This window comes from Magnolia sinica, chromosome 18 (genome assembly GCF_029962835.1).
Source record: "Magnolia sinica isolate HGM2019 chromosome 18, MsV1, whole genome shotgun sequence".
NCBI lineage: Eukaryota > Viridiplantae > Streptophyta > Magnoliopsida > Magnoliales > Magnoliaceae > Magnolia > Magnolia sinica.
In genome coordinates, this window is record NC_080590.1 from 35,198,051 (window position 1) to 35,270,139 (window position 72,089).

Below are 72,089 nucleotides of genomic sequence, written 5' to 3' on the forward strand. Positions count from 1 at the left end.
ATGGCTGCAAAATTAGTGGGACCCGGACTCACTGCCGTAGGAAAGGTACATCTCATTGTCGATTGGCCAAGCCATAAACATCTGATGCAGTGGCATTCAGATGGACCACCAAGAACACAAACGAGCAAATCAATGTTCCGAAAATGTCTTCGGATCATATGGTTAGGATCGTCCCACTGAGATTTTGAACCATGGCCAGTACATGATCAGAGGCCCCACCTGGATGCTCCATGCACTTAAAAAAGCTTCCCAACATACTCAATTAGCAGCACATCAAATTGATAAATAAGAAACAAAAGCAGCAATCCACGTTCAAAGGAAAAAATACAAACAATTCGCGATGTAGGATGTTCCAATCTTGAAATATTTTTGATGCATGAACCCATTCATGGGAACCAACAAAATAAGGTTAACAATCAAGGAAGAAAGGCAATGAACCCATGTTTTCAATTTCGACCCTAAATTAAATATTTGCAAGTACTTCCTATCTTTTTCTTTAATTTCCTTTCCAATCTGATCTAAGCTGGGGCTGAACCCATGTCCTTGTTGGGAGTGCCCACATCTCCTAACCACTAGGACTCTAGGACTTAATACCCTACAAACTCAAATGTTACAAACTTGGTGGGGGTCATCACAACTAGGATGGAACATCAAGAGATAGTGTGGTCTAGATTTCTCAGCCACCCCATACATTTGATCAGACAGGGCACTGTTTGGATTTGGAAATACACTTTTGATTGTTCCTGATTGGCGGCTCAGCTGTCAACCTCACCCCTGTGATGGGCCATCGACTGAATTGCTTCTGTGAATCGAGTGACAATTATTTCCGCTCTCATCCTGTAGCATCAAGAGAAACCAACTTTTGTTATCTGGGTTCAAATTACAACTACTGAATGCCTTCTCATGACATCAACCTTGGGTTGGTTTGTGACTCACCTTCATTGGTTCTTGTTACTGACGTCGGATCAGGAAGATATGATATCCCGTACTTCTGCCCATGTGTTAGCCCTCGGCAAAGGCCCTGTTGGAAAATGGGACAAAATCAACAAGAGACATAATAACAAGCATCAGTGGTATCTTCTCAATTGAGAGGAAAGCTCCTCATGAGTCATGATGTCAATCAGCAAGCGTCCACATCCCATGGTCGCATGTGTGATCCAGGCCATTCATCAGGTGGGTTCCATGGTCAAATGTCTGAGCCCAAAAAACAGTATTGTTCATGCACAAGGTGGGCCACACATGTAAGAAGAAATAGGTGGTTGAAAAAGAACCAGCTGTTAACATCAAACGTCTGCGTGTGGAACCTACCAAGTGGATCAGCCCAGTTTTTTGGCGAGAGCAAATATCCGTGGGGCTCACCTAACGAACAATCTCAATCTCACATGCATGTGCCACTGGCATCTGTGGGTCACTTGCAGATGCACATCTGCAGGTAGCACCCCTCATTCCTATCATATTCCACACAATAATAGAAGTTCAGTATGGACCTTAATGAGCACAGATGCAGAAACGGATTCCCTTGATTTGGGGCATGATTGAGAACTAGGACCCCAACCTCTATAGACACTGCTATCGTTCGTTTCTTGGTGGTCGAATGGGACAACAGAAGTTTGGAATTTCCGCTTGTCATCACCTTTGCAGAATGCTCCGTAGTAAGAACAGTGTTCATGGACTAGAGATATTTCAGGAGATGCAGGCAACAAGTGACCTTCTGTACTGAAGATATACCTGCATCCGGATTTTTCAAAGCAAATGGTACCATTAAACAAACAATATGGAGCAGAACGAATCCTAAGAACATACAGCTTATTGTACACAAGTTCCACAAGGCCACACCATGGATGGATCATGGCCCAAAAATCTACATGCTTGATCTGAGAAGAAAGTGACTGCTTCCCATTTCTAGGCCGTCCTGGTTGGGGGGGTCATGATCATCTAATTGCCTGATTTTTAGAATGTCAGCCAAAGATGGTTCAGCCCACCAGATTAGTAGTCTGGATCTTGTAACATCTGCTGCATGTCCCCATGGGAACTAGAGAGCAATAAATTGTGGCCAGCTAGCTATCCTCTACAAGGTCAGATGCAGCATGCCACTTACTTGTATGGCCCATTTTCAACAAGGTTGTCCCCGCCGACGGCCAAATCGAAAAGAAGCCATAAGTATTTAACCTGAAATTCGTTGTTGACAGGCAATTACCAAAGTATAAAAGAGATGTTCATGTAGTGTGCAGAATGTCTACAACTGAATAAACAAGAAAAGATACTTTAGCAGTAAAAAGCAGGAGTTGATTCACTTCTTTTATGAATATCTTACAGTTTCAGAAAGGAAAAAGCTCTCCATGTGGTCGTCCTGTTTGTGAGACTCCACATCTGCTATATGACAATATCCGCAAGTGCACCTTGCACCATATTGCAAGCTAGCAACCATATCCCGTCCAGCATCCAGGTATCTGCAAAGCATGATTCCCTTGAAATTGAAGTTGGGGAAAGATACATGGGTCTGTTTTCTTACAAATTTGAAAATGACTGATCGTAGAACGTGGATTTAAGCAATGTATCTGCAAAAGCTCGAAGCAAGAAATCTATTGGAAGATGTTCGAGACCGCCTCCCAGCAGAAGCGGCTTCACAAGCTCATAATCAGTAAGGGTCTGTTTGGATCCACTAACGAAATTGAATTGCAATTATTAGTCTAACAAAACTGAAATACCCAAATCATAGTTTCTTTTGTCAGCATTCAGTCGAGTGACCGGGCTCCCAATTTCAATTACATTACTTTCATGTTTGACCAGGAAGAAGCATAACTAGAGTTGAGGGCCACTTCATCATGAATACTAGGAAGCACCATTGAATTATTTTATTTGCCATCCATCAAATTGAACTAGAAATTAAGTTTTCTTGCACGTCCAAATGCAGCCTGAATAATTACGCTGGCTTGTTAGTCTAAGAGAAAATTATCTGAGGCAGCACATCTTCTTGCTGGATCCATGGGTCAAAGATGGGAAGGTGCCTCCTTTATCCACCATTAACCCATTTCTGTTACCTGCTACTTTGACCATTTTTGTATGAGGTATAGGCTCCAATAAGAACTCTTTTGGTTGGTCAGGAAGGCTGGGCTTTCCCAAATGCAGCAGAAGCCAGTGGCACTATCTTTGCAAACCTTAAACCCTAAACCTTATCAATGGCTCCAAGGTTCTACTAATATTGGATAAGAGAATGTCGTACGATGCATTCTTCACAAACATTCCATGAAGCGCAGTGCCCATATCACGTGGTAAATAAAAAATTTGATGATAGTAATTGTTAATCTAGTAGGGCACTGCGTGATGACCCATGGCCCAAAACTTGAAGTGATTGGATGATCTTATCCATCTGTTTTCTGTGAGTTTTATCAGATGAAAAAGACCATTGCCAATTTTAACCAAAGTTGATGTCAGCCCTCTATTTGCAGACCACTGACGTGGCAGGTACCATGGTCTCGTTGCCTTGATTTGTGGCCTATGAGCCATCCACACATGGCCCATCAAATAAAGAGGTCCTAAACTCCTACTCACCAAATAGGCACATCCAACTGCCACGTGTATGGTGGAGATGTTATGTTTTGGCATCACTTCATGGAACCCCATTTAGTGTTGGCATCATCAATTGCTCAATTAGACAGCAAACAAGAAAAAACAAAACACCAAACAAAAAATGTGACATAGACTCATGGCCCACCTAGGCCCAAACCCACTATGGAGCCCAACATGTGCTGATTTTGGACTGTTTATTTATAAATATGGGGCCTAAATATTAAGATTTGCAATTTATATTTGTGGAAAATATGGGGGCTGATTTAAAGATGTGATAAAGAGAGATGATTGAAGATACAGGGGCTAATTTGAAGATGTGATTGAAGATTTGGAGGATTATTTCCTAGATTTGCTTTTACTATTATTAGGCTTTTACCATCTTAGGGAGATTAGATTGATTTGGAATCAATTATGATTAATTTGAAATCAATCACTTAGTTGGGGGGTCCTCATTAAAGATTCATTTAGGGGGTTAGTGTAGGAGGTAAGCACTCCAATATTTTTCAGAGTTTTTCTTAAGAAAAAGCTTGATATTAATCAAGTATTCCTCTCTCTCTAACCAAACGTTCTTGTGATTGTACTCTTGTCCATGTCTTTGTGATTCGGGTGTTGAGATCTCATTGACTTGATAACCAAGTTGCACCATTTTGGTATAAGAGAGGATGATCGTTGGGGAATTGCCGACCCTACATTTCCTAATGGCTTCAAAAGTGGTGACACAAGAAAATATTTGTGCTAGTAATCCAATTGATCCACGAATTCACAAAGCAGGTAGATCAACTCACACATACGGTAGGCAATCTCGTTAATCAAGTGGGGGAGCTCCAACGTAGAGTGAATTCAGAGATTGAAGTTGGAGCACGTGATACGCAAGGGAAGGTCCCCACCAAGCTCCTAAACAACAATAGGTGGCCTCGGCTTATGAAGATGCCAATAATCAAATCCTTCGATTGCTGGAACGTGATTGAGAACTCGGGATTGAAGTAGGAATTTCGGAAATGACGAAGAGATCCATGGAATCAAAGGAAAAGTTGACATTTGAAGTGATCAATGCATTAACGCTGGGCATACACTAGAATTCATTAGTGCATCAATTGATTGATCCAATGATAATGGCAATCATTCTAATAGACATGCAAATAGGTCTCAATACTCCATGGCATGAAAAACCAAGCAAATGATTCAAGATTCACAAGGAACTTTAAAGTTACAACAAAAAAATTGTCACCCACAAAAGTGCAAGTAAAAGAGATATCATCTATAACAGACTCTAACAAAGTTTGTGCCAAGCCGATACTTAGGGTTGCACCACTAGCTTCCACCAAAGAAGAAGAAGATTCGTTATAGAGGTAGTATAAGTCTAAAAGTTGAGATTGGTTTGCAACTCGAGGAATTCTTTGAAAGCTGGGGATAACTGATATAGGCCCACGGCCCACCCAAGGCCCATCATTTGCTAATTTTGGACTGTTTATTTATGGATTTGGAACTTAAATATTAAGATTTGTAATTTACTATTTTGGAAAATATAAAGGAAAATTTTAAGATGTGATAAAAGATATGGGGAGATATGATTGAAGATAAATGAGCTAATTTGAAGGGAAGTGGTTTTGCTAGTAACCCCAACACCAGCCATCTAGCTGTTGTCAAAGCGTTGTGGGCCCCACCATGATGTATGTGTTTTATCCACACCGTCCACCCATTTTGCCAGCTCATTTTAGGGCATGAGCCAAAAAATGATGCAGATCTAAATCTCAAGTAGACCACATCATAGGTAACAGTGGGGATTGAACACATACTATTGAAAACTTTCTGGGGCCACAGAAGTTTTGGATCAAGCTGATATTTATGACTTCCCTTCATCTAGGTCTGTGTGACCTTATCAACAGGTTGGATGGCAAATAAACGGTACAATGAGCCCCAAGAAGTTTTTAATGGTGGGCGTTCAATCCCCATTGTTTTCCTGTAGTGTGGCCCACCTGAGATTTGAATTTGTCTCATTTTTGGGCTCATGCCTTAAAATGAGCTGGAAAAATGGAGGGATGGCACAAATAAAATACACACATCATGGTGGGGTCCACAGAGCTTTGACACTAGCTAGCTGGTTGGTGTTGAGGTCACTAGCCAAACCGATTTGGAAAATTATTTCCTACATTTCCTATTACTAGTATTATGCTTTTACTATCTTAGGTAGATTAGATAGATTTGAAATCAATTATGATTGCATTGAAATCGATCTCTTAGTTGGCAGGATCCTCATTATAGATTCATTTAGGATCTATAAAAGGGAGGATAGGGTAGGAGGCAAGCATTCCAATATTTTTCTAGGTGTGAGATTTCTTGAGTATTGTAAGAGAAGTTTGATATCAATAAAGTTATTTCTCCTTCTCTACTTCATCATTCTTGTGGGTGTACTCTTGTCCAGTTCTTTATGATTTGGGGGTTGAGATCTCATTGACTTGATAACTAGGCTGCACAAAAAAATGGCAAAGAGAGCAAAAATTCACAACCTAATCCCATGCAAGAAAAAACATTTCTAAAAAGTGCATATTAACATAGAAGACACGAAGCGCCATGAAATAAAAATTACATTTGCAAAAAAAAAAAAAAAAAAAGACAATTAAAAAAATACAAATTACACTTGCAATTACTCAAACAAGGAACTCACCTTTGATCTCTGGTGGCTTTGAATAGCCAATATGTGCTCTCAATCAACTCCGGACGTAGTGGATAGCTTTTTTGACCATGCTGAAATACAGGTACAGTTAAAGTACTACTTTTTAAAATTTATAAAAAAAAAAAAACTTTATTAAAAAATTACTGGTGATATTTTGTAACAAACAAGATCCATTTAAAACCAGTAAAAGCAAGGATATCATATAGAAAACTTGAACACATTCAAGGGAAAAAACCTTGGACATCTTACTGCAATAGCTAAGTACCTGAACGCTGAATGTAGCAAGATTAAAACCCTCTGGGGTGAAACCGTACTTCTTCCAGACACTAAAGAAAGCAGCATGTGTCCGGATAGCAGGATCAATGTCCCCAGCTAAAACCTTCCAAACGAGAATATGATTAATTTCCCAGTATGTAAAGGCATAGTATATAATAAAAAATTTAAAAAGAAGAAGAATTATATGATCCTCAAGTCAAGCGTTTGCATGGTATCTTTGGGGCTGGAGTCTGTCCAAGTGTGCCCTTCATTCAGCAGTGTATACTATTGATCTGAAGGGCCTACCAATCAGTAGAAAGGCCAGAAAGATCTCCCCAATGGGGCATTCATAATCTTTAGATTGGTGCCTGAAAATAGACAGTTGAAAAAAAAAAAAATAGTAACAGTTCATTTTAAATGGAAAAAATGCCAAAGATAGGATGAGTTCAGATCAACTATCTGGATACCAGGTCCATGGGCCCCACTCATGCAAACTCAAGATCCAAGGACACAAAACATATCGTTGGGATGAAGATTGTAGAAATCCTTGGAAAAGGGAAAAAAAGAAAAAGTACCTGAAGGCCAGGCCAGAATGCCTGAAGACTGTTAAATAACGGCCACACCATGGAAGCAGAATTCATGTTTACCTCCACATACCTATAGTTGTGTCAAAATTGCAACTTGAAAATCTAAATGAGAAACATAAACATGAATAGTAAGATTTGTGGACCAGAAATAATAACAAATTACCAAGGATCATGGTATAGATAATGCATTGCAGCCTTGTAAGCTTCCTGGAATATGAACAAATACTCCTCATCTCCGAATAACAGATAGGCCTGTAGTCGGTAAGAAAGCCCTTAAGAAAAATGAACAATGAATTTCTTGGAGTTGCATAGAGAAAAGAGAATATGTACCAGATGATAAACCATACCTCTTATTATTTCTTTTATAACTCCAAAAGGGAAAAGGTAAAAAGATCCATCAAGGCAACAGATAAGACATGGTTTTATGTTTTGATCATATCGGCCAACATATCATGTTTCACACATTGAGGATATGGAACCTAGCTGGAATATAAATTTTACAATGTTTCAACAAAAATATCATCGAAACATGACAATATATCACGATAACAAAAACATCGCGAGAATCAGTTCTGATACTCGAACAAAACATTGATCCCCTAGACAGACTTTCTTTATGAATGAGGGAGACGGAACAAAGGGCAGGAAAGACGAGTTGATCGGAAAAGGGGGGCTCAGAGCATCCATAGGGATGGTGGGTTGGACGGGAGTGTTTGGAGATCCCGAGGGGAGTGGAGGAGGGACCAGAGATCCCGGGACAAGGGGAGAAATCCTTTGCGAATTCAAAGAAGAGTCTCGAAGAGGATCATCCTGAAGGACATCTTTAAACGATTTCTAGGCTCCGGAGGGAGGAAAGGGAGGTTCCAAAATTGCCGCAGAAGCTGGTGGAGGGGAGGGGGCAAAGTGAACTCTTTGCCCCAATTTAGAAGGGTTGGGCACTTGAAAAGATTTTCTTAATCTCCAAGTAAACTCTTTTCAGGCCAAAATGGGCTACGTTGACCCGAATCTCCCTTCCATAGAAGACTTTGCCCTACATCCCTTCCACAACAAGGGATAATTCATCGTTTGAATTCATACGGATGAAGGCAAATCCTCTAATGGAAGAAGATCCTCGCTCTTTTGGAATAAACCTCCTTGACAGTACCAAATTTCCCATAGACCCTTTTAAAGTGAATATCCATCCAATCTTCAGGGAAGTTGTTGACATAGAGCATAGGAAGTTCGCGAAGGGGGTTTGGTAATTTGTTGCATGGGCCTTGTTTCTTCTTAGGGTGGACCATTTTCCACCCATCTTCATCGCCTATGTCCAAGGTCCGCTTGAGGGGATCAGGAGCAGTGGAAGGGTATCAAAGGGTCTTGTCTTTAAGACCATTCCTTTGTGGAGGACTAGAGCGGTCCTTGCTAGTTCGGAGATTGATTGCGCCGCTCGCTTGACGAACAGTGTGCCAAGCCGTATCAAGATCGGCGACTTGACTTGCCGAAATATTTTGAAATGTCTCGTGCCAACCCATGATGCAAGGAGTGCTGGGAACGCGCACGGGATGCTGATCGTCCTCGGCTAGGAGAAAAGTGCCTCATTGTCGCCTTCGAGTGTTCTCCTTAGGCAGGATGAGGCCTTACATATTCTCCTCAGCTATTGGAAGATAATGAGTGAAACAATCAACCTATTGATATTAGAAGACCAAAACGATTCTTCCAATATATCATTTCCGCGTCCAATGGAATTCATAGGTATAGGAAGAAGCCCCATCAAAGATTAGGGCTATCAATGGGCCAGGTGGGTCTGTTGGATTTTCAGGCCTGGTCTACCTCAAACCAGGCTTGGGCTGGAAACTAGGTCCAAGGGCTGGGCCCCACCCTAAAATCTAAGTCCATTTATTAATCAGATTGGGTTTACACCGTGTGTATGAGCTTGGAAGCCTAGCTTAGCCCATTTGGGGTTTTAGGAGCATTTTTTGTCATGTATCATACATGATGGATCACACTTAACGAAGGACCTAGATCTTACAAAAAAGTGGGTGGCTGGGCCCAACCTCAGGCCATGCATAATCATCATAAGTTGGGCTTGGGCTGTTTTTTTTTTTTTTTTGGTTCGTCATGGGCCTAGGCCAAGCTCAGGCCTAGATTTCAATTTGGAGGCCGAGCTTGGACAAACCTTACCCAGCCCATTGACATCCCCAAAGATGATCAGAAATGGAGGTTTCATTGAATGCTATCGAGTAATGTCCCAATTAAAGGGCTTTTAACTTGGCCCAAGCTCGAGTGTTTGTTTTTAAATATTAATTTGATCCTTTCTTTGAAATGTATTCAAATATTTGTAGTCATGTTGAGTCCTTTTCATTAAGAAAATTCTACAACAATGTGGAGGGGCTATTAAAAAATAAACTTGGTCCACCTATTCATGTATCAATCGTTTAAATAATTCACTCACTAATGTTAACTGTGTAAAAAGGAATCGTAAAGTATTGGTTGAATCAAATAATGACTGATATGAGGAGATTATGGTAGCAGTTGAATCTTTGGGTAGGGATAAGTCATCGGAGCTTGATAGCTTTTGTATGGCATTTTTTCAAAAATTCTGGTCTGCCATTAAATCTGATATAATCGAGTTCTTCGCTTAATTCTATGGGAGAGGCTGCCTTTCTCGTGATTTGGGTGCTTCATTCATTGCTTTAATCCATAAGAAAGCAAGTGCAGAGGACCTTAAGGACTTTAGACCCATAAGGCTTATTGGGGAACCCTACAAAATCCTTGCCAAAGCTCTCGCTCATAGGTTTTTGAATGTTTTATCAAGCGTCATCTCTGAAAACCAAGGTGCCTTCATTCAAGGTAGATAGATTCTAGATAGTGCTTTCATTGCTCACAAGTGTATCGACTCTAGACACAGAGATGGCAATGGCAAGATAGTGTGCAAGCTAGATATGAAGAAGGCATACAATCATGTAGATTGGGCATTCCTTGATTATATGTTGGGAAGATTGGGCTACAGTAAGAAATGGAGGGGTTGGGTGCAAGCTTGTGTCGATTTGGCGGCTTTTTCAGTTTTGGTTAACGGATCCCTAAAAGGATTCTTCAAATCCTATAGGGGTGTGAGATAGGGAGATCCCCTATCTCCCCACCATTTTGTGATAGTAGTTGAGCCTCTTAGTAAGACGTTGAACAAAGCCGAAGAGGTGGCTTTAATCTTAGGATTTCAAGTCAAAGAAGCATCGGTCATTCACAGTATGCAGACGACACATTATTTTGTGATGTGGTTGGAGAGGAGGTCAACAATCTTCGAAAGATTATCTCTTGCTTTGAGTTGGTTTAAGGTCTGAAGATAAATTTAGAAAAAAAGCAAAATCCTTGGAATCAGGTTAAGTGGCGAGGCAGTGGATGAGCTGGCACAAGTGCTTGGTTGCAAAGTGGGATCATTCCCTTCCAAGTATCTTGGGCTACCTCTATGCATTGGGAAACACCCAAACATCTTTGAGATAGGGTGGTGGAGAGAATTGAAAGAACTCTAGTGGTATGGAGAAGTTGTCATTTGTCCTTGGGAGGTTGGATCACTCTCATCAAAACTGCCCTTTCTAACATGCCGTTGTATTTCATGTCTCTTTTTAAATGCTCAAAGTTGGTGTTGGCCAGGCTAGAAAGGCTAAGAAGGGACTTCCTTTGGAGGGGAGCAGAGAATAAGCATAAGTTTCATTTTCTCAAGTGGTCTGAGGTATGCAAGCCGGTTAAAGGTGAGGTGGGAATAAGGGTTTTGGAGTTGATGAATCTGGCTTTTTTGGGTAAATGGTTGTGGCATTTTGGCATTGAAGAAGGTGGGTTGTGGAGAGAGCACGTTGCGTGCAAGTATGACACTTATCCAGGGGGATGGTAGATAAAGAGGTCATCGATCTATCGCGCATCTTTGATATGAAAAGCGATGGGGTTAGTCGCAACCCCGTTCACTAAGGGTGTCTTTTATGCGTTAGGTGATGGAACCCAGGTTCATTTTTGGGAAGATCCGTGGTGTGGGGGAAGAAGACTTTGCGATGCTCTCTAGAGGGTGGCCAATTTAGCTACAGAAAAGGATATCATAGTGTAGGTGCTACTCCACCGGCATTTTTGGAGCGTGGATTCCTCCATGTAGAAGAGACCTACTAGATGAGGAAATATTGAAGTTAAGAGTCATTAATGGAAAGTCTTTAGCTTTTCTCTCCATCTCTTAGGGAAAGTGATTCTTTAATGTGGCGCGCACACACTTTCGGCTGCTTCTCTGTACAATTTTCTATAGCATGCTTTATGATTCATCTTTGTCAATTGGTTCACCCTTTCCCTCCCACTTCTGGTCTTATGGGGCATCTCTGAGAGCGGCAGCCATTGTTTGGTTGTTGGGTAGGAAAATGGTGCTAACGGTTGATAACCTTTAGAAGAGATCCATGATCATTCCTAATATTTGTATTATGTGCATGGCTAATGCGGAAACTATAGATCACCTCTTCATCCATTACACTTTCGCTCAAAAGGTTTGCAATTTCTTCCTAAAGATTTTTAGTATGGAATGGGTCATGCCTAACTCAGTGGATACCTTGCTTTAGGCTTGGCACAAAGGGGCCCCCGGTAAAGAAGTCAAGGCTTTATGGCAATTAGTGTTGGTCACTGTTTTGTGGGGCATTTGGGGGAAAACGAACAGGCGTTGCTTTCACAATAGAAGCATCTGAGGAGGTGATTAGGAAAATTTCCTTTTATGTGAAAGATTGGGCCTCCAACATTCTGGAGGCAAGATAAGCCTCCCTATTTTCTTTTTTATCTTAGCTGCGGCTGCCTTGTATTTTTTTGCTGCCTTGTTCTCTTGATAGTTTTCTAGCAAAAAATCTTGTTATCTCTCAAAAAAATTGATCTGAGTAGCATGTTGTATAGGCAACTTGCATCAATGGCAACCAAAACCAAGTCAACTCAAACATACCAGTTTGACTTGGCCAAGTTTTATAAACCTTGGCACGGATGCTCCTCTGGGCATGCTACCAAAATGCAGGATTGTTGCAACACATGAGGTGAAGTGGTAATTCCTCAGAATCATGCAGACCAATAGTTACAAAGGGTCCAACATCAACTTGCAATCTGAATTTCAAATGGCAAGTCCAGGTAACACTCTTCCTCCAAAGTGCAACTTCAAATAGAATAGGGAAGTTAGAATCGTTTTCTTGACATAGCTCTCAGTTAAAACCTAAGCTTGTCTTACTAACATGCTAATGCTCAGCTTTCTCTAAAGTTTCCATAAATTCCTGAACGTAACCCCGAGTTTAGGAATGCATTAATTATTTACCAACCACAGTGCATATCTAAGAAGTTTTGCTATTAATCAGGCTGTTTCCTTTCTCAAGTGACATGTGAACTTACCTTCAGAAGATACTCATAGAAGGAGTCAATACTTGTTCCTATTCCAGCATCCTGCAATGTAATCAAAATGTAAGATGACAAAACACAGTCACTTCAAATGAAAAGGATGTCTTTGGAAATCATACATTCTCTCATATACAAAATAGAAATTCATATGCCTGTGAATTATGAACTTTACCAAGTTAATAATCTTCAAAATGAATCTCATCATCAATAATAAAGCATGAAGTGTAAAGCAATTTCATTTTAGTGCAAGAATCACATGAATCAGATCAGTTAAAGACTATCACTACCTATTTAGTATTTTTCTTGAAAATTCTTTCCAGTAAGCCTTGAAGGAAGGGGAGCAAGCAAAAGCTCAAAGGTGATAGTTTCATTTTTTTCTTTTTAAATCTCTTTCTGAAGATAAAGTACTTGGAGATGCAGGTTACAGAATCTCCCCAGAGAGTTTTGCAGGATCTTCATGGAGTTCCATGAAGTGCAATCTACAGCATCCCTGTTGCACACCTGGCACTTGTATACAATAATCAGGACCATTAAGATGGTGGGCTGCCATGTGGACGGACCACACTGGAAACATTAAGGTGAGCAGACTGACACTGGCATCTGATTAGTGGCCTGAAAAGGGAGCAGCTAACTCAGGAAATAGGCAACAGTCTATGTTCAACTTCGAAACAACAAGCCAAGAGTTAAGAGTTGTCTGGTAACTGATTTTAAGCCAATACAAAATTCATGTGGTGGCCCAGCAGATCAGAGGTCCATATCACCATACATATTTGCCACATGTTTGATGGAGAATGCACTTTATAGAACTGTGAAGTATGAATCATAGCATTTCACCAAAAGCAAACATTTACCGGCATTCAAATTCTATTGAAGTAATGATCACAGCTAACCAAATCACTTCACATTTTCTTGTGAAAGAAAGAAATCCAACTTGTTGGAATGCAATTCTCAATAAATGCTGTAGCTAACACCACATCAAAGCTATAGGAGTTTGAGCACATGGACAACAATCAGTAACACAAAATATACATTAATGTTTAACAAATGAGGACCTAAAATGAGCATATTTCACATTTCTTACATAAAAATTAAAATTAAAACTGACAGTACAAAAGTGTCAAACTCATGCAACACATGGTAATCTTAGTGTTGAAAAAAAAAAAACTCATATTGTTGAAAAGAACAGAATGAGTGCTACCTTCTGTGTCCATTCACCTGTGAAAACATTTATATGAGCACCAACAAGGTTAATTTTTGATCGCCGAGCCCATATTCCACGCACTGCATTCCTTGTCACCTGCTCAAAAACTGCATTATCACAAAATCAACCTTCTTTCTGCAAAGCAGAGTTAATTCAGACAGAAGAGTACATGGATGAATAAGTCAACAAGCTATTTAACTCCAACAGATATATGATAGCAGATGGTATCTTTGTGGAATTATGGTCTGCTGGAATTGAGTACTCTTGTGGCATGCACGAGAGCTGGCATACTTGTGCAAGATGCAGGCCAATCATCAAGCCAGCCACACCATGAAGATACGTTGGCCTGAAAATCAGGCTGGTCCACTCATCACGTGGGTGATGTATGTACTTTGAATTTGACCTGTTGGTCAGTTTATATGTAACAATCATTGGATTTAGAATATAACAAAAACATTTATTAAGACAAAAACATTAATGCGGGGTATGAGTTGCCAATGCAAAGAGCCTGGTGAGTGGTGACACACAGGTCACAACCTCTTCAGCCAACACAACAGCTACACAATTTGCCACTGTACTACATGGGTAAATGAAATGTTTACCCCGAGGCAAGGACCCCAATATGATTGAACACAAGTCCCAGTAGCCACGTCCATACTAAACCCCCAAGACCAACTTTCAACTTGATAAAAAACTCTGGTGGGCCATGGCAAACAGAAACAGTTTCCTCCCTTGATTTGCCTCTTTGCTATGGCCCACCAGCAAAGCGTTTCATAATGGTAACGGTGGCTGTAACGGCCACCACCATTACCTTTATGATACAGGGCATAACGGCTATTACGCCCCCGTAACGGCCATTACGGTCTTTTTATGATTATTATTGAAAAAAACCTCGAAAAACCTGTATTTGCCCCGTAATGTTGATTAAAAAGTATGAAAAACTTGTATCTGCCCTGTAATAGACCATCACGGGGCTGTTATGGCCTTTATAGGGGACGTAACGTGCCGTTAATGACAATTGTGAGTCTTTTTTTTTTTCCATAATGGTTGTTACAGCCGTTACAAACCCATAACGCGTATCAATTGCCACTGTTACCTTTACGTAACGACCTTTATAGCACACCGTGCCCACCAGAGTTTTGAATCAGGCCGAAAGTTGGTCCCAGGGGGTTTCAAGGGGTGCTGCATCACATGGACCGTTCAGATTTTGTGGCCATGACACGTGTGCTGCTCACCAATTTTTATATATATATAATTATATATATATATATATATCCCAAAGATCTATGAACTAGCTCATGCTTGACTAGCCAAACATATGAACGGCTGTGCATCTTCTTGATCACTCCCACATTTTTATGAGTATTTCACATTTACAATGAAATTTATGAAGATTGACCAGTTGTTTGTTATTCTGCACAAACACACCTTGCCTAATTCACTAATTCGTGGGAAGATACTGAACTTTTGTATTTGAAAAATGTTTCATAAGATATCTCTAAAGTAGAGGGGGATGGATAGAGTAATCCTTGATTGTAATTTCCAGTATGAATACTGCGTCCAACATGAAACTTATGATTGGTAGTAAAACATCGATTTTCCTGTTGAGACCCAATTCTATCTTCAGAGATTTCTTGAGATACTTTCTTACGAAGTTTCGTTATGGCATCTATAATTGCCTCTGGTTTAGGTGGGCAGCCTGACAAATAGACATCCACGGGAATTAGCTTATCGACTCCCCGAACGGTACTATAAGAATCGGTATTGAACATCCCTCTTGTAATGGTACAAGCTCCCATAGCAATGACATATTTTGGTTCAGGCATTTGCTATATATATATATATATATATATATATATATATATATATATAGAGAGAGAGAGAGAGAGAGAGAGAGAGAGGCATGTGCACCTTCTTTGGTGAGCACCAATGCACACCTTTTCAGGTGAGCAGCACACGTGTGCTGGGCACAAAATCTGATCGCTCCACGTGATGCGGCACCCCATGAAACCCCCCCAAGCCCAAATTTCAGCCCGATTCAAAACTCTGGTGGGCCATAGCAAAGAGAGAAGCAAATCAAGGGACTAAACTGTTTTTTATTTGCCATGGCCCACCAAAGTTTTGAATCAGGCTAAAAATTTGGCTTGGGGGTTTCAAGGAGTGCTGCATCACGTGGACCGTTCAGATTTTGTGCCCAAGACACGTGTGCGAAGGTGTGCTGGTGAGCATTTATATATATATATATATATATATATATATATATATATATATATATATATAGAGAGAGAGAGAGAGAGAGAGAGTTGTGCACGAGTCGAGTCAGCTCGGTCAGCTCGCTTGACTCGACTCAGAAAAAGCTTGACTCGCCTTGTCTCAAAATTGGATTCGGACTTCAGACCAAGTCGAGTTGGTTTTTGGAGCTCAAAAAAATTTCGAACTGAGTTCAAGCTTGCTTGAGCTTGACTCCACTCAGATCGAACCTCAACTCGAATCGACTCGAATTGAATCGGCTTGGTGACTCGATCATTTTGATATTGACGCTGCCCACTGAGTGTTTGATGAAATGACTCAACAAAGTGTTGTTTCGGGTGCATACATTCTTTGCGAGATCGGCTGGTGGCGAGGAAGGAATGGATACAAAACAAATCACTACCAAAAAAAAAAAAATTTACATTATAAAACTACCCTCATATCTTGATTTTGATACTGCCCGCCAAGTGTTTAATGAAATACCTGTAAACTGCTGTTATTGTTTTGCATTCTGTGAGAAATTGAAGATGCACTCTATGTGTTTGAGAAAATGTCGCACAGGCTCGAACTCGGCTCGAACTGGCCCGAGCTGCTGACCGAACCGAGCTGAGCTGGCCAGTCAGGAGTTCGAGCTAGGGTTAGCTACTGACCAAGCCGAGCCTAGCCGTGCCAAGCTCGACTCGATTCAACTCGTGTACAGCTGTGCGTGAATGCGTGTGTTAGGGAGGTTTATCCCCCTAGTCTTTAGATGATCCAAGGTCAGAAGTTTATCAATAGCTGTGTCCAAACAAAAATAACAACTTTGGGGAGCACAACCATCTATTTTTATTGTAAAATGTAGCCTTGATCCCTAAACCATCCATTTTCTTCATACACGTAACCCAACTGATGAGCAGCCCAAGGCATATCCATGGTTGGATCCGCTTGATGAATTGCCAGGATCAGGCACATGTTCCACACTCGCATGTGTATCGTGAATACCATTCTCGATAATATTCATGCAAATATCCCTCACAAGGCTCTTGTAACATAAATAACACAGAACACATTACATTTGTGCCACTAAGAGCTTATCTATAAATCTAGATTATTAAATTGAAAGCCTTGTCTGATGTGAATCAATTGAAAAAATTGTTTGTCTTATATCGTATATCACCATGTCAGAAAATTAACAGAAATTTCAAGTCACAGCACACATATAGAGACTCATTTCACTTTGTGACCAAAAAAGAAGAAGAAATAAAGAAAAATAATAATAATAATAAGAAAAAGGAAAAAATGAACAACCAACAATCATTCAAGTTATTCACATAAATATCTCAAAGTGTAGTACGAGTCATATACAGCTTAGCTTGCCTGTACAAGTTTTAAGTTTTATGTGCCTCATTCTTCCATTGAAAGAGATTTAATCTTCATTACAACCACTGGTTGTATTATATGAGCAAAGAGACATTACCAACTTAGAATGCATGAGTTCAGTACGAACATTGAAAACCAATCTGCACCACAAAAGTAAAATGAAAACAACTAGAAACGATTAATTCATTAGCGCCTGTTTGGTCGCCAGTAAAAATGATTTCATCTTGGTTGCCACTAAAAAATTATTTCATCTAATGAGATGAACACATTTTTAGGTGGCAACCACACAGGGCTGATGGTATACAAAGAAAATATGAGCTAATGCCTAATGCTGACTTGTGCCAACTGCCAAGTACCATACCCTTTTCAAACATTCTGAATCTTGCGAACCTTCCACAGCATTATCGAGAGAATAATATCTAGCTAGCATATGAAATGAAGAAGATTTCTTCAATTGATGAAGAAAAAAAAAATCTTATAAAGCTATCAATGCTTTAAAAACTCCACAACAGATAAAAAGGCGAATCTATAATGAACTGCATAACAAAGAAAATAGCATAAGATGTAACAAAGACGCAAGTCAATAATGAGCATTTTTTAGTGTGGAAGGAAGTTAGATACTACAAATCAAAGCAAGTCATTCATGTTATTGGCAAAAGGCAAGAGATAGTAATTATTACCAGGATCATTTGTTAAGCGGCTTAGTACCCCAAACTCTAAAGTTAAAGTTCCACCACCAGCAGTTGACGTTATCTATACAAATAATGAATTGATAATTTGAGATACTTTGCTGAAGAGACCACAGACATGGACATGAAATAAAACAGGAAAAACAAGGATCATAAAGCAACAGTAAACCATAGAAGATTCAACCAAGATCTTAGAAAATACATGCCATCACATCTTTTCATACTGCGGACAAAACTAAACAGAGCATTGAGATTCACAGTTACAATAGTTTGTTCTTGTGTGTTGTAGGTAAGAAGACTTACCGAATTGAGGGCACATTTATTAGTCACAGTAAGAAATTGAGACTGTTAATAGTCCACACACAAACTCTGCACAAAGAACCCTGCCAAGGCTACTCTAATCCTACTCTCTTACATGTGCCAATTAGCTCATGCAAGTGACGTCCAACCTGATCATCAGGGTCCCCATCGTATACATGCCTTGGTTGGAAGTCAGTCCAGATCAGTCAGGGAGCCTCACATGCAAATCAAATTCAGATTGTCGGTCAATCTTTTTAACATCAAATGCAAGTTTTTAACTGTCCATTATATGCATGTGTGTGTGTGTGCGCGAATGACCACTTGATTAATGGGGTAGCCTGACTTATGTGATATGCACACACAGACAGGATCCAGCCTTATGGCAAAATATCTCCCATCTACACATTGGGGAGAGTAGGACTCAGTCACAGCTCTTCTACATATACCCACAGGTATGTACTCGTGGTTGCACCAACAAACCAAAAACAACTGTCCACAATTGAAGTCTTATCAACCACTGACTTGAGTTTGGTGAGGCAAAAAAGTGCAGAGGGGATTACTAACCAAAAACTCAATCTAGCAACCAAGTTCCAGTGTCTTATAATAAATGAATCAACAAACTATAAGATTTATCTTAGATATGCACTACTAATAGCTTCAGAAGTACTAGGAAAACAAAAAAAAAGAACAAAAAACCTTTGACACAAGAACTTATACTCAGGAGAAACAACAAAGGCAGTGAGAAACCTTGCCTTGCTTTCATTTTCATCAACTCCATGCAGTAGATTAACAGATCCAAAAGGAATTCCTGCAGCATATCATAATTAAAAGAATCATGACATGGTAATAATAATAAATGTGGCAGAGATAGCCAATACAACAAGATGATCTAGCTATGTTTTCTCTAGCAAGACTATACATTTATGCCCACACTTGTCCATGTAAAATATGAAAAAGAAACGAGAAATCTTTAACAAAGTAGCAAATAGAAAAATCTCAACAATACAATCATGTAGCTAATCTTCAAGGTCCACAGGCTTCTCCACAGCTAGGATACCAAGATACTTCAAAATAGGAATGCATCTGTTGAGTCTGGTACTGCAATTTTATGTGTGACATCCAAATCAGGCTGCATTTCTGGCAAGCCCAAGCCGTAATCACCCTCAGTAACTCTGCTAAGCTGATTTTATTTTTCTCTTTGGACTCTCTTGGATAACATTGGAGGTTACAAACTGTCTACTAGAGTTGGGACAAAATTGACATCAATTAAAAAGGAAAGAAAGAGCTTGCAGCTTCAGGTTGTTGATATCCTTCTGCAGTCTGCAGTAATTTTGAGAAGAGTAAAAGGGAATCTTGAAAGGTGGATTGCTTGAGATTCAGGTGACTGTAAAAGGAACTAGAGTTCTAAATTATTGAGAGCCGTAAATACACATCCTTCAGTCCTTTAGCAGAAGCATTTGTTTTAGTTATCATCTCATTAATCACATCTACTTTCTTGTTGATAAAAGAATGCGGAAAATCATCAAACGATTTTCTTTTCTTAATTTATTCTTCTGATTATTCTATTTTTTATTGCTTACAAATACTGTCTTATAAATCATAACCAATGATTGCAGTATCGATAATATCAGCCGATATTATCAGTATCGCACAGTATGGATATGATATTGGGCTTTAGTTAGGAAACCTAGAATTGGTCGATATGTCACAATGTATCGCAATGTATCACTATGTATTGCAATGAATCAACAATACCCTAAGCGTGTCAGTCCCGTTTACGAAAATATTGAAAAAATTGCCAAAACGCTAAAAATAATCTATTTTTTTAATGATCTCTTTGCTTTCATTACATTCCTAAGGAAATTTCAACCACTCCTTTTCAATTGTTTGGAGAGGAAAGGGGAGTTAGTGGCAGAAATATTGGAGAGCGTGCGTACCGGAACCCAAATTGGTGAGTTTTTGCGAATTTGAACAGTTCTTGTTTACATTCCTTGGAAACAGTGCAATGAAGTTCATAATTTCATGATTTTACATAAGTTTGCATGCTCAACAAAGGTTTTGACCTTTGATTTTCGAATTTGGGAAAATTGGGGAAATCTGAAATTTCCTCCATTTTACCCATTTAACTTGCAATTAAAGTTTGAAAAAATCACATTCGAGTGCTTGGAGGCTGATTTACAGATTGACAGAACTTTTTTTTAAAAATATTATTAATTAAAAATGTTGAAAATCAATTGAAAATAATTTTATTTGAAAACAATTAGATTTACTAGATGTTACGTACACCTACTATTTTGTATATGTGAGTGTATATTGATCTTAACATAAGCACTTGTTTATTTATTTCCAAATTTTATTTTTTATTTTTTTAATTATAAAATAAAAAAATTTAAATATATTTTTAAATAAATGCACCATATATCGTAGGGGCATAATTTAGTGTTAGTATTCACTACATTGAATGTGCTAATAAGTAATATGAATTATAGAAATATTAGTGATTTATTTATTTAATGTTTTATATGAATTGATTTTTAATACAGTTGCACCACTTTTATCTAACAACGCATAGTTTAGTACCCTATACAAAGAAAACTTATTGTGTGTACTTGATTTTTGTAATCTTTTGAGTTCTAAGCATATAATGATATCTTTTTTTAACATCCCCTAAAGTTTCACTGAAAAATTCGACTAATTTCCCAATGTTTCCCAAAAAACAATGATGCATACATCTGATATTTCCCATGCAATATCCGATATGTTTCCATATCGCAAGGGCATGATACATCCATCAATACTGATACTAAAAACATTGGCCATTACAGAGAATTATTGGCACCTCATATTACATCCTGAACACATCTCATCTTCTTCAAGGTTGTACCAAAAATTAATTTCATTAAATATGCAATGTGTGACATGCACAACCACCCATCATTAAGTGTGTCAACGTGCCACATGACCCAATGTGCCACATGTGCCACCTCATCTTCAAGCACCCCAAACGTGCAAATGTACCACGTCTTATTGTGCCACATGTACCACTTGTGCTGCCATCCATCTTTAAGACAAGGTATTCAATAACGATAATGGTGGCCGTAACGGGCACCACCATTACCTTTATGATACAAGCCAAACTGCCTTTATGGCCTCTCTTTTTTTTCGAAAAAAAAAGAAGAAGAAGAAGGGTATCAACCCTACAACAGCCATTACAGGCCTTTTTTTGTAATGGTCGTTATGGCCATGCCATAACCATTTTTTAAGCACTCCACATGCGCCACACATTTCAACATGCTACATGTGCTACATGTGCCGCCATCCAACTTCAAGCATCCCACAACTGCTAATGTTCCATATGTGCTAATGTGTCATGCATGAAAATGAGGCACGTGCCATAATCCATCTTCATTTACTAGCTTACAAAGAAATCAACCCATTAACTGCTAAGCAAGCTTTAGTTGGTGTACCTATCCAATATCCACTTGTGAGCCATCACATATCAGTTGGCATGGATTCCTTTTTTTCCAAAAGGACTTGGTCACTCATAGCTAGTTTCTCAAAAATACAGGCGATGCAACGTGGAAGAGGATGCAAATGGATCAAAGGAAAGAACCCCAACAATCCACTAGCAAAGTGCTAGTGATCACCAAAAACCCTCTGTCAAATCTTCTTCCAAATCAAGCACCAAAAACAAAAAGAAGAGGAAGAAGAAGAAAGAAAGAAACTGATTCTTCTATTCCAAATATCATCATAATGCTTTACACGTTCAAGCATAGCCTTATATAGGCTTAAAACAAAAGAAAGAAACTGTAATGAAATAGAAAATCACCAAAACACTCTTGAATCCTGTCACCACCAGATGGGCCTGATGTAAAGTGGCCATGATGCAGGACAATTAACCACTTGCTCTAAAAGCTCGAACTGTTAGAGCATAGCGAATTAATCCCTTTATCTCATAGCCCAGACCCTACATCTCATGGGTTAGGACCTCGGCCGAACTCCCCTCGTGGGCCCCAAATCACATGGGTCACCTACCTCGAGTGTGTCCCGCATCCCACAGGCTACCCCACTACTCGTGCCCGGTGTGAAATGCGCATTAATCACCCACGATGAGGAGTCTTGAACACGAGACCTCCCCCGTGGGCCCCAAATCACATGGGTCACCCACCCGGAGTGTGTCCCCGCATCTCACAGGCTACCCCACTCGAGCCCGGTGTGAAAATGCCCCTGCATTAGGCCATAACTCACTCAAACGGCATCAGAATTGCATGATCTTAGGGTCGTTTGAAAGCTAACTCAATCCACTATTAAACATGAAATCGTTTGAAAGCTAACTCAATCCACTATTAAAGTGAAATCGTTTGAAAGCTAACTCAATCCAATCTTAAACATGATAAATTTCATGTCATTTTGTCATTGTTTGATTCCCTAGAAGTAACCCACCGAGGAAGTGATGAACATAAAAATGGGAAAAACTTATTAAACACAATCTAATCATAAAACCTGATTAAAAGAAATAAATCCTATAAAGCTAATGACCATTCAATTGAACCCTTGCGCCCCACAGTGTAAGCTGACCGTTGATCTCATTAGATTTATCATTAGACCATGGATCTCGTCTAAATCATCAATCAAAACAATCTAAATGGTTGGATTCTTCATGCATTTGATAAACAGGCTTGTGTGGCCATTTGGTTGCATCAAAAGTTCGTCCGGCTTTGATGATAATGATGATGATAGAAGGTGATATGGCCTTAATCCAAAAAGTTAAATCAGCTCCCAAGTGCATTTTTTGGAATACGGTCAGTTATTATAATTGTTTAACCTAGAAATGGGAGACCCAATTTCGCTAAACACTAAGCTCAACAACTCCAGTGGCTCGGTTACCACATTCATTGCCCACCTCAAAACATAGTTGAATTATCCTTCACATAGCCATCCCCACAAGATGTCATTCATTCTACATTCATTGACATCCCACAGTTCCCACATCCATCACCTGCTAAGTTATTAACATATCCAAGAGACACAGAAATCATTCAACATCTAAATGAGAAATATAATTCCACAAAGTACCTGTAGGAGTGTCAAATGCAGGTAGCAATCTTCGAGCCAAATCTTCAGCCAGATGAAGTAACTGATCGTCGTATGAAGAGATTTTCATGCCCTGCAAAGAAGATATCCTTACGATTCATTGAAAGCTTCTAACACCATGAACAACATAATAAATAGCACAAATCTTGTTGAAAGAAAATATAAGAGATGCCCTTCAAACATTTTATATATATATATATATATAAAAGAGATCAAATGTGTGAACCACAGGATATTCAAAAACCCATACAACGAGCTTCCGAGTTATCACAAGTGCCGAAGGGGGTAAAATTATTTCCTTTGACTGGCCAGTGAATTGATAACTTGAAGCTGCTACTGATGCAATGCAACTCTTTTGATCAAAAAAGAAATAAAAATGATGTGATCATATTAAACAGATGTACATATCACCATAAGAGGTTATTATATTAACCACCGACAATTCAAAACTAAAGCAAGGGTAACAAGTAGAAGAACTATCAACCATGTTGACATCTGACATGATGAGATACATCACAAGAAAGTGAAAAGCAAGAAAGTTGAGAATCACAACCTTTGCGGATAGCTTCAAATGAAAGCTTCAATGTCAAAAAGAGGATCAGTAGCTGACAACAATAAGTTGGGATAAGGCTTAGAAGATGATGATGATGCAAAGAGGGTTGGTTCTTGGGAAACACCACCTTGGACATATCCACAGAGGTGGAACACAATTGAGTAGGCTCATGGCTGGAAAATGTTCAGAGATCTAGTTTGAACAGAAAGCAGGTCAGTTTGCAAGTGCATTCATTTCTTGCTCATGTTACTTCACTAGAATTTCATGCAATCTTCAGGTTTAGGGTTTGCTCAACAATGTAGTAAGAGTTACAAAGATCCTGACAGGGCTAGTTTTCAGCATCAATAAATTCCTAAGTCAACACTCATCGCACCTTGAAAGGAAGTTTTTTTTAAGGGTTGATAATATTTTATTTAAAAAAAAAAAAAAAAACAACAAAAAGATTACAAGAGGGAAAGGGGCATTTTTGGAGATGAACAAAGCATGTAGAACTTTATCATAACTAAAGCTGTACACGAGTCGAATCGAGTCGAGTTTGGATCAGCTCGGCTAATAGCTAACCCCAGCTCGAATTCGGCTCGGCTCGGTCCTTGAGCCTGACTGACCAGCTCGGCTCGGTTCGGTTAGCAGCTCAGGCTAGTTTGAGCCGAGTTCGAGCCTGTGCGACATTTTCTCAAACGCATAGAGTGTATCTTCAATTTCTCACCGAATGCAAAACAATAACAGCACATTACAGGTATTTCATCAAACGTCGGCGAGCAGCATAAAAATCAAGATATGAGGGCAGTCTTATAATGTGAAGGTTTTTTTTTTGTAGTGAGTTGTTTCGTATCCATTCCTTCCTCGCCACCAGCCGATCCCGCGGAGAGTGTATCCACCGGAAACAACACTTCGTCGAGTCATTTAATCAAACATTCAGCGAGCAACATCAATATCAAAATAACCGATTCACCGAGCCGATTCGATCCGAGTCAATTCGAGTAGAGGTTCGATCTGAGTCGATTCAAGTCAAGGTTCAATCCGAGTCAAGTCGAGTCGAGCTTGGGCAAGCTTGTACTCGGCTCGAAATTTTTTCGAGCTCCAAAAACTAGCTCGACTTGGTCCGAATCCAATTTCAAGCCGAAGCAAGTTGAGCTTTTCCGAGTCAAGTTGAGTGAGTTGACCAAGCTAACTCGACTTGTGTACAGCTCATAACATCTCCTTTCATATAGGCTGTAGCATACACTTACATGATTCTTGTGAATGAAGTCTAACTGAGCTATTAAGTTAAGAGTCCCATTGATATAAATTCAATTCTATTTGGCTAGTGAAAAAAAAATAAAAAATCTTCCCTTCCAAAGGAAGGAGCGGAAGAAAAGTAGATGTCCCAATTGTTGAAGTGGAAGGAGGTATGTAGACCTATTGTGGAAGGAGGAACTTAGAGAGCTAAAGGCCATTAATTTAGCTCTCTTAGGTAAATGGTTATGGAGGTTTGGAACTGAAGATAATCGTCTGTGGAAAGAGGTTGTGACTAAAAATACTGCACAGAAATTGGAGGGTGGTTTTCCAAGGAATCAACTGCATACAGGGCATCAACGATTTGGAAGGCGGTTATGAAGGTCGCGAGGAGCTTTATGGAAGGTGCAGTATTCATGTTGGACGATAGTTTTGGCTTCAGATTTTGGGAGGATTTTTGGTGTGACGATAGACCGCTAAACAAGGTTTTCCCAAGACTGGCTAGACTAGCTCCAAACCCAAGTATTCTTGTATGCAATGTATGTAGTATCAGTATCATTACATGTATCGTTGATTGGGGATACGAAAACATGTACATGTATTGATATTGCCAATACCTGGAAACACAGCATTAATGGAGGGAAACATGGAGAAAAAGGTGAATTTTTTAAATAAAACTTTGGGAGATGATAAAAGACACATGTTTAATAAGTTTCTATTTAAGAATTGCAAAAAAGAACTATACATAATAAGTTTCCATTTAATAAGGGCCCAAACCAGTCATTGTCATAAAAAAAACCAGTTCAATAGTAACAAAAATTTATCCATGCATACATATATACATCATCCATGCATGCATACATACTTACATACTTACATGCATTCATAGACACCTATGCATCCATTCATGCATGATACTTCCATACGTGCATAACACATCCATCCATCCATTCATTCATCAATGCATGCATCTGCACACATATCATAAATCCATCCACACATGATACATGCATATATAACTATGAAATAACATAATTACTTTTTTTTAAAAAAATAAACTGATTTTTTATTTTCTCATAATTTTAAAACTCCAAAAAATATTTTTTATTAAAAAATGCAATCTCATCAACATCCATCGATAAATAATAATAATAATAAAAAATAAGTTTTTCATGAAACAATATCATTATTTTTAAAAATAAAACAGATTTTTTATTTATTTATTTGCATTTTTGAAATTTCAAATAATTTAAATTTTTTCTAAAATTTGAAGAGTCATCAAAATCCACTCCCCCAGGCAGAGACTCAACCCCCCAGAGAGAGCGGATCAGGTAAGACCCCGGCCTCACCCTAGACGGTACGGCCCTTACCGTGGGACCCACCTCGATGTATGTATTATGTATCCATGCCGTCCATCCGTTTTTCTATATCATTTTAGGGCATTATCCCAAAAATGAAGCAGAACCAATTATCAGGTGGACCATACCATAAGAAACAATGGTGATTGATCGTCCTACCATTAAAAACTTCTTAGGGCACACATTAATGTTTATGTAGTGTTTATTTACCATCCAATCTATTGATAAGGTCACATAAGCCCGGATGCATTGTTCAAATTATCTCTGATATTATCGTTATCTCTAGGTTGGCAATACCGATAACATCGGTAGTATTGGAAATCCCAGGTATCGGCAATGTATTGCTAAGTATCTCCAACGTATCAACATCACCGATATTTTCAATTGTGTAAATTCCAAGTGTTGCTTGTATTGCCGATGAATCGATATCACCAATATTTTCGACTGTGTAAATTCTAGGTGACGCTTGAATGACAAGTGTATCGGCAATATTTTAATAATATCGCCAACGTAGAGATATCACAAAAAATTTATTTATTAAAAAAAAATCTATTTCAAATTTTTTTACAAGCACATGGTTGTATGCAATGTTCAATTTGTCATTGCTAATATTAATAATATCTCGATATTATTGTTATCGCAACATGCTGATATCAAGACCATAATCTTTCATTTCCTTTGCAATTGTTGATGATCTCTTGGGAAAATATCATGAGTTGTCGATATTCTGTAATATCGATGGACTTTGGGATGGATGGTTGGATGGTTAGATTGTTTCTTATAACGACACATGCTTTTTCTTTTCTTTTCTTTTTTTGTTTTTTTTTGAAGACATAGGGTGTCCCCACCTCTTTTTTGAAGTGAGACTAATCCCTGCGGATACATGCAATCACCCACAACCATGTGTATCGGGTAAAGCCAAGGAGGGAATCAAACCCTCACCTATAACGACACATGCTTTTAAGCCCCCATTAAATGGAAACTAATTGTGTATACATTCTTTTTGCAAATTATTTATTCCTAAATATGCAAATATATGTATTTTAACATCTCGTGAAGTTTCAATGAAAATTCTATCGTTTTTTCCTTGTTTCCCCGCATTTCCAGTTATCAGGGATATCGATATTGTTTCCATATCCTTGACTAGCGAAACTTGTAGCGATACCGATACTTTGAACACTGCATAGATGAAGGGAAAAAACAAATATCAACTTGATCCAAAACTTTTGTGGCCCATTAATGGTCAATGACCACAGTTTTTTATGGTGAGATCCACCTGATAATTGGACTTGCTTCATTTTTGGAATAATGCCCTAAAATGATATGGAAAAATAGATGGATGGCGTGGTGGATACATAATACATACATCAAGGTGGGCCCCACGGTAAGGGTCGCACCGTCTTGGGTGAGGTCGGGGGCTCTCTTTCACTAAGTTTTAGCCGTTCTCAAAAAGGTTAAAACAAAAGATGCAAGGGGAATTGAGGCCCCAACTAATAGTAAGTGCATGCATCACTACCACTCACAACCCAACGCAAAGGATGGCAAACAATGGTAGGCCCCACATAATGACCACTCAAGATTAGTGATTAGACCTTTTCTAACATAATGCATATGGACCATCTCTTTTCATACCCATCGAGCCCTTGACGAGATGTTTAGAATCATCCAATCAAAAGGATTTTGAGTGAGGTGGTCCCACATGATGGACAATTCAAATCAATGATTAGACCTCTATAGTATAATCAATATGGACCATCCATTTTCTTAGCCATTGATTACATATGGTTGGAATCATCAATCAAAGTGATTTTGATAACAATGGCTCTCAGAGGAAAAGTACCATGTTACCGCGGTGCAAATGAAAAGAACCGTGATACCTATTTACAAGAATAAAGGAGACATACAAGGTTGCACTAACTATCGTGAGATCAAACTAATGAGTCATATTATGGGACTTTTGGAGAGTGATTGAGAAAGATTAAGGCACAAGACGGGTGTATCATAAAATTGGTTTGGATATATGCAAGGAAGGTCAACCGTTGAGGCCATTTTCCTACTTAATGACGATGAAGAAAAATGGTGAGAGGAGGATCGATCTCCACATGGTTTTTATTGACTTGGAGAGCATAAAATAAGGTCCCCAGAGAGATAATTTGGTGGGTTGTGAAAGAAATGAGTCTCAACAAGATGTAGTGACATGATTAAGGATGTGTATGAGGGAGCAGTAACAAATGTGAGGACAAGTAGTGGAGAGACAAGTGAGTTTTCAATTATTGTGGGCTTGCACAAGGGGTCTGCATTGAGCCCATATGATTTTGCATTGGTCATGGACGAGTTAACGAGGCATTTACAAGAAGAGGTCCTTTAACATGGTTTTGAACGATGAGATGATGGAGAGGGTAAACACAAGGCTACAACCATGGAGCGATGCTTTAGAATCTAAAGTTTTTAAATCAATCGAACTAAAACAGTGTATGGAATATAATTTTAGGGCATGTTTGATTTTCCATGATACATGTAAACCCTGCCAAATAAGTAATTACTACTTTTTCACATAGTTTGAAAATAGGAGAGTAATTCCACCTCGAAAACCGGTCCAAAAGTGTTAACTTAAATCTATGGACCCCACCATAATGTATATGATATATCCGCGCGGTCCATCTGTTTTATTAGAACATTTTGGGGCATGAGCCGAAAAATGAGGCAGATCCAATGCTCAAATGGCCCACACGAAAGGAAACAATGGCCTTAATTCGTCCCCTATTGAGAGTTGTTTCCTTCATTGGGCCCACATTGAGGTTCGTTCATCATCTAACCCATTCATAGGGTCACATGGACATGGATAAGGGGAAAACACAAATATCAGCTTGATCCAAAACTTTTAGGGGCCCCAAGAAGTTTTTAATGGTAGGCGTTCAATTCCCGTTGTTTCATGTGGTGTGGTCCACTTGAACTTTGGATCTGCCTCATTTTTTGGCTCATGCACTAAAGTCAGCTGGCATAATGAATGAGCAGTGTGGATAAGTCACATACATCACGGTGGGCCCCACATTGATTTCATAAATTTCTCGATTTAAGTGTTAAAAAAGTAAGCCATCACATCTGCACCGGGAAAGATGTAGTAATTACCTAGGTAAATAATTATTACCCATTTATAAGATAACTACGGTTGAGCCGAAAAATCAAACAGGCCCTTAATAAAATGAGTGGAAACAAGGAGTAAATTAAGATTGTTAACCAAGGACACCAAAATGACCTTTTTCGTTATCCTCGGTCCATCATTCATGCGTGGAGAGATTGAGAAGCATACTGCTCATAGAATTAGAGTTGGGTGAAGGAAGTGGAGATGTGCCTCCGGAGTTTTACATGATCGCTCTATACCAATAACGGTACCGGTGTCCTGTAATAGTTGAAATTTCTTTATAAGGAATAATTTGCGAAGGCTTCATATTAGACTCATTATGAGACAGTATCGACCGTTACGAGCCATTTTGAGGTATTCTGTAACGGTAATGGTGGTCATAACGGCCACCACTGTTACTGTTATGATACGGCCCGTTACGACTTTAATTTTAAAATATATATATATATATATATATATATAAAACCACTAATCGGCCTTGTACGAACCGTTACGCGATTCGGGGCCGAAACGGCCGATTCGGATTTTTGTACCCGTATCGGCCGATACGGACCCGATACGGGCGTAACGGCCGATACGGGCGTAACGGTCAGCCGTAACGGTCAGCGCCGTAACGGTCGAAAAACGGCCATTTTTTTTTGCATTTTAAGCTCCGTTTTTGATGTTTTTTCGAAACTTCTTGCTTCCAAACTCCTTCTCACTCCTTCTACTACTAATTTCGACCAACCTTGGCTGGATATTTGGGAAAAAAACACATTATATTGGCAGATTTTGTTGAATCAAAGCTTGGTGGGCCATTTTTCATAAATTTGTCAAAAATAGGTATTTATACTTTTTTTAATATGTTTTGCTGTTTTAATTATCTCATATGATGTGTTAATCATAGTAGAACATGTTAATATGCAATTTACAGATTTGGGGTGCCATTTAATATTTTTTTAATATTTTTTTCTATTTACGCATGAATTTTGCCCCTTTTTTTTAAAATTCAAAAAATCAATTTTTAATGATTGTTTTGCTGTTTTAATCACTCCATATGATGTGTTAATCATAGTAGAACATGTTAATGTGCATTTTACAGATTTGGGGTCCCATTTTATATTTTTTAAATATTTTTTTCTATTTACGCATGAATTTTGCCCCTTTTTTTAAAAATTCAAAAAATCAATTTTTAATGATTGTTTTGCTGTTTTAATCACTCCATATGATGTGTTAATCATAGTAGAACATGTTAATGTACATTTTACAGATTTGGGGTCCCATTTTATATTTTTTAAATATTTTTTCTATTTACGCATGAATTTTGCCCCTTTTTTTTTAAAATTCGAAAAATCAATTTTTAATGATTGTTTTGCTGTTTTAATCACTCCATATGATGTGTTAATCATAGTAGAACATGTTAATGTGCATTTTACAGATTTGGGGTCCCATTTTATATTTTTTAAATATTTTTTTCTATTTACGCATGAATTTTGCCCCTTTTTTTTAAAATTCAAAAAATCAATTTTTAATGATTGTTTTGCTGTTTTAATCACTCCATATGATGTGTTAATCATAGTAGAACATGTTAATGTGCATTTTACAGATTTGGGGTGCCATTTTATATTTTTAAATATTTTTTTCTATTTACGCATGAATTTTGCCCCTTTTTTTAAAATTCAAAAATCAATTTTTAATGGTTGTATTACTGTTTTAATCATGCCATATGATGTGTTAATCATAGTAGAATATGTTAATGTGCATTTTACAGATTTGGGGTGCCATTTTATAATTTTTTAATATTTTTTTCTATTTACGCATTAATTATGGCCCTTCTTTTTTAAATTTAAAAAATAATTTTTTAATGATTGTTTTACTGTTTTAATCATGCCATGTGATGTGTTAATCATAGTAGAACATGTTAATGTGTATTTTACAGATTTGGGGTGTCATTTTATAATTTTTTTCTATTTTCGAATTAGTGACTTTATGTTTTTATTTGCTTATATTGGACAGGTTTTGCCTTGGAGCTTCTTAGGGTTTAGTTAGAATATAAAATCATCTTTATTAACATAGGTCATACACTCATACTCAAATCTAATTATCTAGTGTCTACCTAAGCCTAAAGAAATGTCTGGATCTGGCCAACAACAAGTAAGTGATGATATTGGATGGCAACATTGTGAGAGGGTTGGTGGTACTAGGCACCAAATGAAGTGCAAGTATTGTGATAGACTAGTGACTGGTGGAATTACCCGTCTAAAACAACATTTGGCACATCGAAAGGGTCAAGTTGCGCCATGTAGTAGAGTACCGAAAGAGATAATGCTTTTAATGCAAGCTAGTCTGAATGAGTCGAAGGGTAAACGTGCTGCTGTACAAAAGAAGAAAGATGATATTTTGGATGCAGCTGACAGGAAGTGTTTGGTCCTGAATATATGGGCATTCGTGATGAAGATATTATTGATTCTGACGAAGATTCAGATCGAGAACTTACTATAGCTAGGAGAGAGCTTGCGTCTAGCTCGTGAAGAGGAAGAACGTCGCCGCATGTTTGGCACGCATGGGTCAGTGCGTGATACAGGGGGGGCAGTGGGAGTGCAACTGAAAGTGCAACTGCTTCTGCAGTTGCGGGTGGGGGGGGGGGGGGGGTAGGTTTGGTGGGTTACGACGTATGTTTGGGAGCCGACGACAGACATCTTCACATGATGCCCCTATACGTTTGGATGAAGAAGTAAATGAGCCTAGGAGACCCTCTATTGATCCAATCCTATTTAGGAAAGAATCAACTAAACAAAAGAAGATAAAACAAATGTGGAGTAGAACTTCCGTTGAGAAATTAGGTAGAGCAGCAGCAAAGTTATTTATACATGCCAACATACCTCCTAACGCAGCCAATTCTCCATATTGGCAGGTGGTAATTGATGCAGCAGCAGAAGTAGGTGAAGGAATAAAAGCTCCCACGGCTAAGGAGATTAGGGGGAAATGGACAGATGCAGAGTATGCGGATGTGAAAGCATACGTGGCTACCTTTAAACCTGTATGGCAAGCCAGAAGATGCACAATCATGTGTGATGCTTGGACTGGCCCAACCAGACGCAGCATGATCAACTTCATGGTATACTGCCACTTAGGAACTATATACCACAAGTCAATTGATGCCTCAGAGGCAACAAAAAATTCTACTTATATTAATGGACTAATGGATAAAGTTGTGGACAAGATTGGAGAGGAGAATATAGTGCAGATTGTGACAGATAATGAAGCAACATATAAGCTTGCAGGACATATGTTGATGGATAAGAGAAAACATCTTTTTTGGTCACCATGTGCTGCCCATTGTATTGATCTTATATTGGAAGATATTGGGAAGAAGAAGAATGTTAAGGAAATGGTCGAAAGGGCAAGGGAAGTGACGACGTTTATTTACAACCATAATCAAGTAGTTGCAATAATGAGAAAGTTCACGAAAGGACGAGAGTTGTTGAGGCCTGCGGCGACTAGATTCGCAACAAACTTTATAGCATTAGAGAGTTTATTCCAGCATAGAGAAGAGTTGAGTGAGATGTTCGCTTCCCGAGAATGGCTCAATACAAAACATGGGAAGAAGACATCAGGAATACCGGTCGAAGTTGTGAACACCATACAGGACAACAAATATTGGAAGAAGGTCAAGGCGATCCTAAAGGTGATGGAGCCACTAATGAGGGTACTCCGTCTTGTTGAATCCGATGAGCACCTACCATGGGCTTCCTATATGATGCCATGGATAAGATAAAGCTTGCAATTCAACGTGATTGTAGAAGTTGGCAGACTTATTGGAAGATGATCGACAAGAGATGGACAAACCAACTCCATCACGATCTTCATGCAGCAGGTTACTACCTAAATCCTAGGTATAGATATGCCCAATCATTTGTTGCGGATGATGAAGTTCGTGTCGGGCTAAAAAATGTGATAAAGAGATTAGAGCCTGACTTAGATCTGCAAATAAAGGCATTAAATGAATTAGATACATTTGGAAATCGCCTTGGTAGCTTTGGAGATGCTCTTGCACAGCATCTAGATTGCAACCGGCCGAATGGTGGATTAATTTCGGAGAGAGTACGAAGGCTCTTCAAAAAATTGTAGTAAAAGTTTTGAGCCAGACAACATCTTCTTCTAGCTGCGAAAGGAATTGGAGTTGTTTTGCGCTCATTCATTCAAAGAATAGGAATAGATTGCAGACTAGAACATTAGATAGACTTGTCTTCATGCACTACAATATAAAACTAAGAATGCGACGACATCATAGGAGCATTACAGCTGCTGATGACGGAGACTACTGTCCAATAAACTTGGATAATATTTATAATGAGGATAACCCACTTCTACCTTGGTTGGAAACAAGGGAAAAACAAATTGAAGAGGATAGTGAAGAATTGGAAATTGATGACCCAGAAATACGCAGAGCGCAACAAAAGAGTCGTGCAGATGTGTTGGACCCAGTAAGAGGGGCAGCGTTTATGCCACGTACAGATACGGCTCAAGATCAACAAAAGAGTACGAGCAGTGGTAGCGTGACCGTGTCGGATGAAGACGATGACCCCCCTGCCCCTGGTGCTGGCACTTCTGGTGTTGCTCAGTGCCCTATACAGCCGTCTACAGATCACGATGTCGATGAACAGCGACGAGGTGGTACACGAGGTCGGACTTATGAGTGTACCGAGTCACGATACAGCCAGCAGGAGGTGGGTACATCTAGTGGTGCACCGGGTCTGAGAGGTTCGGAACATCAGCAGGCTCATGGTCTTGGTTATTATGATGGATATTCTTATGGTGAATTGAATTATGATGGTTATACTGAGCCTGTTCCATCACATTCATGTTGGAGTAGCCCTCCGATCAATATCCATATGATTATAGATATCCGATCCAAATCCAAGTTACTCATCACAAGACGCACTCTCAATCTCAAGATTCTCAACTGAGTATGGGCACCAGTATGGCTATTAGACGGGCACTGGTGGATATCCTTATTCCGGGTCAGAGTCGTTGCCTAGTCAGGATCAGTCATCCTCTAGTTTCATTGATCTAGTATTTCCTTCTGGCACTGGATATTATGGATATGTAGCACCTACACCTATTGGACAGCCTCAGCCTGATGGTGACGATGACGATGACGTGGAGGTCGAGCAACCACAAAAAAGCAGATTTTCATTTTGGTGGTGACTTGTGATTGTGACTTGTGAGTATATATTTGTGTTAAGGTAAGTATTTGTTGCAACAGACAGCTCACAACAGTATTATTGCAAGAAGCCATGCACACACTTGACATTGCCGAACTTGTATTTAAAATAGCTCCCCTGACAACCAATCAAGTAATCCTTAATCAAGTTGCAGGGGAGTATATCAGACACTACTAATTATTTTTTTTTAATATTCTTGACTTGAGGATGACAGGTCATAGACAGGAATTACACTATCACAGTCACGTGCATGGTGCACCACACTGCACAGGACCACAGGTATATTCGAGAAATTCCTCAAAAATAATTGCAAACACCTAATGTAAGATATTTTCATTTTACATTCATTCTAATATATCTATCATTGATAGTAGATAGTTAGAAAATTAAATATATGAATTTTGTAGTCAAATTCAGGTTATCTGGTTCATAAATTCATCAGACAGTCCGATACAACTTCTCACCAAAGAGTGGACCATTACACCACCATAAACATGTTCCAATTTATAAATGAATGCATATTTGGAATGCTTAGAATATTCTGGATTTAATCCATATTTTTTCATATTTTTTTGGCAAAAAAAAAATTTTGCGCCGTTACGGGCCGTTACGCCCCCGTATCACCGTTACGCCCCCGTATCCGTATCGGTTTTGGAGGACACCGTTACGCCAACCGATACCGATACGGGACACCTTGGCTGTAACGTGTAATGGATGCCAACATTACCATCATGTAATGGTCATTATGCCCCCACAACGGCCTTTATAGCGCACACAATGGGATTTTTTATATAGAACGGGCGTTACAGCCCTACAGTGCATAACGAATCACACTGCTACCATTATGTAGTTACCGTTACAGTCGTGTAATGATCGTTTTTTAATACAATGGTTGGGTAGTTCTGAATGTTCATAGGATGAGCGTAGTTGATACGAGGATGTTGAGATGGATGAGTTGGAAGACAAGGAAGAATAAAATTAGAAATGCTTTGAGGGAACATAAGAGTAGCAACAATGGGCAATAAGATTAGCTTGTCCATGTGCAACAAAGACAAAGGAGTAAAATGGTTAAAGTGAGTTGGTTCAAGTTGAAGGCTCGAATGGTGCAAGGGGAAGGGCCAAAGGGATGTGGGTGGAGGTAGTAAGAAAAGATCTGATGACCTATGGTCTAATAGAGGATATGGTAATGTAGGACAATTAACCACTTGTTCTAAAAGCTCGAACTATTAGAGTATGGCGAATAAATCCTTTATCTCATTGCCCAAGTCCCACGTCTCATGGGTTAGGCCCTCGGTCGAACCCCCCTCGTGGGCCCCAAATCACATGGGTACCGCCTCACACGAGCCACCCGAGTCACACGGGTGGGGCCCGTATCTCATGAGCCACCTGCCTCACACAGGCCACCCACCCCGAGTGTGCCCCTGCATCTCACAAGCCACCCCACTCGAGCCCTGTGTGAAAATGCCCCCGCATTATATGGTCCTTGATATAGTGGCATGTTGGAATAGGATTTGTGGAGCCGGCCCCAATTAGAAGACGATGATGTGGACGATGACCACCACCACCACCATATTATTTGAGCCTACTAAGGACTTGTCCAATTCTCAAGTTGGCAAATAGTCAGACCTTCAAGTAGTACAAGTTGTGATGTACAAATTGGAGCCAAGCAAGGTAGTAGGCTTCATAACTAAGGATTTCTTTCTTCTTCTTCTTCTTTTTTCCAAATAAAAGATGCAAAATATGAAAAAATGGATCACAGTGTCACATGACTTCCCTAAGCCTGTTTGGGAGGGTGGCTTTGGAACCCCCTGGATTTGAAATCCTCCTGTTGTGTTTGGCACCCTGGATTTAGAATCCCCTGTAATCCAAAAGTAGCTATGCATAGTATATTTACAAGGCTTTGAGTTTAATTACTAAACCAATTTTAATATCTCTAATTAGTGTACGTATGTAATTTTGACACAATGGTTGTAATAAGCTCGTTGAAATATATACTTTGCCCGAAAATGATGAAATTCCAAGTCTTGGATGAGCCCATGCTCTCTCTCTCTCTCTCTCTCTCTCTCTCTCTCTCTCTCTCTGAATAAAATCTATAGATCTAAACCACCAAATGCCAAGAAGTAAATAATGAGAAGATATAATTAATAGCTTCCCCATATTTCAAAAAATCTAAAGCCACTTAATTAAGAAACACAATATTTTTCAACACCATTGACATTTTTTGACAACTACATATGTATTACATGATAAAATCAACAAAGAAGAAGAAGAAGAAGAAGAAGAAATTAAAATGGGCTCAGTACCATGAGTACTGTACCATATTGATAATACCGTGGCATAATCGCTTGCAATAAGATGGCCTGAAAGTAAACCCCCAAGGATGCGAATCGTAGTCTCGAACACAGAAATCGTTTTATCCTGCACATGCAATATAAATGACAGTTGCCAAATGAAGAGATCAGATCAATGATTTTGTGTGTGTGTGTGTGTGTGCAAGGAAATGCTATTATAAGGTCGACCTCATGGGAACTTCCCATGAGGTCGAGCTGTGTGGGCCCCACCGTGATGTGTGTCGAACATCAACGCCATGCATTTGATGGGTCCCCTTTAGGTTATGGTACATCCCAAAAATCAGCCTTATATGAAACTCAGGTATGCCATAAGTGCGGCCCACCTGAGTTTTGGATGCAGCTAAAACTTGGTTTGACCCTTCATCCAAGTGGGACACACACAATGAATGGGCTGGATCTGTGAATCACATCTCGGTGGGCCCAAATAAATGATTATGAATGTTTTAACGAGAGGGTAACCCCTCTCGACCATTGTATGTGGTGTGGCCCACCCAAGTCATGGATTAACTTGATTTTTAAGCCCGTGTCCTACCATGGAATGGTGCATCTGACTAATGGGGTAGATGTTCGGCGCACATCATGGTGGGGCCCACACAACTCAACCTCATGGGAACTTCCCATGAGGTCGACCTCATGGTACTCGTTTCCCTGCGTGCGTGCGTGCGTGTGTAGCTCAAATTTAAAAAAAAAAAAAAATTTAAAGTCACAAAACTATCTCATAAAAAGGAAAATAGTATCCTGGGTATTGCCTGGATCTATTGAAGGTCTGTCTCTGGTGTGGTCATGGGGGGTTCATTCATGGGCCATGATTCCTTAGGACACGGCAAGAAAATATATTGAAAAAGGAAGGCAGACGCAAGGATGAAAAAAAAAGAAAGGGGCAAGGTGTTGCCAACAATGAGAGATGCTCTATCACTGCACATGCAAGGAAGTAGACACCTCATTTCTTCTTCATCATCATAGCCACCCCATTTGCCTCTCTAAAAACATGAGAACAAGATAATTACATACAAAAAGAAAATACTTATCATGTTGTCCACTACTCACAATATCGAACCGAAGGTTTTTTCCAATCCATTCAACTGCTGCAGCAAATCGCTCACGGTCACCAAGTAAGGCCAATGTATCCAAAGAGTCAACCTGTTCCATTGTAGAAGTAAAGAGCCACTGCATATATGTTTATTCAAAGGAGTTAAATATGGGAAAAAGGTATTATCTTACTAGGGTCAAGGCATAACCACCAAGACTGTCTTCTCCCGTGCAGGTTAAGGGTCTTAATTCGTCAAGAGGAAAAGCATGCTGAATATATCCATCAAAAGCGTGATAGAACATTTCACGCACCTATATCAAAGAACACATGGATCACTATCTACCAAATTTCTGAAATTGAATGCTGCGAAAGACCTTCACTTCATTGGAAGCTGCAATTATTATTTCTAATTTCATGGGTTTGTGACCTCAAATCTCCAACAGCAGCTAACAATGGTTGTAGAGTCAGTTCTCCCAGTTATTATAATCAATTGATTGTTGGGCATATTTCTTAATTATCCTTGCATTGTATGACTATTGGTTTTTTTTAAAAAGGAATTATATGTGCCTTCACCCAAGGTCACGAATATCATCCTCAAGGCCTAAGTACCAACAAGTGGCTCCACACTTATCCAAACTGTTGATCGGATAAGACCCACAAGGATGAACCATGGCCCATCAAATCTCCCATATAGAAGAAAACTAACCATTCAATTGATAGCCTGCAAATAGATAGTTCATAAAAAAGTACATCTACGTTCCATCCTAAAAGCTTGAAGAGCTTTCTCCGCTAGAGAGAGTGGAGAAGGGGAGAAGTGACTCGTCCCAGAAGCGAACCTGAAAAGAGAAAGGAAACTCAAGGGTCCAGATCAATGGTAGACATTTCGGGCATTGTCCATCAACCATGGAGGCCACCAAACCAATGGTCCAGATCACCAAACCATGGGCTACACTAGTAGAAACTCAAGGGCCAAGTTAGTACACACATTGAAAGTGCCAACGAGGATCATGTGCTCCTCTTTCCCTAAAGGGAATGCAACTTCCACAGTCAGACTCCATGCTAGTTCATCTTCCATACTTGGAACATGTAGATGTGAATTTTCACATAAAAATGTTACTTCCTTCTAATCCAAACTCACTAGTACTCATAACAGAATTGCTATGGGCACATTTGGATACTATAATGAATCAAATTGCAATTCGACCAATTCAATATCGAAGAAACGACCAAAATGGGGTTGCCACAACTTAATTCACGAAGACAACCCCATCCTCAATTGAAATTCTGTGCTTTTCTAATCAGACCTCTGGGAGCTAATCCCTCATTATGAAGGGAATGGGTGGAAACCCACATTGGTAATTTGTTCATTATTAAATTGAAATAGTGCAATTCAATTCTGAACTTCCATAAAGGGAATGCACACATCGAAAGTGCCGACAAGGATCATGTAATCCTCTTTCCCTAAAGGGAATGCAACTTCCACAGTCAGACTCCATGCTAGTTCATCTTCCATACGTGGAACATGTAGATGTGAATTTTCACATAAAAATGTTACTTCCTTCTAATCCAAACTCACTAGTACTCATAACAGAATTGCTATAGGCACGTTTGGATACTATAATGAATCAAATTGCAATTCAACCAATTCAAAATCGAGGAAACGACCAAAATGGGGGTGCCACAAATTAATTCACGAAGACAACCCCATCCTCAATTGAAATTCTGTGCTTTTCTAATCGGACCTCTGGGAGCTAATCCCTCATTATGAATGGAAAGGGTGGAAACCCATATCGGCAGTTTGTTTAGTATTAAATTGAAATAGTGCAATTCAATTCAATTGAACTTCCAAACACACCCTTTAAAGAAAACTCAAATCTATGGGAGAAAAGAGAAACCAAAACACCTAATTCTTCAGTTCCAGCAGAATTTTCAAATGGAAATGAATACAAAAGCTCTCTCAATCTCTCTGTTTTGGTAGAAAGAGGTGTAGAAAGATACCTCGTCTCGCAGCTGTTTTGCCTCCAGAGGGGTGACCCCATCTGCAAGAGCTTCTTTCTGAAGAAAAATGGCGGAGAATAATAAGAAGAAGATCGCCTTTTTCATCTCTCTCTCTCTCTCTCTCTCTCTGTTCGGAAGAAGATGTGCCAAGGCGATTCGCGCGAGGAGATGCTGAAGAGTATATTTGCGGCAGCCAGGCGGCATACGTGTGTCACATCTGGGTCGTTCATCTGGGACCCGAATCCCCCACCCGCTTGTTTTAGGCAGCGCGTACAAGCTCGGTGGACCCACCAGGTTGTCTGTTTGAAATCCACTCCGTCCATCAGCTGCGATACTGGATGCTAGGCCTTGTAGTCAAAAATCAGCCAGATCCACGACTAAGGTTGGCCACATCACGGGAAACACTGGGGATGGATGTCAACCGTGGGTTTGTGTTTGGTGGCCACGATAGTAAGCATCTTTCATCCAAGGCGTTCATCATGTGTGACCTGTCATGAGCTTTTTGACAGGGCTGAACGCAACGGTTCTCACATCATGGGCTGACTGGATTTCACATATACAACATGGTTAGGTCCCACAGATTTTCAATGCTTTAAGCGCATTGTAGACGTTTTTGGTCCGTTCATCTGGTGGGGCATGCTGTAAATAATCCCTGGCACGGAAATCAAGCGGGTGGATTTGTCAAGTGGGTGACACTTAAGGGGAGCGGTTTAGCGAGAACTAGGGGTGTACACCGACCGAGCTAGCTCGGTTAGCTTGCTCTACTCGACTCGAAAAGGCTCAATTTGACCCGGTTTGAAGCTGAGTTTGAGCCAAGTCAAGTTGATTTTTTGAGTTAAAAAATGTGTTCAAGCCGAGTTGAGTAGGCTCCAGCTCAGCTCGGCCCAGATTGAATCCAGCTCGGACTGAACTAGTTTGGTGACTCAGTTTCTTTGTCATTGATGTTGGCATGTTGCTCACCAATTGTTTGATAAAATGACTCAACAAAGGATGTCTGGAATAGGCTTTATAGAACTTTGACTCGGTTGGGTGATAGATTTGTTCTTGTTGGTGGGTCTATGAAATGGATTTTGGATGGGGATTGCCAAGGAAGACAGAGATGGTATCGGTTGAGAGAGTGGGAAGCTTTTATATTGGAGACAGCACGGACGAAGAAAGCGGGGTTGAAGTCGGTTTGGCATTGCCTGATGACGAAATGTGTACATTTGTTTCTCTATTCGAGAAGGGTGTGGAAGCTGGACGCGGATTGCGTCCTACCCTACCTAGGTGTTTGTGGATTTTGAAGGTGCAGTATAAGTGTTTGCGGAAATGTCTCAATAGTGAACTCGGCTTGATCTTGGCCCGGGCTGGCTCAAGCTGCTGACCAAACCAAGCTAAGTTGGCTAGTCAGGCTCAAGGACCGAGCCAAGCCAAGTTCAAGCTGAGGTCATCCAATGGTCGAGCCAAGTCGAGCTGACGGTTGGGTTGGATGTACACCCTTAGTGAGAACCCAAATCCACTTGAGGTGGGTGGGACCCTGACTGTGGGGCTCACAGATATATGTGACTTAAATCCACTCCGTCCAACCATTTTGAAATCTCATTTTAGGATATTACTAAAAAAATTTAGATGAATAAAATCTTGGGTGGACCACACCACAGGAAAGAGTCATGATCCCCACCATTAAAAACTTCCTGGATTCCGCCGGAATGTTTACTTGCCATCCAACCCGTTGATAAGGTCAAAAACACCTGGATGAAGAGACTACGGAAATATCATCTTGATCCAAAGCTTTTGTGACCCAAAAGAAGGTTTTAATGGTCAATCGCCATTGTTTCCTGTACTATGGTCCATCTGGGATTTGGAACTGCTTAATTTTTTGGATCATGCACTAAAATGAGCCTTCAATATAGATGGACGGCGTGGATGTAGTCACATACATCACAGTAGGCCCCACAGTCAGGGGCCCCGCCCACTTCGGTGGATCCGGGGGTCTCACGTAATCTGGCCGTCCCCGAGAAAGAAGGAACGAGATTAGGCGGTGATGTGTTGATGTGCTGGGTGCTGTGGGGCCCAACTTGATTTATTTATTTTATATCCATACCGTCCATCCATTTCCCTCTCCTCATTTTAAGCTATGAACCCAAAAATAAAACAGATCCTAAGCTCAAGTGGACAACACCACAGGAAACAGCAGGAATAACGAAACAGACCGTTGAAACCTTTCTAGAGCCCACCGTAATGTCTATTTGCCAAAAGTAAAACATAAACATCAGCCTAATGGAAATCTTGTGGCCCCCGGGAAGTTTTTAACGGTGGGTGTTCAATCACTACTGTTTCCTCTGGTGTTGTCCATTCGAGCTTCGGATCTGCTTCATTTTTTAGATCATGTTCTTAAATGATGGAACAAAACGGACGGTGTGGATAGAGAACACATGCATCACGTTGGGCCCCACAGTGCACAACACATCAACACACACCGCTGAGGTTAGTGTTGGACGCGGATTAGCTACTGACAAGTGGAAACGGATTGGCTACTCCCACTGCCAGTCTGCCACCAGCCAATGGCTGATGGTCGATTATCTGTGGGCCCTACCATGATGTATGTGTTTCATCCATGCCGTGCATATACTGTTATAGATCTTTTTATAGTATGAGACTAAAACTGAGACATATCTCAATCTTAAGTGGACCACATTACAGGAAACAGTGTTTAATGAACCTCGACCATTAAAAACTTTTTAGGGGCCATAAAAGTTTTGGATCAAGCTGATCTTCGTTTTTTCCCTTAATCTGGGTCCGTATGACCTAACCAACATATTGGATGTCAAATAAACAGTACAGTGGGCCTTAGGAGGAATTTAATGGTGGATATCCAATCACTATTATTTTTCTGTGGTGTGGTCCACCTGAGATTTATTTACCACTCATTTTTTGGATCAAGCACTAAAATTATCTTTAAAAATGGATGAACGGAATGGATGAAACACATACATCATGGTGGGGCCCACAGAGCACCGATCACCAGCCATAGGGCTAGTGGCAAGGGGAGTAGCCAATCCGTTCTCCTGACGAGTTGAGTAGTGAGGGTCGCTACTGAAGTGCCGTCACCAAGTTACGTGGCCCCACCACGACGTATGTGTTGTATCCCCACCGTCCATCCATTTTTAGAGATCATTTTAGGACATTAGCCAATGAATGAGGCTGATCGAAATCTGGAGTGGACCCCACCACGGAAAACAATGGGGAGAGTGACGCCCACTTTGATGTTTAATTGAGATCCAACCTGTTCATAAGTTAACACAGACATGTCACTACAAGAAATTTCACTTTTACCTACAAAACATTTCGTAGGTAAATGATATTATTTCGTAGGCAAAGAGTTTTACCTACGAAATATTTCGTCAGTAAATTCGTTGGTAAAAAGCCGTGGCTAAAGACTTTTACCGACGAAAAAATGTCATCCTCGGCAATGGTAAGACTAGTACCAACTAAATAAAAAACTGTGTTGAGAATTTAAACTACAAAGTGTTAAGACTTTTACCTACGAAAATTTTCATGGGGAAAATAATTGACAAATCTTTTTACCTACGAGTATTTTCGTAGCTAAAAATATTTACAAAACTTTCACCTATGAACGTTTTCGTAGGTAAAAATATTTGTCAAAACTTTTACCTACGAAAATTTTCGTAGGTAAAAATATTTGCAAACCATTTACCTACAAAGATTTTCGTAGATAAAAAATATTTACAAAACTTTTACCTGCTAACATTTTCGTAGGTAAAAATATTTTCAAAATATGTACCTACGAATATTTTCGTAGCAAACAATATTTACAAAACCTTTAACTACTAACATGTTCGTAGGTAAAAATATTTTCAAAATCTCTACCTAAACTTTTACCTACGAAATATTCCGTAGGTAAAAGTCTCTTTCACAAAAAATTCCTCGTATATATTTCATCATACTCTTCCTAGTATACACCTGTTATATAACATATTTCATCGTATTCACATTCACATCCATCTAAACCCAAACTACGTAGATCCATCCAAACATAAACTAAAAGAAAAAGAAAAGCAGAGAGAAATTAAAAAAATGACGATACATTGGTAGGTTAAGAGATTATAAGAAGAATGTGTACAAGGAGATTCATATGCATGAACAGCTTGATAGAATAGAAGAGAATGTCGTCCGTTAATCATTTTGTTAAAAACAAGGAAGATTACATTGAAGCTACAAAAAATATCCTTGGTTGTTTTTTTTTTTTTTTTTTAAAAGGATAACTAAATCCTCAGGTAGAAGTTTACATAATTATTGTTAATTAAAATGAGATCAAATCATTTTTAAGTGTCTACCAAATAAGGCCTAAGAATGTCCAGGATTTTGTGATTCTCAGGTAAAAGTTTACCTCGTTGTGCTCTTCTTGCCCCATTTACAGTAGTATAAGCTTGAACCCAAGATGGCCACCCCTATAAATGCTGTCACGCTGGCGAGGATCGCAGTTTTTGTTGCTTTCCTATTGTCCCCTGTTTTAACAGTGAATTCTTTTGCATTTCAGTAGCAATTCTACAACTAGCCAGCTCTGCATATCAACGTACACTTCCAAGTTTTCTTAGGAAACCCTTTATCAGACATAAAATCTAACCATTCCTTATGAAATACTATGCCAACTCTAACATCACCCGAAAAACATAAAATCTAATCATTCACTTCTTTGAATTTTTTTTTATAAATAGGTACCTACACCATAGAATTCCTTTCAATTCTTTCCCAGTATCCAAACAAATTTTCTGGATTCAACAGAATCACATTTCCCATGCCCAAATGTGACAAATAGAATCTTTCTCCAAGGATTTGGCTTCCTACAAAATCAAATCTTTAGGCCCGTTGAAGAAAAAAGGTTTGCATTCATACAAAAATGCTACTGAATAGTATATACAATATCAAATTTCAAGATTTATATTTTCAGTAAGCAAGTGATATTGAGATGAAATCTTTACCTGGGAATGCATATAGCTCATTCCTTGAGTAAAAGAACCCTGATGAGCAATCTAGCAAATTCATTTACCATAGAAACAATCAAAAGACATTATGACATTATGATAAGCTCATGCAAATAACACTCAAATCTACTATAACCATGTGATGTGAACATGATAATAAATAAATAATAATAAATCATAAGGGTCTATTCAATTCCACCTAGTTGCTAGGGCCAGGCTACACTGCGACCACATCCTTCTTGCCAGATCCATCACTAGCCTTGGCAGGTCCTATCACCCTCTCAAAAGTTCCACTTAAAGAATTTTATATATATATATATATATATATATATATATATATATATATATATATATATATATATATCTCATAACCTAAAACATATACCCAAACCGGTGTATAACCAAAAATGAAGATGTAAATTTTGGTTACCTCCAGCTGCAATGGCAAATCCATCCCCAAAAATCAATACGAAAGAAAATAAAAGGGTGTTAGTTTAAACTCCTAAAACCTCAAAATGTAGGAAACTTTTACCAATTCAAAAAATGAAGACCAATATTACTGCTCTTCTCCATTAAAAAATAACAGCGGACTTCTTCCCATTGCACGCAGGACCATTGGCTATATATTACTTGCAATCGATCATCAATAGGACAATCAACAAAAAGAAAAAAAAATAGAGACTAAATGTAAAAGAGTCATTGTTCAAAGGGTTGTGATATTGCTATATAAAGGAAAAACTTTAGTCGTGGATGAAAGGTTCACATTCTTATATCAATGACATGGATAACATTAAAATTTAAAAATGTCACAAGGAATTACGAAAGTTTTGCAACAAATCAATATAAAGAGCATTGCATCTATGACCCAGATTAGATTCCCATATATAAATGGAGCTTACCTACTTAGCTCGTTTCCCAAATACAAAGGGCATTGCATCTATGACGTTGCTTTTACCACTTCCATTCGGACCCAGTACCGCTAAAAAACTCTACAGATAACAGAAAATTCAAATGAGACAATAAACACCTGAGTCAAGATGGAGTGCACCAAGCAAAATTGTGTGAAATTCACACTCAAGTAACCAGAAAGGGACTAGATCCAGTGCCATTGGAGGCATGGGAGGTACCATGCCCCATGTCATTACTGCACATGTGACATGCATGCACTAGATCCATAAGCCAATGATAATTTGATTGGCTTATGCACCTGAACAGTGAACTATTTGGCACAAGGACAAAAAAAAAAAAAAAAAGAGTAATTAAAGGAAAGAGAGATATAAGACTTACGGGCACATGCACGGACTATAGATTCTACATAATCTAACTTTCTCAAAAAAACCTTCCGGTAGTCTCAACATAACGCATATTTGGCTTGCTGCGAATGGAACGAATATTAGTCTGCAACAAATTCCAGATAAGCCTCTGATCTTGAAACAAATTATCGACTGATGAAGAAATCATTCTAGCATTGACCTCAGTGAAAGGACGGTGAGGATTTGGATTGTAGCATGCAAGAACAGCCACAGCTGCTTCCCTGTATGCCAACCTCAGCTTTAACTCCTCCAGAATTTCAGTACTATCTTCTTGACCGGTTTCAAACGTACCCTTTTGCTGCAAGTGGGTAGATTGAGAACATGTGTACACAGATGAATTAGTGAAACACTATAATTATCCATGTAAGTGGTTAAAAAACAAAACAAAACACCTACCCTCTTCAAGGCTTCCAACAGTTCTTCTCATCCAATGTAGTCTAAATCCTTTCTAGCAGTTAAAATTCCAGGTTCATTCCTACCAATCAGTTGCAAGATAGTTTTAAAAAAATCTCCTAATGGGAAAATAGAAACAATTCATTAGGAAGTAACTAAAATATATTTTGCAGCTTTGCGCCAGTGAAATCTACAGTAAAATCTGCAGTTTCTAGTAGAAGGATCTCCATTTCCTCCTCTGACAGGAAATAATACAAAGCAGATGGACCATAGGAGAAGGTAGCTTTTATGATAAGGTCCAATAACTAAGGGACCAAAAATGAGAACTAAAGAACCAGCATCATTTGAACTAGGTTCCTCTACTAGAACATGTTATGACCAATCTAGAGAAAAGCCCACATGTTATAAATAAGCAGACGTAAAATGACAAAGAAGTATGAAGGCTTATCAACATCTGTCACTGCCACAAGTTTTGAGCATGCCAAACTACATGGTTCAGTGGTTTAAATTGTTGATGTGATGCACTCAAAAAAAAGAAAAGAAGAAGCCAAGATTGCCAGATCCTAGTCATTGATATTTGGCCAGTTTTCTATTGAGTTCGAACTATCACTATTTTTTCTTTCTTAAATGTGTACTTCTTGGCTGGGTATTGAAGGGTTGGAATATTTCAATCTTGAGGAACTTTGGTGTGTGGGTCATCAACAGCGAAACCCATCATATTAGTGGTTTGGATAACTGAACCATGAGCCACACTAGCACAAACTCAAGGCATGAAGATCATATAAGAATTGAGGCTCAAAACAGGCTAGACTACTACTTCCTTTTTTTCCACCATCTCTATTACCATGGTGATTCATCCAGCCCACATGGGGGATGCAAGAGCACAAAATCTGAGCTCGTTGGCCATCATACCTACAGTAAGGATAAAAGAAAATCAATCTGACAGTTTATGCTTTGAAAAAAGATGGAACTATCCAATCAAATAACAAGAGAAAAAGCTGTCTTTCAAAAGACAATAACTAAATAATCAAATGATAAGAGAAAAATATCAGAACTAGCGAAAACCTTCTCATATATTTTCTAAAATTTGCAAAATTCAGAAAAGTTAATCAGGTCATGGCTTCTGTTTGTTTTTTTACTTATTGAGGTACCAAATTCATGGAAAAATAATCAACAAACGTAAACATAAAAACAGAAACAAATAAAATCATCTCAAAAACCTAGTTTTGCCTCTTGAAAATTGATACATATCACTCGCTCTCAAATTACATTCATTTGCTATATCCATCCATATGTATATGGATATATGGATGGATGTGCGTATGTGTGCCTAAATGAGAAGAAGCAAGAGCATGTCCACAAGCTATAAATCACCCTCGCCTTGTATGCAAACACATGATTCTTTTTTTCAATGGTGTAAGCAAATGCATGATTAGAACATTTAAAGCTACAAAATTTAAGAAACCGTAAATGAGAAGCGCAAGTCCCTGGATCTATACCATACACAATTCCTAACTTAGTGAATGATTTTTTTTTCCCTTCATAATGAATAGGAGAAATGATTCACACAGTCCCCTCCTTCCCACCAACCTGTCATGTTTGCTAACATCCCACCTATGAAAAGATGGACCCCACCAAATATCACCTGCTGTAAAAATCAGGTTGACCTATTTACTTAGATAGGCAACACCTGTTGGTGGACCCTGCTGATTTTTGGATGTTCTACACAAGTGACAGATTTTGTGATCACATATAATAAGAGTAATCATGGGCAAAAACGTTTTCTGGATAGTAAAATAGAAAATGTTTAAACTAAAGAAAACCCACAATCGCCACATAGGTTTGTGTACATACATACATACATACATACACATACATCTTAGGTATATACAGATATACATATATGCATGTGTGTATATGTATGGAATCAAGGGAGCAAGGTGAGTTTTAATTTTGTTTAAACATATGTATGTATATACATATATGCATGTGTGTATATGTATGGAATCAAGGGAGCAAGGTGAGTTTTAATTTTGTTTAAACATACATACATACATACATACATATCTGGAAAGCCCAACCCTTGTGGAAATGTCATGTTACCATCTCAAGATGGTGTATTGTAGGGTAACAAATGGGTTCAGCTGGGCCAATGCGGGCCATGATGAACTTAAGTTAAAGAGAGCACATGAGGTAAAGAACCTAGTCCCAAGCCAGCCCGGACTGCAGGCCAAAGATCGCAGCCATCCTTGTTGTCATCGCTTGGCTGGGTCAGGCCATTGACCCAGTGGGATCTACCAAATGGAAGGCTAGCAATCCTCACACGTTACAAGTGGTGCACACTTACAATTGAAGAGTTTGTTGAATCATTTCAAAGTGCCATTTACAATGATGCTGTTTGTTTCTGCATTTTGTTCTTTCTAGTTATATTTGACTGATTTGTAAATACTTATTGCTACCTTGTTTCTGCCATGAGACATGAAGCTTTTGCAGTTTAGAGGTGGATTTTTCTGGTTTTGTAGTGATGTTTTCTAGATTGGATTCTTATTACTACAAAGTGGTTTGCCTTGTTTTAAAAGATTGTTTTTGAGCTCCATTTTCCAAGAGATGAAAGACTGGTAAAAGGAGTTTTCCTTTTCCCCTTTTATTCTGTGTTGCTATGAAAGTACTGGATGCTGTACTGCTTTGATTTTTTATTTTTTTGGCTTTTCTCTTTTGAACAGATAGATGCTTTGGCCTTGTTTTCAATCAAAGAAAACAGGGTATTTTCCTTCTTGCATAGAACCTAGTTTTTCTAGATTCTGTGCTTGAAAATCCTCACATTACAATTCATATCTCATCTTATACAAGGTGGGTCTTTTTCCTTTATGTATATGTTTCATTTAATTGAGAAATCCAGATAGATGTTGAATTTTCTTTTATCATAAATCGTTCAACAAACTGCCTCTAATTAGGTTTGTTCTAATGGTAAAAAAGTTCTATTGGAGTTTAGCTGTATTATCTCATCTTATACAAGGTTTTTTTTTTTTCCATATATCTTTCATTTAATTGACAAATCCATATAGATTTTGAAATTTGCTAATCCTAAATCGTTTGATAAACCTCTTCTAATTAGATTTTTTTTGCTAATAATAAACAGTTTTTCTTTTGGGGGTTTAGCTAGTTGGGTCCTTTTCCTTTTAAGCATAGATGTGTTTCATTTAATTGAGAAATCCATATAGATGTTGAGTTTTCACTAATCTAAAGTGTTCACTAAACCACATCTAATTTGATTTTTTGCTAATAGTAAACAGTTTTATTGGGAATTTGCTGTTTCAAGCCTTCAATTACCATTTAAAACCTCTGATCTTTCAAACTGCAGATCTGCTCCAAAAAGTTTAGAGGAAGGTTATCATTTGAGCTATGGGCCTAAGTGCCTTTGTGGGTTTTGGGCTAGTTTGATGGGAATCAAGGAGCTGCCATTGCAATTTTCTTTTGATGTTTTTGTCTTTTTAGCCTCATTATCAAGAGAAAAAAAAAATCAAAGACAAAAACATCAATGTGGCTTAGCCTCATTAAGCCCTTCTCTTGATTAAAATTTCCCTGCAATTGTATGGAAGTACTAGAAGGGTAATCCTATCTGTAGTCATGTCCTAGACTTCCATCAATGTGGCTTGTATCCCCACTACCTGTGTCTGTAACTTTGCATTTTAGCTTCTTCTTCTTCTTCTTTTCTTTTCTTTTCCTCTCTCTCTCTCTCTCTCTCTCTCTCTCTCTCTCTCTCTCTCTCTCTCTCTCTCTCTCTCTCTGTTTCTTGTCAAAGATCCTCCTAGAACCTTTTCTATTTCCTCAATCCACCCCAGACCCATTCTTCTTCTCGAGTTTCTTTACAACCACTGTTGTTAGTCCGTATACACCTGAATCCTGCCTCTAATGGCCATTCACAATCCTAATCCCTTGCTACTTCCAAGCTTCTAATTCTCTGAAGGCATTTCCCAAAACGAGCCATATCCCTAACCCTCACCAAGAAAGTTTCTTCAATGCCTTCTTGTCTACTAAGGAAGGAACATTGCATCTTAAACAAAGACATGAAGTAGATGCAAGGATTTGCTTCCAAGTTAATAATTTACGCTCAACCCTCTCTGTGATTTCCTTTAATACTCTAGAGCCTTTCCACTGAACTCCCTATATCTCAACTTGGCAACACCCCACGAATGCTTTTGCAGAAACGGCCCATGAAAAACATTATGTTGATTTGTTCTTTCCATATAGCCGACAACCTTGCTAGCATGGATAACCTCGATAACTTCTAAGCCCTTCTCCACTGACAATCTTATTTACCAGGCTTCTAGACAGGCCCTTGTAGACTCGGGCATCGCTCAAGCTCTATGAATGCTATGGAAACCTCTTTGATTTTTGTCATTTTGCAAGTTTGTCTCATCTCCCCTACCATGATTAGAGATCAACTTCTTCCAAAGATCGATGGATTTATGCGTAATGGAAACAGATCTAATGTAAATACTGCAATACTGATGTTTAAGTTACAAGATGGAAACAGATCCAAAATGGAACCTTGAGAATGGCAGGGAGATAAATTGTTGTCGCATGTATTTCAAGAAGAAAACTAATCTAAAACAGAAAATCCAATGGTAGTAGTAAATGTCAGAAAGAAGCATATACCTTGTTTTTTCTTGAAGTTCTTGCAATGGCGCCTCTCAATCTAGCAACGAAGAGGAAAACCAGTAGTCCCAGATGCACACGAGAGAGAGAGAGAGAGAGAGAGAGAGAGAGATTTGGGGTTTTTTATTGGGCGGGCGTCTGTTTTGATTTGGGCGGGCGTCTGTTTTGAGAGCGCGCCCAAATTTGGGCCGGGGTCTGGTATGGCTCTTTGGGCCCCACCATGATGCGTGTCAAACATCTACCCCATCAGTCAGATGCATCATCCCATGGTGGGCCCAGGGATTAAAAATCAAATTAATCTATGACTTGTATGGGCCACACCACATACAAAAGTTGAGAGGGGTTACCCTCCATTAAAACATTCATAATTATTTTTTGGGCCCACAGAGATGTGGTCAGCAAATCCAGACCATCCATTATGGGTGTGCCACTTGGATGAGAGGTCATACCAAGTTTCAGACGCATCCAAATTTCAGGTGGGGCCCACTAAGTGCTTTTATATATTTTAGGCATGTCTTCACATGATTTTAGATGGTATGGCCCACCGGAGTTCCGTATACGGTTGATTTTTGGGATATCCCATAATTTAAAGGTGATCAATCAAATGCATGGTGTTGATGTTTGACACACGTCATGGTGGGGCCCACACAACTTGACCTCATGGGGACGACATGGATTAAACACGTACATCATGGTGTGGTCCACTTGAGATTTATATCCCGAAAAATGGATGAACAGTGTGGGTTGATCCTGAATTTTCAGTAAATCCAAAACTCAAGTGGACCATGCCACACAAAACAGTGTGGAATAATGATTTCCACCGTTGATACCTTCCTTGGGCCCATAGTAATGTTTATTTGACATCCAACATGTTCATAATATCACGAAGATATGAATAAAGAGAAAACACAAAAATATATGAATTATTATGGGCCAATTATGATGAAAGTGTAAAATCCACTTCGTCCATCATTTTCTCTGAATCATGATAGAATGAGATTTAAAAAATTAGATGTATCCATTGTCAAAGAAATGGAGAGAAGATACTACCATTTGTACCAAAGTAGCCCATAGGTGCAAGATCTAAGTTGTACATCAGGTGAGTCCCATCATGTACGTCTCTGATTCCAGCCTACTACTCAAGTGGATTACATATTTGTATATATTCCTCGACCATCAAACAGCTGCCCCAAACATATTAGCTATAGAACCTTGCATCACCCATATGCCCCTAGTTTCTTAAATCACAGTTTCTTTTTTTTTTTCTTTTCTTTTTTGTTGGAAGGTATAATCTCAACAAATGATTCAAAAAGACTTCAATGACCTTGAAGCAGAGACTAGAAAGTCAGATCTTTTGAATCCTCAATGATCTTCATTAGAGTTTGCAAGAATGAAGTCAAATCAACACCATATATAACACGATGATCTGCAATAACATTCACCTGCAAGCATTCACAGTTTTACCCAAGTGAGTTTGTGGAAGGCTCAAGACCGGAGGTTCCAGGCTTCCAAATAACTCACCAGGTAGAATGTTTCTCACTTGCACATCTGACTTTTCACACCGATTAGCCCATCCTTGGTAGCAACTACAATTGGTTGGGATGCTCCAATGGCCATGATTGCACCCTGCAGAACAGTCCATTACAAATTGTGTGGGGCCCACCTTGAAGATATGTTCTATATCTACATCGTCCATTCATTTTACCAGTCCATTCTAGGACGTGGTTCTAAAAATTGAACAGATCCAAATATCAGGTAGAAGGTAATTATCACTTTTACCTACGCAATTATATGTAGTCGATAAAAGTAAACTTTTCGAGATTAAATTCAAAACACCCTTTATCTACAAACATTTTCGTCGGTAAAAACAACTTTTACCTACGAAATTATATTTCGTAGGTGAAACTAAACTTTTCGATTATTTTGAATTGAAAACACTGTTTACCTACAAAAAGTTTCGTAGATGAAAATAGCTTTTACCTATGAAATTAAATTTCGTCGGTAAAAGTAATCTTTTAAATTCAAAACACCCTTTACCTACGAACATTTTCGTAGGCAAAGACATCTTTTACCTAGGTGAAACTAAACTTTTCGTTTATTTTGAATTGAAAACATCCTTTGCCTACAAAAAGTTTCGTAGGTGAAAATAACTTTTACCAAAACACCCTTTACCTACGAACATGTTCGTAGTTAAAGATGTCTTTTACCTACAAAATTGTATTTCGTAGGTAAAAATAAAATTTTCATTTATTTTGAATTGAAAACACCCTTTGCCTGCAAAGAGATTCATAGGTGAAGATAGCTTTTACCTACGAAATTAAATTTCGTCCGTAAAAGTAAACTTTTCAATCTTTAATATATTTTAAAATTTTAAAACACCCATTACCTATGAACTTCTCGTAGGTAAAGATGTCTTTTACCTATGAAATTATGCTTCGTAGGCAAAAGTACACTTTTGATGTCTTAATCGGAGGAAAAAGTGAAAAGACTCTTTACCTACGAAACTTTTCGTAGGTAAAGATGACTTTTACCGACGAAATTTAATTTCGTTGGTAAAAGTTTACTTTTGCCTACGAAAATATATTTCGTCGATAAAAGTCATATTTACCTACGAAAAAATATTTCGTCAGTAAAAGTTTCGTCGGTTAACACAGACAATATTAAATAATGGAAAAAACTAATATCAGCTTGATCGAAAATTTGTGGCCCTTAGAAGTTTTTAATGGTGGGCGTCACTCTCTCCACTGTTTTCTGTGGTGGGGTCCACTCGAGCTTTGGATCTGATTCATTATTTAGCTAATGCCCTAAAATGATCTCTCCAAATGGATGGACGGTGTGGATACAAAACATACATCATGGTGGGACCCATAGAATTAGGTGACATCACTTCAGTAGCGAGTTTAGCTACTCAACCTATCAGTAGCTAATCCGCGTCCGTTACTAGAGCTAACTACATCTGACCCGATCCGGTGGTTCCGACCCGATTATACCCGATCCGATCCGTTTCGATCCGAACCGACGGCCTAGATCGATGCGGATCGAGTAGGGGCCCTTCAGATCCGACCGTTTTTAGATCGAGATCGGGTCGTGGTTAATTTGGACCGACCTGATCCGTAAACCCGTTCCGAATGGAACCGGACTGATTCGATCCGGCTCGATCCAGAGTGGTTCATATCGATATTTCTACTTTTTCCTATGGTATGGTCTACTTAAGTTGTGGATATTCATCAATTTTGGGTTCAACCACTAAAATGATATGGAAAAATGAATTGACGACGTGGATAAACCACATGCATTCAAGGTGGGCCCCAACGGAGTTTACTCACTACGGTAAGAGGACTTGCCGGTGTAATACCACACAAAACTAGCAGTAGCTAGTTGTAAGTACGTGTCGTGCGAAGATGAGCACTGATGCTCCAAGTTGTACGAACGATGAGATCAAAGTTATATGGTCCCACGGTGATGTATTTATCATATCTACACCGTTCATATATTTTTAGAGATTATAATAGAGCATCCAAAAAAATGAATCATATCCAAAGATCATCTGGACCATAACGCAAATAACAGCTGAGAATGATTTCACCGTTAAACAATTCATAGGGCCCACCACAACGTTTATTTTCCATCCAATCGGTTCATAAGGTAACTGAGGCCTGTATTAATAGGAAAAACAAATTTCAAATTAATCCAAAAAGGGTTTTGATGGTAGACGTTCAATCACCACAGCCTTTTTAAGTGTGGTCCACTTGATAGTTAGATCTGTCTTATTTTTCATCTCAAGCCTTAAAAAGAGCTCGTCAAATGGATGGACGGTTTGGATATAACATATACCTGTGATGAGACCCACAAAACTTGCCAACGTTACACCATGCACGGAAATTCATGCACAGCACGTAACAACTGCTAGCGTATTGTGCACGTCATTTCAGCAAGGAGTTGTTTGACCTACTGCCGGTGCACGGGATCCATGTACACGCACTTAGCCATTGGACAGTAGAAAAACATGTCTGAATCCAAACCATCCAAATAGTGTGGCCCACTTATGGATGGTGCATTTATCCACAATCAGATTGATAAAAAAATTCTGCCTTTGATTAATTGGTGTACCATTAACTATTTCTTATGTTAGCCGTCAGTCAGTTGCCTACCAATCAAAAACTTCAAATTGTAATATTAGTGTGATTTTTTGGGTCATGACACATCGTATACAATGATAAACTATTTGGACGGTTTAAATTGAGTTGCATGTAGGCTGATATGTATAGTAGATTTGTGCATGTGTACAAATCATCAAAGTCCGCGGAGTGACAACTTATTCAAGCCTTCTCTACATTTGAACCTAGAGCTACCAGTGACATAATTAAAATCACAGCTGTACTCCTTGAGCTCTGAGTTGTACGAACGGCTCAAATGAGATCCACATTACGTGGGCCCCACAATGATGTATTTATTATAACCATACCGTTTATCAATTTTTCGTGACCATTTTAAAACATTTGAAAAAAAAAATGAATCATATCTCAAGCTCAAATGGACCACATCGAAAATAGCAGCGGGGATAATAATTTTCACTGTTAAAAAAATCGATTCGTATTCAATCCGATTCGACTCAGTTTCCTTGATTGAGTCAGACTCGATTCGGGTTAAGCCATCAGCCATCATGCAACGGATCGGTTTGAGTCAGATGTCCCGAACTTGGTGCCGGATCGGATCAAATTTCGATCCAGCCACGTGGATTTCGGACCGAATCGGGTTGGACCGAATCCGATCAGACTCGGTTCGATGCTCAGCTCTATCCGTTAGTATTGGCAACACCACCTCGTCAGCGTACGGAACGATCATATATGACTTGCTACAATACAGCAGGACGTCGTCTATACTGTAGCTGTTAGATCCGGGTCATGTTTCAATGATCCAAGCCATTTATATAATGGGCCTCACCACAGATGGAGGACAATGGATAAAAAATAAAGATTTCATATTGATAATGCCATTCTTTCCTTTTGAAATGCGCTATGTCCTTTAATGGTTGTTGAGTCGGTGATTGGTAGGATGCTTTTATCTTGATTTTTTTTTTTTTTTGTGCCTCGCCCATTCGCTGTAAGGCCCATCATACAAATGGTCTAGATCATCGCAATATGATACATAATTCAATTTAGTAGCCCCAACAACATAGCATCGTGTACGGTTGGAATGTATAGAAACATGAATGGCTTGGGCCGCAACTAGAGCCGAGAACGGGATGACTCAACTCATCCAACTCGATCAATGTTTGACTCGACTTGTATCGAATGGATAAGTCAGTCCGAACAAAGTAGGCATTTCTCAATCCGAAGTCAAATTGAGTCATGTCCGAGTTACCCAGTAACTTGACCTGACTTGACCCAGAACCCAACTTGCTTAGACTTGACTCGGGTTCTCAGCATATTAAAAAAAAAAAAAAGAAGCTAATTTTCTAAACTCTAACCCTACCTATCCCACCCCACCCCACACAATCCCCAATCTCTTTCCCTCCCTACCTCATCCTCCTCCTCTCGAGCCTAGTAGCCACCCACCACCACTAGCCGCCAAGCCACCCTCCTCCTCCTCTCTCTCCTTTCCACTCCACTCCTTCATCTCTCGAGCTTGGCGACCGCTTGTCTCAAGCTCGGCAGTGCCACAATATCTCGGCTGGACAATCTGCACCCACCTAGCCACCCGGCTTTGCCTAATCAAAGAAATAACCTAAACCATATAGTTTTATTTTATTAATTTTTAAATTGGAGTTTGTGAAATTGGGGTCGAGTATGGTTGAAATCGAGTGCGTCCGAGCTGGCTGTGGAGTGCATCCGGGCTGGCTTGAGTGTGGTTAGGTTGGGTGTGGACCACGTGGTGCAGTCGAGCTAGCTATAGTGCGACCGAGCCGAGTGTGGACCACGTGGTGCATACAGGCTGGTTCGAGTACAGTCAAGCTAGCTGTGAACCTGTGGTGTGTCCAGGCTGGCTCGGGTGCGGCCGAGCTAGCTCGGACTGAACCATTTCTAAACCCTAAATCTAAACACTAATCCCTAAACCTAATCCATAAACCTAAACCCTGAATCTTAAACCTAATTCATAAACCATGAAACCTAAACCCTAATCCCTAAACCCTAAAACCTAATTCCCAAACCTTAAACCTAATACCTAAACCCTAAATCATAAACGGGTAATGTGTTTTATTTTCTTGAATTATAGATTACATTCCTTATTGCTTAACTTATTATTGTGTATTACACAGTTAGTCTAATGTGATTTATTTTTATAAATTAGATAACTAGTTACCCATTTGAGGATTTCTATGTGGCCAGATAGATATAATATATTTTTTGTGGCATAGAAATCGATTAAATTATCCCATTTTGAACCGTTTAAGGTTAGATAAATAGTATGCTTTCATATAACTTATTTAAATGCTCATGCCTATTATGTCCATCTCTCCATTTCTCTTTGGATACATTTCTTCTTTTTTATTTCTCAATATAAATATCTCCACATTACTTAGATAATTGGCATGTGAATGAAATGGAAGATCAACTTATATATATATGTATGTGTGTGTGTGTGGAAATGCTGTTGAAATTTGGCATGGGTGTTTAAATAGGAATATGAAAGTATTACAATTTATCCAACCTTGGATGAATGACTAATTAAGTATTTAGTATAAACTTTTAAGATATTATAGTGCTAATCTGATTTGGTATATTTTAATTAGTAGATGACTAGGGAGGAAATTTTCAATACTTCTGGCGGTTTATTAATCACTTCGTCGATAATCTTTGATGAAAGATTGAGTCTACAAGATAAAGAGGTGCTTATTGATATTAGTACCTCACAATTATAGAGTTCAGTAAAAGCAAAAAAAAAAGAAAAAAAAGATCGATAGTATGAGAAAATTTTGAAAAAGTAACTCTAACAAACGGCATTGTGAATATACAATGCAAGTATTACTTGCGACCACAACTCTAAAGAAACATATTTTAAAGTATCATATAAATAAATAAATAAATAAAGTGAAAAGCCAAACTTCAATCTAACAGACACTTTCATTTACTCAATCTTTGGTATATCCAGTGAGGAGTCTCGAACACGAGACCTCCTGCTCTGATACCAATTTGATGCAGGACAATTAACCACTTGCTCTAAAAGCTCGAACTGTTAGAGTATGCCGAATTAATCTCTTTATCTCATAGCCCAGGCCCCATATCTCATGGGTTATGAGCTCAAACGAACCCCCCCTCATGGGCTCGTGGGCCCCAAATTATATGGGTCGCCCACCCCAAGTGTGTCCCGCATCCCACGAGCTACCCCACTCGAGCCCGGTGTGAAATGCCTCTGCATTACTTCTAGTTCTAATGTTGCTGCATAACGAAACACGATTGACAATTTCATGTCTTTTATGACACAAGTTGAAACTCAAATGCAGACAATCCAAACAGAACTTGACTACTATCTCAATGAGCCACTTGTAAAGTACAAAGGTGAATAATTTAATCTTTTAGATTGGTGGATGTGAAAAGCTCGTGAATCACAATATCCTGTGCTCTCGTTAATGGCACGAGATATATTATCAATTTTAATTTCAAGGTGGTATGAGAATATGCTTTTAGTACGAGGAGTAGGGTTGTAAACAAGTATTGAAGCTCACTTACACCGGAATTAGTCAAAGGTCCCATTTATATACAGGATTATCTACGTCCGATTTGGGAAAAAGAGGACTCTGTTAATGAGGAGTTCAGGGAAGAGGAGAGTGAGAAGCAGGATTAGACAGTACTTAAAACAATCGTATAAAGTAGAATGAGACATTGACTTCTATTTCTCTTGCATTTGCTTGTGACAATTTGACAGTTATTATTTGTGGACTTGAATTGTAATATTTGATGGGTGGATGCATATTTTTTATACATATCACTTATTAGCTTATATATTTTAATGTTTATTTTTTAAAATATTTTTTTCTCTTTTCATTTATACTTTTAAATGACTTAATGTTGCTTAAGTCTTATATGGTTGGCTGGTTGCGTTTATTTATTTTCATTCGTTAATTATTTACGCTGCTTCAACCCAACCAAGTATTCTTTCATTCAAAATACACACTTATAAATATGTCATCAGAAGATGATTCATCGCTAGATATTTGGAATTATGGAGCTCAAATCTATTCTTAGGATGAAAAAAATAAAGTTGAAATGCAAGTTGTGTGGAAAATAATTTGTAAACAAAATAAATCTATTAAAATTACATTTGGCTTATTAGGGAGGAGACATTGCCCCATGTAGCGAAGCTCCTCCAAAAGTCTTGGATTCATTTTGGGCAATTATTGACTCAAATACAAATGTTTTCACTACTCTCTCCCTTACAACCAATACAACCAGCCATAAAAGATATACAAGTAGGCCTATTATAATTGAAGAAGGGTCAAGTAGAAAAATTGTTCCCCCCTCCTAGTTAGTAAACAAAAAGAAGACAAACTATTAAGGAAACAAGAAGAACATGATTATAAAAAAGCCGTAAAATAAAGCTAGAAATTGGCATTCATAACCAAACAATATCAACCCTTTCCGAGATAATGCCAAAGCAGCCACAAGTACATGACATAAACCAAGCGATAAATCATCAAAATTTCTTAAAAGTCTCGCAGTATTGTATAGGCGGTTGGAAATCCCCTACAAATCGGATCATAAAAAGATGTTGAAAAAACTTGTTGAATATATGAACAAAAAAAAAAGACAAAGGAAAGGCATTTCGACTATCTAATTCAGAAGAGGTAAACAAACATCTTTTAGATACTTCCAGCTCGCACTCAGCCCAAAGTTCTCTTGCAATTCAAGCCGTAAAAAGAGAACCAAATGATGATTCAGACAATGAAGGTGGAGGAGGAGGTTACTATTATGGACAAGATTACTCGGATTACATGCTACAAAGATATTCATCATCATGGGGTATTAAATGAATGAATGGTTTACTAGTTTGAATGTGGAACTCCAGCTAAGATTCTGAACATACTTGATTTTTGACAATATTTATTTATTTTGTTTGTTTTTTTTTTTAAAATTACTTTTTAGTTCTTGATTATAATTTATTTTGAATAACCGAATTCAAGTAGAAAAAAAAAATTACAGGAAAAAAAGCTCAACTCAATCCTACTCAGTGCCGCCTAGACCTGACTTAATCATTATGACCGGGTCGGACTTGGTCCAAATTAGTCCAGGCCAGACCCAAACCTGGATCAGGTCAAGCATGTTGGACTCGATAAAGGATCAGGTCAAATTCATGTCAAATATATTTCAAAATCAGATTGGGTCGGGTCAGCCCTAACTCAGTTTGGCTCGACTAGATGCCCAACTCTAGCCACAACTTTTAAAAACAACTATTTCTTTGAACGCGACTTGGCTGCCATTGTGGGTCAGACCCTGACTGTAGGGACCCACCTATATATATTCATTATATATCCGCACAGTTCATCTGTTTTTTCAGATTATTTTAGTCCAACGTCCCAAAAATTAAGCATATATAAATTTCAGGTAGACCACACCACAAGAAACAATGATTAATAACATTAAAAACTTTTGTAGGCCATAAACGTTTTGGATCAAGCTGACATTTGTTTTTTCCTTTCATAAAGGTCGTGTGACCCTATCAACAGGTTGGGTGGTCGATAAACATTAAAGTGGACACTAAGTAGTTTTTAATAGTGGCCCCTTATAGGGTGATCCATCTGATTTTTTTTTTTGCCTTATTTTTTGTACCATGTTCTAAAGTAAGGTGGAAAAACATATGTATGGTATGGATATATAATGAATACATCAAGGTGGGTCCTACATGGATGGTCCTGGGCCACAACTTAAGTTGTACTTGATTTCTTTTCCCCTAACATTTACCTGTTTAGAACATCCAAACCATGCAAAAGATGGACCCCACAATGGGCACGAAAATACCTTCACTTAAAAAATGTGGACCACATCGTGATGATCTTCATGCCGGGTGATCATCATGGTGTGGCCCACATTTTGCATAGAAGGTATACTCTACATGTGACCAATTAACAGAAAAAAAATTAAAAAAATTGGCTGTTTGGGTGGACAGAATTGAAAATATGGACATGGTTAATCCTATTGTTTGGTTCGGAGTACAGCTTTCTACAGAAAATGTTAGAAGGTTAATGGTCAAAGTGAGAGAGCTGCCTCTTATGGACCGAGATTGACATAGTGACCCTCTAACACTAGACAAAACTCCATGGGCCCGAACATGATGTATGTGTTTTTATCCACGCCTAGCTCATTTTAGGGCATCGTCCCAAAAATGAGGCAGATCCAAAGCTCCAGTGCACCACACCACAGGAAATGCTATATTATTGAAAACGTCTTGCAGGCTACATAAGTTTTGGAACAAGCTGATTTTTATGTTTTCCCTTCATCCAGGTTTATGTGACTTTATGAACAGGTTGGATGGCAAATAAACATAGTCGTGGGCCCTAGGAAGGTTTCAACAGTCGATGGCGGGCGTCACTATTCCCATTGCTTCTAATGGTGTGGTCCACTTGAGCTTTGGATGTGCCCCATTTTTGTGCTCACACACTAAAATGAGCTCGCAACAGGAATGGATGGCATGGATAAAACACATACGTCATGGTGGGGCCCCTAGAGCTTTTCCAGTAGGGAGCTTGGTACTGGAGGGGAGACTACCGAATCCAAGTCATCTCTCATGACCTTGAAGTCGGCATTTCAACATGCCTTTTTCCCCCAATAATCAACGGTTGAAGGAATAGAAATCAATAGCCTCAAATACTTTTTTACACAAACCACTACAAACTCAAATACATGGAAATCAAATTCATTTCCAATGTATCTCTCAATCCAAAAACTTTGGCCAGTCTGGATTTAAGGAAAAGAAAGGAAGAGACCATCCCTTCCCATGAATGGGCCCACACCATGCAACTAGTGAATGGAGAACTGGTATTGACATCTGAGGGAAAGTAACAGATGATAAGGATTTTGCATCATTCAATTGGGGAAGTTTTGGGGGTTATATCTCCACAATGTGGCCCACCATACAAACAGTTCGAATCACCAAAAGATGAGGCCACCTCACATAAAAACCATGTTTGGCTGAACACATCGCTTGAACGGGAAAAACATTGCATGTTTCCTCCAAAAGAGGAATATAGGCAATTTCTAGCAGCAACTCTGATAGAATTTTCACCTACTAGGCAAGTTCTAAATCATCCTCTGGTTGTCAAGAATTTTAGTTTACGACGTCTTTTATTTCTTGAGATCCTATCAAGTGAACTAGCGATCCGGAGTTCTTAGAAGTTGAAAATCTTGAGAAAACAAAAAGTGGATTGGCCAAAACAGTTATATAATATGAATAAAAATAAATTTCTACAGAGTTGTTAGTTCTTGTATGGGTTGTTCACCCTCTAACTCAGAAATTACAATTAGCGAGTCTGTCATTTCAAGGGAGAGCAGCTCCGATTTGGGATTTGGGTTTAGAACCTGACATGAATAAGACAGTAATAAATATGAGGATCATTTCAAAATCTTTACATTGAAGAAAAAAAACTGAGAAAATGCAACAAGCAGATAATTTACCTTCTTGTTATCTTTTACATAACCGATGGCAACTTCTCGGCGACGGTTCGCTCTTTCAGAAAGCTCAAAAAATGATGGTTTCTCACCCTCTTTCATATAGAGGCCAATGTCCTGTAAATAGAAACAACACATTACTGTGGCCTTTAAATAAAATTCAGAACATTGTCAGTTCTGTCTTAGATAACATAAAAATGTTAGTGAGGATCATATCATAGGCCATATCTCAATTCGCGACAATTAGGACAGTGACTTTGGGTATCTTGAAATCCATTTGGGAGCTCAATTCCACCAAACCAATAGTTCCATCGTCTCATGTCCTACTTGAAACAAGCAGAACATTGAATTTCTAGCAGAAAATGAGGAAATTTGATAGTCCGTCAAATGCAGATTCCATTACCCTGTCCCCCAAACATCCGTCCTTTCAGTTGGGGTTGGCCTCAAAACATATCAGCTAGCAATGTGATTCTAATGTGCTTCCAAACTCTCCCTAACAGAGTTTGCAATTAGGAAAAATAGCTAAGTCCAAGTGAACTGTAGTTGCATTACTCTTGGTAGAATTCCCACCTAAATGATTAAAGGACATAGCATACTGCATTTAGGCTCCAATTTCGGCAGCCAGTGGCTTGGCCATAGTTTGCACGGCTTGTAAACATGGAATACTAATCTAGGCCTCTTTTGCAATTTCAGGAAAATCAATTTCATTCAACATGGAAATTGTTTTGACAAAACACCCAAGGCTATGTTTGGAAACCATGAGTTCCATGCCAAACAATGGTAAAGGAATAGTCTTCCTTTGATGTGACGATTTCTGTTGTTAGGATAGCAAAAAAAGAAAAAAAAGGAAAAAAAAAAAAAGAAGGGTGAATTCTACCAAACGATCATTACAATTTTCCATGTTTTAGATTCCTGGCACAAGAAACCGTGAGTATTGTGAGAGGAATATGAGATTTCCACTTGCCATCCAAACAAGAACTCAAAATAATAGTTCTCATGGAAATTATCATTGCATAATTGTTTTTTTTTTTTTTTTTTGTTTTTTTCTTTTCCATTGTATTCCCTGTATCCAAACATGCTCTATGAGGATAGAGAGATGAAAAGATAATCAGTGCCCTCACCTTTATATATATTTCATCTCCCTCTGCATTGAGAATGTCCTTCCACACCTCATTCAGCTCACAGTTCTCCGCCACTGCCATGCATAATATGAGTTCAATAATAACCAAAATTCCCATTGAAATATTGCAAGAAAGGTGGAAAATATACCATGAGCTGTTACAAGGCTCATAACTTCCTCTGCACCAATATATGTTAGAGATGGCTTTATTTTTGCGATCTACAGGTATAACAGAATAGTGTTATAAAGATTTATGTACATACAGGGACCACAAACATAAACATGTACATATTTGCTTGGAACTTTTATAGAGCAGGAAAGTGAACAATTACTTGTTTTCCCAACTTCGTATCAACAATTTCTGCGACCAGGTTTTCCACCTGAGACAAGCATTGAGAGGAGGATTTCAGTCCTTGACATTAAAGGTGTCAAAATACTTCCATAAAATGCTACAAAACAATTCAAGCAACTAGACAGCCCTGCTAATGGGACCCGGAGAAGCCTCTTTGCAGCAGACATCGGAGCATGGCACACGTCTGAGATTTGGGCTGTTCATCCTTATATGCCTTGGTTACAAAATCAGGATGGTCTGCTCATCAGATCAGCTACGCATGCCCAATGAAGAAGAATGGCTAAAATGAATTGACCAGCAGGGGTCCACCACCCACCTGATGAGTGAGCCAGACAGATCTTTTCACAAGGGCATGTTCATGATGGCCTCCCTCCCTCCCTCCCCGTCTCAATATATGACAAGCTAGCCAATCTCAAGAATCAAAGGCACTTCTTGGGTGTATCAATATGTTGAGAATGCAGTTGTGGAATAATTAATGTCCACCCATAACTAAATGCCCAGTCATTTCATGCAGGACAGAAGAATGTCAATTCTACAGGGGAAAAAGACAGAAAGGAGATAATCTGTCTTCCATGCCTTTTCCAAAGCTTGTCTCTACAATGTGGGCTGGCTTCGAATAATTTCCAGCAGAAACATGGTTAAGGATACTTTCAAATGCATTTATCTTCACCTCTCTCTCTTTTTCTTTTGCTTGCAATATGTCTTCACCAATTTTTTAGGGGTCTTTTATAGTGTTTGTAACTGGTTGTTATGTGTTCTTGTTCTCAGCTTAAGAATCAGCATGTCAAAGCTCTGATGACTACTCCAGCTGACAGGAATATTACATGACATGCCAGTCTTTTCTGGTGGAGTTAATTGGGAAGATTTTGATTCATCGGATTTCACATGAGTTTTGGCATTTGTAATCATGTTCGAACTTTAATGAACAAAAGACTCACCTTAACACCATATTTGTTGCAAATGCTTTCAGCAAGCAAAAGAACATACGCTGAATGTTTGTCTGCTCTGGATGGATCTGTGGAAACAATAGGTCATTCCAAGGCCACTTCTGATAAAATGAATCTTCATGTGTAATTACCTCCAGAAAGCCACTCTCTGTCAGATATTACAACAATAGATAGAGGGATCTCCTCGAGAGAATTTTGTATATTCAATATGGATTCCTTCAAGATGTCATAGTTCAGAGGATTTCCTATCTGCATTAGAGAAATGGAACAACTGAGATATCATAGTTCATGATGTGCGTGTGAGACAGAGAGATAGTGGGCGAGGGACAAACAGACACAGACACAGATGCAGATGCAGAAACACACAAACAAAGAGGGAGAGAGGGAGAGCTATACCGTATGGGAAACTTGAATATTTTTCAGTTGATTTACACCAAGAAGGTTTTCTCTATCTTTCAGAGGAGCATCTGATAGTATTTCCTGAAAATTTAAGTAAAACCAAATAAAGCAAAACTAAATAATAGCCGATATATAAGCTTCTTATAAACAAATACAACGTACTTTTCATGTGTTGATTGACTAGCACTCCTCAGAGCAAACATGTTGATAGATCTTTCAGGTGGATCACTTCTTAATTTATAAGGATTAATAAATGGCACGGAACCTATAATTTAAATCTTGTGAAGAATGATGACTTGCAACTCTCATGATGATGATGATCATCATCATCTAAGCTTTATCCCAATTAATTGGGGTCGGCAAAATGAATCCTGTTCTACCATTCCACCCTATCAAGGGCAGACCTTCAGTTAGATCATAGGTCATCAAGCCTTTTCTTACTACCTCCATCTACGTCCTTTCGGGCCTTCCCCTTGCACCAACTCACTCCTTCTAATCGGCACGGTTCTTGGTCTCCGTTGCATGACCAAACCATCTAAGTCTGCATTCGTTCATCTTATTACCCACTTGTGCTACTCCTAAGTTCCCTCAAATAAATTCGCTCCTATCCTTCCTCATCTTGCCACTCATCCATCTCAACATCCTATGAAAATGTTGTTCCTTAAATGCCTAAAATTCTGTTCCATAAAGCATGGTTGGTCTTATAGCTATCTCATAAAATTTCCTTTTTAGTTTGAGTGGTATGCGGTGATCATATAAAAATCTAGAGGCACATCTCCATTTCTTCTACCTAGCTTGAATTCTATGGGCAACATCCTTCTCAATCTCTTCATTCTCATGAATTATTGACTAAAGGTATCAAAAATAGCCACAAAAGAAAACTACATTGTTAACAATCGAAATTTATTCCATCGGGTACATCGAATGAGGTATTACTGGCCCACAATGTTCAAAGATGCAATAGAGTATGCGAAGCGATGCCACGAGTGTCAGATTCACAAAGATGTTATACATCTACCCCTAAAACATCTTCATCAGACAGTTACTTCTTGGCCTTTCTTCACTTGGGGGCTCGATGTTATTGGCCTTATAAGTCCATCTTCATCTAGAGGAAAGCAATATATATTGACAGCAATAGACTATTTCTCCAACTGGACTAAAGTGATCGCATTACGTAATATAAAAGAAAAAGATGTTGTCAATTTCAACCGACATGCAATAATATATCACCACGGTATCTCGAAGAAAATCGTTACTGACAATGGTACCCCTTTCAAGAATAGAGGCATGAAAAAGCTATGTTAGAAGTTCAGTATTTACCACTCGTTTTCAACACCCTACTATCCACCGGCCAATGGATTAGCAGAGGCGTTCAACAAGACAATTGGGAAGATACTGAAGAAGACAGTGACTAGAAATAAGCGCAATTGGGATGAAAAGTTGTAAGAGGCATTGTGGGCTTACAGGACTACCCACCAAACAACAACAAGAGCAACACCGTATTCATTGGTTTAAGGCGTAGAAGCGGTCATCCCAATCGAAACACAGGTCGTATCATTCAGAGTGGCAGTGCATCAATTAGTTACAGATGATGAAAATGCAAAAATAAGGCTAGAAGAACTGGACCTACTCGATGAAAAACGACTGGCAGCTCAGCAGCGGTTACAGTTATATCAGGCAAGAATATCGGCTGCCTTTGATAAAAGAGTCAAGTATCATTCTTTCAAGAAAGGTGACATTGTACTAATGTTGAAAAGACCGATAGTGTTCACCCGCAGGACGGGGTAAGTTTGAGCCCAAATGGGACGGGTCATGCATAATAAAAGAAGTATATTCCAATGGAGTATACAAAGTTGTAGATCAAGATGGACAGGGTGTCAGTATACCGGTCAATGCTCGCTTCATCAAAAGATATCGTCCTTGAGGATAATTACAATTTTGATTTAGAAGATTATCAGAATAATGCTTCTATATCAAAAGGGGGCAAGAACAAGTGAAGCCATGTATTCTTCTTCAGATGAATAAATAAAGAAGAAATTTGCAAGCATATCAAGATTACACATCAGTGATTATTATAAAGAAAAGCAATCATCGCTGTCATTATCAAACAAGCTTTGCTGAACCTTACTGAAATTGGTACCATTAGCCAGTATACTATTATAAACATATCGTCAAAGATATTTCCAGTAGTGGTGATATATCAATAAAGACATCTATCATTATCATGACAGTGATGACAACTTATCATTTAAGGCAGCCTAGCCAAGCCTACATGGCCAACTACGCATAAGGCCTATCACCATTATTAATCGGGCAGCAATGAGAAGCCAATGGCCTTAAAAAGCTCATATAGGCCATCATATGCATACCTATGCAGGCAGCGGATGGAGCCAGCGACTAAAAGCCCTAAAAGGCCAAAAAGTCCTCAACGGCCAATCACGCGTGAGACCAATGCCATCGGTATAGCTTTTCGACAGCGTCACGGGGAACGGATGAAATTGCCCTCCCGTGAATGGATCCGACCTTGCAGACGAAGAAAAAGCAGGCAGCAGTGTGTGCTGCCTTTGTCCATAGATAGGCCAACCATGCATAAGACCCCCTAGATTCTTGACTTGATTTCAGTAGTAACTCATGAGGAAGGGTTTTCAGCCTACTCATTGATGGATTGACGGCCTTGGAATTAGTACCCTAAAGGTAGCCTTATGCGCCCCGTGAACTCTAGAGAGTTACTGCGGCCAATCCTGTGTGTAAATCCAACCGAGTTCACGGCCCTGGTAGCTTTACTGGGTCCCTCTGATGGATCGCAGTTTGTAAACTCACCAGGCTGTGAAAAGTTTAGCGAACTCATAAGAGTTATAGAGACCAGTCACGTGAGACCCGACTCCAACTACTTATGAGTCTAAAAAACTGTGTTGCTCCACTACTCAAGAGCTTAAACTGCGTGGCTATCTAACTAAACTAAAATCTAGTTCCGCCTATTAAAGCAAAGTCATATAGGAAATCCCATACTAACAAGCATGATTAAAAAAAAAAAAAAAACTCTCAGAAGAAATTAGTATTCCAAAACATTGAGATGCATTTATATGTCTTGTAGTTCAAAAGAAAATTACATCTGATCACAAAAGAAAACAGAACAAAGTCTTCACAACTCTTCTGCCATGCCTAGTGCTGCCAAATATTTTTGTAAATCTTCTGTGAGTTGAACCTGAGCTGCAACGTGTTTTATTTTAGCCTCAAAGATAATTTTTGCATGATCAGGAACACCGGCTAGTTTCCTCTCCAAAGAGGCAATCAGTTCTTCATTTTTAATCAGCTCAGATCGCTTGGCGTTTGCAGAATGAATATTCACCTGCATCTTCTCCTGGATATTCTTTATATTCAACTCCTCTTGCTAAATTTCCTTATTTAGAAGAGCAATCGGATTATGAATATTTGTTATATTATTGGTAGAGGCTTTTAGTTGATCTTGAAGGGATAACTGTTCTTGATCATATTTGGAAACTACAGAAGCAATGTGGGAAGCTTTCTCTTTGGAAGATGTCAGCTGTCTTCCATATTCCAGAATCTTCGGAGCAACAACTATGCTTTCTGCTGATTTTAACGCGGTAACCGAATTATGAAATCTTAAGAGAGAACCGCGTAAAGGAGAAACATTAAGTTTGGCCATCCTTGCCGCACTATTCAAGACCTCTATAGCAATGTTTAGATCTGACCATTGATTGGGATCTTTAAACATATGGACAGCTGCTGACATGGAATTCCTCATTAATGTTAACTTATACGGCAGGATTTTCTCAAAAGACAACAGATCAGAAACTGTGGCTACAGAATCAGAGTTAGTTGTGCCACTCCGAGGAGGGTTTCCTACAAAATAGTAAAGGGGAGAAATTATAATAAAGCCATGAAAGTAAACGACAAAGAATCACAAAATGAAGAAGGAAACAAATTATACCTTCCGCAAGAACTTGAGCAGCCGGATATTGTGTCTCTTTGACAGAAGAAGGACCGGGTTCCCTCATATCTACGAAAGAAGGGGCTCTAGCTTCGGTGCTTGAATCAATAGTTGCTGGAGTCGGTAAGTTAGTGGGTTCCACTGGAAAAATGATCTCACGAGCTACCACCTTCGGTGCTACAAGAGGAACCAAGGAAATTCTCGTCGGAGCCGATGGTGCTTTAGGAGGAAAATCTTCAGGAGTACCGCCTATTCTGCCATCAGTAGCATAAATACCTTAAATAATAACAATAATAACAATAATGATAAAGTAGTAATAGCAAGCGGAAGATTAAATGATAAAATTGCAGGAAAAAATTTACCTGGTGAATATCCATATTCACCATAATCCAAAGGTTTCTCATCTTCCTCTTCTATTGTTGGAATTTTTGTAGGAACATCAGCAGTAGAAGGACCTTCAGTTTCGACATTTTGAGGAATCGATGAGGGATGCCCTTCATCGGCAGGAACACCTTCCATAACAACATCAGCATCATCCTCATCATCGATATTAACTTCTCCTTCTTCAAAATCATCATCATTGTCATTAGCTTCTTCGTCATCTTCCTCAGTGTCATATTCAATAGAAGCAGTACCTTCAGACGAGAAGGCTGAGCTTTCTTCCTCTAGTTCTCCTTCCTCTATTTCTTCAATTACGACCTGTTTCCCTTTAGAAGGGGAAATCTTACTGCTTCCTAATCGAAGGCCTTTATCGATTGGGATTGGAGAGGCAGAGGCAACAGCTCCTTCTTGAGGAGAAGGAGGAGAAGCTTGAGAACGCGTACGAGACCTCGTCATCAAAGAAGATGGATTAGGATGAACGGGTGGGAGGAGCAAGAACCGGATTATCTTGAGATGCAACAACATTCTCTTGAGTCGAAGCATTTCCGCCACCTCTTCAACTACTCTCTCAGAACGATCCCGTGGGACTTTTTCAAAGTGCATGACAACCCCATGAGCTATCCATCCTTCTAGGGTATTAACGGGTTTTCACTCGAGAATCAGGTCATCCACGGATATTTTCCTGCAAAGGTCACTGGGAAAGGGGGCATCGCTTGTCTCTGACATAAAGCCTATTCCTTCTTAAAGTTTATGACCTTTAAGCTTCGGTGGTGAAATCCAGATTGGCTCAGTCACAGGTAAGCATTTATTAACAAGATATGATTGATGCACCCACCACCTCATGTGATTATACGAAGCGTAAGTGATGCGATTACTACCCAGAATTATGAAAGTAGATCTGACTCGACCGCCCAGTAGCTGCCTCCATACCATCGCCCAGTTATATGGGCCAGCTCCATAGCTACGCATTCTCCCTGTTACTAATCCGCAGTTTTCTGGCATGGCTTGATCAAAAACCAAACTGGGGAGCGAACCGGCTTGGATAATAAAGCTCTCTCCAAAACTCAACACCCTCTCTTAATGGGAGGCCGCAGGATCGAATCGAAAGGAAGAATGCTCTCTCCTGAAGTAAGCGATCCAGTGTCTACCTTATATGTATCCTCTGTGTAGCAATACAAGTAAAACTGGAATAAATCAATTTGATCAGTGTCTAAGATGGTGTTGACAACCCAATCATATGATCTTCTAGCCATGGTTCTCTTTTGAAAGAACCATAGTGGGAGATGTGAAGGGTGAACGTATGCCTTCTTCGGAGCATCAAAAGTCCATGGAAAGTAGACACCTAGCCAGCCTGTGATATAGTGCCAGGGAGTATAAATGGAAGAAGTACCGACAGTAGGATTCTTTACATGAGACGTTATTTCTCCAAGAGCCCTATAAATCGAGCACAGGATTGGAGGGGTAAGAGAATGTTTGTGGCCTTCCGCCATGGCACCAACAATAATAAAAACTTTAGGGCGAATAGCATCTGCCCATTTTGAACTCGGAAGAACCACCACGCTCAGCCAATAAACGAGGAAAGCTGCAAGTTCTCCATCGAGGCTATACTCTGGACACTCTGTTATCTTCTCGCGGAGATTTGTCAGCTCTTGTGAATGGCAACCGCTGAATCTAAGAAAAGGGAGAGAAAGATAACATATAGTGAGAAGTATGGAAATGAAGATGCAATGAAAACAATTGGTTTATGAAGAAGAAGATTATCGAAGGGCCCTAGTGAAA

At 39.0% G+C, this 72,089-nt stretch overlaps 3 protein-coding genes and 1 long non-coding RNA gene across 13 annotated transcripts in view; all 4 read right to left on the minus strand.

Moving 5' to 3' along the window:
* Positions 1 to 286: 286 nt before the first annotated feature.
* On the minus strand, positions 287 to 40,364 carry LOC131232227 (alpha-mannosidase I MNS4). The gene is made up of 18 exons (XM_058228423.1): positions 40,207 to 40,364; positions 38,400 to 38,519; positions 38,226 to 38,318; positions 37,159 to 37,245; positions 23,335 to 23,425; positions 19,011 to 19,066; positions 17,950 to 18,022; positions 13,658 to 13,767; positions 12,454 to 12,504; positions 7,250 to 7,338; positions 7,075 to 7,156; positions 6,510 to 6,623; positions 6,236 to 6,315; positions 2,315 to 2,450; positions 2,099 to 2,169; positions 1,488 to 1,728; positions 937 to 1,021; positions 287 to 837 (listed from the first exon to the last, which is right to left on the minus strand). The coding sequence occupies exons 1-18, from the start codon at positions 40,309 to 40,311 to the stop codon at positions 833 to 835; spliced, it is 1,689 nt and encodes a 562-aa protein (XP_058084406.1). The 5' UTR covers positions 40,312 to 40,364; the 3' UTR covers positions 287 to 832.
* A 5,790-nt stretch (positions 40,365 to 46,154) lies between these two features.
* LOC131233257 (uncharacterized) lies at positions 46,155 to 47,812 on the minus strand. Its single transcript, XR_009165150.1, has 4 exons — positions 47,742 to 47,812; positions 46,901 to 46,979; positions 46,665 to 46,802; positions 46,155 to 46,589 (listed from the first exon to the last, which is right to left on the minus strand). It is a non-coding gene; the product is annotated as an uncharacterized LOC131233257 (long non-coding RNA).
* A 15,103-nt stretch (positions 47,813 to 62,915) lies between these two features.
* The window catches only part of LOC131233525 (putative ion channel POLLUX-like 2), a 99,465-nt gene continuing 90,291 nt past the window's right edge, over positions 62,916 to 72,089 (minus strand). For 8 of the 10 annotated variants that reach the window (XM_058230272.1, XM_058230280.1, XM_058230276.1 and 5 more), the window contains 8 exons: positions 65,975 to 66,058; positions 65,710 to 65,827; positions 65,570 to 65,646; positions 64,612 to 64,659; positions 64,429 to 64,498; positions 64,281 to 64,354; positions 63,166 to 63,276; positions 62,916 to 63,069 (listed from right to left, as the gene is read on the minus strand). In XM_058230272.1, coding sequence (XP_058086255.1) covers positions 62,956 to 63,069; positions 63,166 to 63,276; positions 64,281 to 64,354; positions 64,429 to 64,498; positions 64,612 to 64,659; positions 65,570 to 65,646; positions 65,710 to 65,827; positions 65,975 to 66,058 — 696 coding nt within the window. In that variant the 3' untranslated portion in view covers positions 62,916 to 62,955. The other 2 variants (XM_058230271.1, XM_058230277.1) reach the window with 2 other exon arrangements.
* LOC131233526 (uncharacterized) lies at positions 69,018 to 70,096 on the minus strand. Its single transcript, XM_058230281.1, has 2 exons — positions 69,930 to 70,096; positions 69,018 to 69,841 (listed from the first exon to the last, which is right to left on the minus strand). The coding sequence occupies exons 1-2, from the start codon at positions 69,994 to 69,996 to the stop codon at positions 69,369 to 69,371; spliced, it is 540 nt and encodes a 179-aa protein (XP_058086264.1). The 5' UTR covers positions 69,997 to 70,096; the 3' UTR covers positions 69,018 to 69,368.

Bases quoted from the DNA above. Each gene is read 5' to 3' on its own strand.
- LOC131232227 (XM_058228423.1), bottom strand. From the start codon at position 40,311: ATGAAAAAGGCGATCTTCTTCTTATTATTCTCCGCCATTTTTCTTCAG. The intron at 13,768-17,949 runs GTAATAATTACT...GTGATAATGCAG, and splicing joins CCGCTTAACAAATGATCCTG to TTTTTGAGCAGGTGACAAGG. The intron at 12,505-13,657 runs GTAGCACTCATT...ATTACATTGCAG, and splicing joins CAGGTGAATGGACACAGAAG to GATGCTGGAATAGGAACAAG.
- LOC131233526 (XM_058230281.1), bottom strand. From the start codon at position 69,996: ATGAGGGAACCCGGTCCTTCTTCTGTCAAAGAGACACAATATCCGGCT. The intron at 69,842-69,929 runs GTATAATTTGTT...ACTATTTTGTAG, and splicing joins TGCTCAAGTTCTTGCGGAAG to GAAACCCTCCTCGGAGTGGC.